Source organism: Drosophila nasuta, chromosome 4, assembly GCF_023558535.2.
Source record: "Drosophila nasuta strain 15112-1781.00 chromosome 4, ASM2355853v1, whole genome shotgun sequence".
In the NCBI taxonomy this organism is placed as follows: Eukaryota; Metazoa; Arthropoda; class Insecta; order Diptera; family Drosophilidae; genus Drosophila; species Drosophila nasuta.
In genome coordinates this window covers 1209946-1266987 of record NC_083458.1, presented here as the reverse complement: position 1 = coordinate 1266987, position 57042 = coordinate 1209946, and the positions used below count along the sequence as shown (strand labels likewise).

The 57042-nt window shown below is 34.4% G+C and overlaps 1 protein-coding gene and 1 pseudogene across 8 annotated transcripts; both read left to right on the top strand.

The window, feature by feature from the left end:
* The first annotated feature begins 1093 nt into the window (after positions 1 to 1093).
* Positions 1094 to 56807, top strand: LOC132794861 (zinc finger protein 2). 8 transcript variants are annotated; one of them, XM_060805126.1, is made up of 13 exons: positions 1535 to 2066; positions 6004 to 6386; positions 19334 to 19382; positions 29338 to 31166; positions 36757 to 36938; positions 38637 to 40247; positions 43950 to 45374; positions 45788 to 46422; positions 46491 to 46637; positions 47182 to 50223; positions 52372 to 53134; positions 54714 to 54773; positions 54838 to 56807. In XM_060805126.1, exons 3-12 carry the CDS (start codon positions 19362 to 19364, stop codon positions 54728 to 54730), a joined length of 9672 nt encoding a protein of 3223 aa, XP_060661109.1. In that variant the 5' UTR covers positions 1535 to 2066; positions 6004 to 6386; positions 19334 to 19361; the 3' UTR covers positions 54731 to 54773; positions 54838 to 56807. The 8 variants fall into 8 exon arrangements, 5 of the variants coding, with proteins under 5 accessions (XP_060661106.1, XP_060661109.1, XP_060661108.1 ...); XM_060805125.1 differs by having other exon boundaries at positions 54832 to 56807; XR_009633343.1 differs by lacking the exons at positions 54714 to 54773; positions 54838 to 56807 and adding an exon at positions 50862 to 51071 and having other exon boundaries at positions 52372 to 52462.
* LOC132794891 (peptidyl-prolyl cis-trans isomerase-like) lies at positions 34466 to 35083 on the top strand (annotated as a pseudogene).
* Positions 56808 to 57042: the final 235 nt, after the last annotated feature.

The following is a 57042-nucleotide window of genomic DNA, read 5'->3' as shown; positions in this document are numbered from 1 at the left end:
ACCTGTTACATATATTTCTTGCCTTCTACCCTATGAGTAGCAGGTATAAAAATTGTTTGTGTAAAGATCGCAGGATGTTGTTTTGGCTTGTTTAAGGTTAAATTCGCCCAGTTTAGTTTTGGAAGATCTTTATTGTTTCAAAAGTCTTTTTATATACTCTATATCCTCTTCCCTTAATTCTTTAAAATAGTATTTATAAAATGAATTTTCTTGGTTAAAGGCCGTACTAATGGCATATTCGCAATCCTGGAAATGCCCATATTTTTTCGGTTTTGACGTTGACTTTGTCTATGCAAGTGCTAACTATGCATGAGTCGTTTTTCATCCTCATATGTTCAAGAATTTTGTCGTATTTATGAAGAATTGTTGAAAGTTTAGAGATTTTGTTTCTGAACTTTTATAAAGTCTGCAGTTGGCGAGTTGTTCATTATTCATCATTCACCATTAATCGAAATTTCCGCTATCTGAACTTCTCGCCAACTAAAAATACAATTTTATTAAAATTATGAATTCATAAGTATGCATGTACATATGTATAAATGTATTTAAAAATTGACACATGTATGTACGGTATGTCGGTATAACATTCGATGGTAGTTCTACAAAAATAATGAATGATGGTTGCAATGGGCTTAAATACTCACATGTCATTCTAATGCAGCCTGAGGAACAAGCCAGCAAGCATATGCACATGAAAAAAGCATAAAGGCGGACAAAGAAAGACTCTTAGGTGCTCACGCTTGCGCTCGTAGAGAATCTTATTTAATTCTTTGTTTTATTGCATATTTTGTCTCATTCACGCCTAATTACCACAGCGTGGTAATAATTACCCCAAACTCACGCTCTCTCTCTCTCTCTCTCTCTGTCTCTCTCTCACACCCTCCGATTTTCTCTTACTGCTTTTGCTTCCACTGGCAATTGGAAATTGCTGTGCCTTGCTCTCTTACTCACCCACTCTTTGCAGTGATATGCCGGTTACTCTCTGGCTTTGCACGCTGCTGTCGCTCTCTGCGATGTGTTGCTCTTTCGGGGTGACAAAGTATCTCAATGATACAAAAAAGTAAAGTCACTGCTACTACTAGTAGTATGAAATCGACGGTGGAAGCGACCAGGTTCACGCTTTCGAGGTACAATAGAACGACTAGTGCAATCTTCAAAACAAAAACAACAACAAAAATCACAAAAAGCAAAGCAAAAAAACAAAAAAAAAACAAACCAATAAAAAAATACATATAACTAGATATTATAAAATATTATCGAACATTCCCATATAATCTATTATACATACAAATATGCATTATATTTGTTGGGAATAACTGAGTGTTTTCTGTGTGTTTCGGAATACATCTGGAGATTCTAGGAAAATAGTCTCAAGATATGTGAATGCAAGCAAAATAAATTAAAAATTACAAAATGTATAAATTGTGCCAAGAGCTATAGTACGTGAAATTGTAAATCGTGATTTTGTGCACTTCTATAGCATATGTTTTATAAATCCAATACTAGTTCGCGAAATACAAAGAAGCTCAAAAAAAAATAAATAAATTCATAAATAAATTAAGTAATGATTACAAGACTGATTTCTAAATCAAAATGTGTATATTTGGTTTTACTTAAAACAAGGATTATCAAAAAACGAACTTTTAATCAAATGATCTAAAGACTCCAAAACATCTTTAACGCTCAAAACTTGAAACGAACATATTTACTATATACTACTATTTTGAGCAACATTTAAATGAGCGCATGTTTGTTTGAGTGTGTGTGGCACACTGTGTGCACTTTTGGCTAAAAGCAATTACAATTTAAATCAAAAATGAATTTGTAATTTAAAAAAAAAAAAGAAGGGTAGAATATGAGAGAAGCGCATTGAAAGGAAAAGGAGAACCTTTTTATCAAATTGCTGGAGAGCGTTGAAAGAGAATGTGTCGTTGCGTTGCTGCAAATAATGTGCAAGAAGAGTAGCACAAATTTGCAAATGTCAGTATGTTGCATATCTACTTACTTATGTATATATATTGAGAGAATTTCAGAGCGGGAGATGTGAAGTTACTCATAAAAAAGGGGTGAGAGATATTAAAGTATTTACTTGCCTCCGGCGATATAATAAGGCACGTGGTCCATAAGAGCAATGTATGTATGTATATATATATGCATACACACACAAATACTTACGCATATGCGAATGTAAAAACGCGGAGCACTAGTGTGCGTGTGAGAGTGTAAATGTAAACGAAGCGCGTTTATAGCGAAAGAGACAGAGTGTCGTTGTGGGTGGATGGGTGTGTGTTAGTGTATGCATCAAAAAGAGACAACTGTCTCGCACGCCATAAGCAAGTTGGAATAAAAGTGTTGACATTAAAAATGCAAAAAGCAGGAGTTGGCAAATTAAATCGGCGCGCGTATCGAGCATACTGCTATCTAATGTCTCACTCTTTCAGCCTTCTACTCGAGCTAGTTTTTACAAAAAACGTTGAATATATGTAAATACTTGCATATGCGTATGTGAACATACATATGTAAGATTTATGTACATACGTATCCCCACATACATACATATGTATGCATTTACATACTCACTTATCCACGGAGTATAAAAAACTCCAGCATTATACATTAAGATGTCGATACCAGTTGATTCACAGTATCTTTTTTTTATAATTTATCATTCACAAAAAAGCGGAATTTTTTATCGATGTAAGATTAAAATAAGTAAGAAAGCTACACTCGAGTGTGCTCGACTTTGAGATACCCGCTACCCATTTTGAATAAAAGTAAAATATTGCGGTATTAATTATAAAATATGCCGAAAGAATATACCATCAACTAATAAAAATAATATACCAAATGGTATATTGATATGATACTGCATCCAAGATATACTATAGAGTACAAAGTATGCCATACAAAAGTATTTTTTAAAGAACTTCGACAATTTTTATCTGATCGCAACCAAATTGTCAGGCATCACTAAGAGTATAGTTATTTTTGTTTGGTATCTACGCTTCTTATTCGAGTTTTGTCGATTTGCTGGGGCGGAAGTGGGCGTGGTCTCTGAGATCTAGGTGTGCATACGGACAGACGGAAAGATCAAGAATGTATATACATACTTTATACGGTCGGAGATGCCTGTTACATAAATTTTCTGCCGGCACAAAGTTTTAATACTTGTGGGTATAATGAAAACATGTAAGAATAATACCTGATGACTATCACTAAATCACCAATGTAAAGTCAAAAAGCAGAAAACCAAATTAAAACTACAGTCAAGTGTGATCGACTGCGATATACCCGCTATTCATTTTCAATAAAACTATATTCTAAAAATACTAAAACAACGAAACTATATTTGATATCGACATTGCAGTAAATTCATAATATACCATACAATACAAAATATCTCTAATGATCTGTCGGATAAAAATACAGACGGCTATACAAGCTGTTGAAGCTGATTCAGAATATATACATATGTATACTTTATGTCGTCGGCGATGCCTCCTTCTGATCAAAAATATATGCACTCGGAGATGCCTCCTGTCTGTCTATCTATTACATACATTTCCTGCAGGCACAATGTTATAATACCCATCTACTCAATGGATAATGGATAGCGGTTTTTAAAAATAAATAATTCATAAACGAAAAGTAATTTACACAGCTGTTGAATTTTGTTCGACAAATGCTAAAAATAACAAATAGATTGAATAACATTTCCAGACTCACTTCCTCACATATCAGAGAGATCCGAGATTGATCGCCGATCGTTAATATGTAATAGAGCTCAACTAAATTTTAATGATGCGCAGTCAGGTGTGCACAACTTAGAGATACTAATTGGGAATAAGATCAAATCTGTGCGTGGGCTTTCAAATTGTTCAATAAACAAGTAAGAAAGCTACAGTTGAGTGGTGTTGACTGTGAGATACCCGCTACCGATACCCATTTCGAATAAGAGCAAATCAGTGCGACATGATTCTAAAAATATACCAAATTAATTTACCGCAGACATTAGAGTTCTAAACATTGTCAGGCAAGGCAGCTTAGACTCCATTGCAGTAGGCGTTTTTTGCCATATAAAAGTATTTGTTGAATAACTTATACAATTCTTAACAAATTTTTATATATTTTTTCAGGAATCATAAACATTAGCTTTTATTGTGTGTAACAAAAATCGACTCTAGTTTCGAATTTCGATATTTTTTGATTTGTGAAGGCGGATGACAAATTGTGTCTCTTATAGTCTCTGAGATCCAGTATTTCATGCGGACAGACAGACAGACGGACATGGCTAGATCGTCTCGGCTATTGATGCTGATCAAGAATATATATACTTTATAGGGTCGGAGATGCCTCCTTCTACCTGTTACATAAATTTTCTGCCGGCACAAAGTTATAATACCCTTCTACCCTATGGGTAGCGGGTATAAACAGAACAATCTTGAAATAATATTTTTAGTTTGCAACAATCCTACATCAAGAATTTTATGCTAAATTTAAATTTTTTATTGCATTTTAAGATTTAAAAAATCTTTTTTTAAGCTTAAAATCTTGTTTCAAGATTGTTTTGTTCTAGATTATTATAGAAAAGAAGATTGGAAATCTAAATTTAAGAACTTTGCGAACTTAAAAAAAATTTGTTTTGTTCTTGTTTCTTAAAATGTTGGAATTCCCTTTCTTTGAAATTATAAGTAAGTAAAGACGTCGCTAATCATTGTGTCGTGTTGTGGTGTTGGTCTTCGGTTCAAACTTTAGACTGTTCTTATAAAAAAGTAACTGTTATAAGTGAATAAGTGAATAATATTGAAAAAATATATAGAACATATGTTACATAAATGTGTAAATATTTAATATTTAAATATTTGAGAAAAAACCGCTATATATTTATATTGTTTTTGCCTTCTTGGTTCGATATTAGGATTTTTTCAATCTTGAAACAGGAATATAATCTTGAATCATATTTATATTCATGTAGAATTAACCTAGAACGATTGATCTTCATTTAAGATTTTGCTTCTTGGTTCAATTTTAAGATTTTTCCATTCTTGAGACAAGAGTATTATCTTGATTGGCCAATCCATATTTTTTTTTTGATCTTGGTTTAAGAATAAAACTTTTTTGTTTAATTTTGACATAAAAAAATCTTGATTCATGATTTTATGCTTGATTTTAACGCGTTTTTTTTTCTGTGAGTGCAAAAAGAACAAGGTCTATCGAAAATAATAATCCATCTGATCAATATATATATATATATATTCGCTAATTTGAACTTTGTCCATATATTGTATTAAAGCATATTTAACTAGTTGGCAAATCAGCACATCGAATTGATAATCCCAATTGTGTATGCTGAGTGTCTTGGAGCATTTGCGAGTAGCTGGAGAATTACTCACTGTAGTATAAAATACATTCCAACATATTCTTAACACCGTTAACAAACATACATATGTTATATATGTTTATTATGTTACTGATAATTATTAGCAAAACTGTTAAAAGTGTAACAAAAGCCAGCCACCTGTCGGTCACCCGCTCACTTATTATGAAGACTGCTTCCCCTTGCACCCTTATTTCTGCATTTCTTTTACTTGTCCTGCCTATGGCATTCAATACTACAATAATTTAGGGTACCAGGTACCCATTGCCACATGCCGGTACCGGTTTCGAAATGAATTTCGATAACTCGACTCATTGTGACCGTGTCCTATTCGTATCCTCTCCCTCGTCTTTTCTTTTTGCTTTTTTTATTCTCTTCTCGTCCTTGTAGAAATGTAAAGTCTTCCTTCACACACATACACACACACACACACACCCAACGGAAATCAACCGTCAAATTAAATATTTTCTTCAAAATTCTCTGTAAATGTCAATTTTAGTATGACTTTCAAAATATATGCAATCAAGAAAACTTGAAAAATCTTCTTTTATGCTATTAGTTAAGTTTCAGTTGCAATATTATTAATATTAACTCGATTAAGATGTAATAAAACTCACTGATTTCAGGTGCAATCCCGTTTGAACTCGTCTGACTACACGTTCGATACAAAAAGTTCCTATAATATTTAAGAATATCATCACATTGAAATAGTACAAAAATAACGTTTCTATGGACTCACTTCCATAAAGCAACTAATAAAAATAACTCAAGAAATACTATATACAATTAAGAAACAAAAAACAAAGCAAATGATCAAAGCATTTATCCAACATGTAAACCTTAATCGCTAATTCAATAACCAAGAAACAAACCAACAAAATAATTCAATTTACTCACATATGAAGAGCAGAAAGCAGAGTCGAATCGAATCATTATAAGGTCTCCGAATTTCATCGACGAAACGATAAATTCATTGACATTATTCCCAGGACGGATCCATAAACAATCGGTAAGTATCTTTGATCTTTACTTAACTTATATATTTTAAAATTTAAATTTACAAGTGCAAAAAATATAAATAAATCCTCTCTTTGAATTGAAAGCTGTTTCATTTCAAATTAAAAATTCATTAGCTGGAGTGATAATTTTGCAATCAACAACTTCATATAAAATGTGGTTTGCTTAGAGATTGAGTACATTTTTGTACATTGAATAATAAGAATAAAAAGCAACCCTATTTTGCAACCAATTAAAAACTTGTCGTACATTTTAATTCACACTACATCCAAATCTCTCTTTCGAAAAAGCTTAATTAGCAGAAACTCTAATTAGCCAATGACAGAACAGATATCAACTTGAGTAATGTGTGTATGAGTATATAAGAGTATATATAGAAGATGAGGTGAGCCGAGCTCATATCTATATCTATGTTCTTGTCAGTATATAGCAGAGCTGGATATGCGGGCAGTGCCCTACTGAGTGCTGAGTTGAAATAAAAACAACGCGCCGATAATGACGACATGACAACACAATGAAGAGAGCGGGCCGCTTGAGTTTGCCTCCTCTGTGCTCTTAATGTACATATTTTGTATTTTTTACAGATGCTGTAGACCTCTTTATCAGCAGTCGTACTCTCGCATTCTCAAGAGAAGCAAAAAGAAGAGAAGAGATTAGAAGAGTAAAGCAACAGTGTTGCACAGCGCGCAACAACATAAGCTCAAAACTTGATTGGTCGTGCTTGTTGTGCGGCCCACTAACAAGTATCCCCACCCCTTCCCCGCTCACCACCACGCCACCCACCCAACCATTGCGCTACCTCATATGTAGTATTGCTTGTTTGTTTTTGCTTTCTACTCAACTCTGCATTGCTGCCTGACTGCAGTGTAAATTGTGCCACCTTGCTCTTGCTCTTGCTCTCGCAGAGCCCTGTACTGCTGCTGTGTCTGTCTCTCTGGATGTGTGTGTGTGTGTGTGTGTGACGCTCGCGAGAGAGTGGTAATGTATTTGTATGTGAAGTTAATTGCGCCTTTTCGCCCGCACACAGTCACACAACTGCTACTGGCTGAAGCCCCAGCACGTTGTGATTCGTTATCATATTAAAAGGGAGGAGCAGAACGCTGTGCAAATACTTGTTTTAATTTCACACATACACATACACATACACACTTTCATATACATCCACAACTACACCAGTAATTAATCAGCGTGACAAAAATAATAGATGTTCACGTACACCCACACCCACACACACATACACATACACATACTACATATGTACCTTGAAAATGTGCGATTGACGAAGCCCAATTAAAACAAAGTATCTGCAGATATATGTACATACGAATTTAAGAGTTACATTCGCTCTTCAAAAAACAACATACATTCATACACATTACAAATTGCGCACTTGCCTTTCTGCCTTGTAATTCAATGCAATGAATGATTTTCCCTGTGTAAGATTGGGTGTGGCTGGCACACTAAACCAAAATTTACATACAACTCTATGAGTCTCCAATAATATACAATATACTGGAATGTAAAGATGTATTTTATTTTGTATACTAACATATGTATGTATGTATGTATTCAACAGCTAGAATAAATTAGCAAAGCATGTAAACGAAAAAGAACGATGTGAAAATCAATTGCAACGATAAAGTTGCAAAAACCGAGTTTAACTTTTACTACAACATTCGCATAAATAAATAATAAAAATAAGGAACTTCTTGATAAAGTACACAATAAGGACGGAAATCAATGTAAAATTTTATGTAAGAAAGAACATAGTATGAGCATGCACACGAAGGAACTTTTAACAATTCGTCATCTGCGTAAATTTGCATTCATGCTCACATACATATGTTTATACATAAGCGGTATTCAATTTCATATTTGTCAAAAGAGATTAGTATACATATGCGATAGGATGCAATAAATGCTCTTCTATACACATATATGTACATGTACATGTACATATACATATGCATATACATGTACATATACATATGTATATATATATATATATATATATACACATATATATACATATGTAATTATCTGTGTTGTTACTCTCACGCTCTCCCACACTCACTTTCTCGCTCTTTCTTGCGCGCTGTCTCGCTACACATTGCAGCAAAACAAAAACTGATTGCCAACTTCCGCGATGTCTATACACTACACTACGCTAAAATTTCAATCCCACTATCACGCGCACACGCACACGCACGCACACACACATGCGTACAAGAAAATAGCACACAATAGAAAGATGCAAAAGCAGAAACAAAACAGGAAGGATAAGGGGATGGATTAAATTGAGTGAGAGGGTGCCGACGTTTTTTAGTTGAATCTCAAATGAGATGAAAATATCCTAAACGAATACGAATGTGAAATCTGAGCGCAGGAAAATCTGACAAACACACACTAAAAATGAGATGGAAGAACAAGCAACCAACTGCATTCTAAAGAAAAAGGCTAGACAGACTTGAGTAATTGTATATTTTATGCTCCTGAGGAACGCAACTGTCTCGAGTTCGGAATCGGAATTGGGCGCTTCTTCGTCTTGAACTGAACTTGGGGCCCATTCAACTTGGCCGTCGCCCCATCCCTTTCCACTATGAACTAAGAGTGTATTTGTCTTCCCGCTCGCTCGTTCACCAACGAAGCACCAACAGCAACACCCACAACTCAAACGAAAAAAACAGAACAAAGTAATGTCCGTGGGGAGAGCACAGTCAGTCAGTAAATGGTGAAGTTGGTGGTGGTGAAACGTTGCTAGCGAAGTGGAGTAAAAGCAAAACAGAAGGTGTAAGAACGAGATAGCTTGCTGGTCGCGACGCAACGGGACGCGGCTCAGTCATCGCATCGCATTATGTATAAATTATTTATTTTCATTATATTTATGCCCCCCACGCTTCTGGTGATGTTTTTCGATATATATATACATATATATATATATATACATATGTATATATATTTGTGTGTGAGTATGTGTATGTGTATGTGTGTGTATAACACCCTAAAATCTGGAAATCAGCAAGGACAGAGGGGCGCTACTCTACTGATTTCAGTTGAGTTGGGCCGCAGCTCGTCCTCCTTCTTGACTGAGACTGAGCATAGCTAGCACACAGTTGATTACTATCAAATATACATATTTTAATTCACATTCGAGTACACAAATGCCGATTAATATAAGCGTAAAGTTAATTTATTTATTTTTAAATACAAGTGGTCGAATTGCAATATAACTTGCGAAAATTGCATTGTTACTTATCGAAGGTCCAATTATATACATATATTATTTACTGTAAAGTGTAGTTTAAAAATAAATAAAATAGATCTCTGAAAGCTAGTCAGAAACACACATACACAGAGCGACACGACGCAAGAGATACAGAGAGAGCACTCGTTGACTCGTTCGCTCACGAGCTTACGTTTTGCTTTTATTTTAATTAAAAGCTTCTCTTAGACTTCATGCTCTCTTTGTTACTCTTCGAGACCAGATGAAATCGCTTATAACTCTCTTATTGGAAATGTGGGCGTGAGCGAGATGAGTGCGTTAGACTTGAGTTTAGTGGCAATGATTCTACTTTTACGGCTTATTGTTTTTTGTTGCAATGATTGCTGATGCTGCTGTCGCTGTCGCTGTGGCTGCTGCTGCTAATGTGAGCTCGGTTCCTTTTTCTGTTTCTGTTTCACTCGCGCTCGGCTATTGCCTGGGAGTATTCTCATTACTCCTGCGCTTTCTTTCGTAACCCTAAACTTGCTATGCTTTGAAATGGTTATGGGGCAAGGGGGACGCCACATATATATGCAAAGGCGTGGCTCCAGCACCAGTAGAGTCTGACTGCTTGGTGTCTTCACCCTGACTGCCACCTGTGAAAGATTTCGTAATTACATACAAGTATGTGTGTTTATGTAACTTTATACGATGAATTTGGGCAGTCGTAGAATATATGTAGATATTTCTATTTACGCTGATACGCTGTATACGAATACATAAAAAACGTTCACCTATGTACACGTTTTCTTCAAATGCAGATTTCCATAATTAATTCTATACAAATATAGCAGACGTACATACATATGCCTCTGTGTGTGTGTGTGTGTGCCTCTTTCACTCTTATGCGTACAAATGCAATATTCGCTGACTTGTCTGTTGAGTTGTACCATCGCATCTTTTGATTGGTCGTTTACCCCTCCTTCTCCCCAACCCCAACCCCATCCCCATCCCCATGTCAATACTCCGCCGTAACGACGCGCCGCAGCGATTGCTTTAATTAGCCTGTGCTCATTTGCTAATCGCAAAGCGCGAACGCTTAACTCGTTTCTGCTGTTTCGTTTCGTTTCGTTTCATTTCGTTTCGCTTGGACTCCTCCCATTCTTGGGACTACAAGCAATCTAGTACATCACACAGCATGCATGAATTCTGTTATGTACATACATATACATACATATGTATATGTATGTACATGTGTACGTATGATGCATTTTGTGTGCTCTAGATTCTTACGTATAATTTCTGGAGTGGCATCAAAATTAATAATGCAAATAAATAAATAAATATTTAGTACATATTCTATATAAAATAGTGCATATGAAGAGTCGAATACTCAAGCATATCTTAAGCTTTACACTAAATTTAAATTGAATTTTTCACATTGCAAATTGATATATGTTTTCAAAAATTGTATTTATATATTGGAATTAAGACTAGTCGTAATTGTAACTTTGGGGCCAGCAACAACACGAATTGTCGTATCTTTTTTACTATGTTAACCCATCAAATATTTGGGTTGCTTCAATTGGTGCTGAAGTTGGAACTCTCGTATAAAACCAGCACCCGAATCATGCATACAGTGTATACATATGTATGTATGAATGTATGTAAGTAAATACACATACACATACATATGTTATCGCAAGTTTGACCACACTTTTGTGTTGTCTATTTGTGTGTGTGTGTGTGTTTTAGACTGTACTTAGCACCTACTCCCCTCGTAAAGAGTACCAAATTTTATCTTTACGGCCAATATGAGTTTTTTGTTGTTGGCTGTTTATCGAATGCCTGTTTCAAGGGTGGCATTTGCTTCACGACGTGTCGACGGCTTCAGAATTTAGGGAGAACCGTACACATACACACATACACACACACACACTTTCTGTTTATTTTCCATTGTTGATATTTGTGAGGGCCCAACGCCAGTTTCAGCTGTCAATTTTTAAAATCAATTGTAGACCCAAAATCTGAATGGAAACTAAGAACTTCTTATGAATGTCTATGTAATTGCATCAATAGTCTATAATTTTTAAAAATACATTGTCTCATGATCTTAAATTATTTGTGCATATATGTGTGTTTTGTACAATATATATATTCATTTTGACACCAACAGACTAACTAGACTAAAATTTCAAATCAATTTATCACAATTTTCAAAATGCTCCTAATGTGAAAAATGATAAAGTTTGTACGATTTTTCTGCCATAAATCATAAATACATAAAAAATATGTAAACACTTTTAAGATATTTCGAAAACTTGTAAGTAATTATTGTGTTCACAAATTACTTTCCAAATTGAATTGAATTCTAACAAAATGTTGCCGCAAATAACGCCCTCACAATACATTAATATCAGTATTTTCTTACGCTTGATTTTTCTGTTCATATTGTATGGTCGAGGATATATCACTCAGTCGAGCACACTTGTTTTTATACCCGCTACCAATAGGGTAGAAGGGTATTGTAACTTTGTGCCGGCAGGAAATGTATGTAACATGTAGAAAAAGGAATCTCCGACCCTATAAAGTATATATATTCTTAATCGGCGTCAACAGCCGAGAGGATGTAGCCATGTCCTAAATTTCAGAGACTATAAGAGAGAGCTATAATTTTTTTTCAACACGATTTGTTATGTTTGCACGCAGATCAAGTTAGTTTCAAATTTTGGCCACGCCCACTCATTTTATATCCCGAATTTTGAAATATACAATATCTTGCTTTTGTTTTTGTTCAAAATGGAAAGCGGATATCTCACAGTTGAGCACACTTGACTTTAGCTTTCTTACTTGTTATTCATTATATTATATACATATAGTATTTACTTCATAGCTCTTAGAATCAGGTTTACTGGAACGCCATTGGCGCAAAGAGTTGCTCCCCCACATGCGAAAAGCGGAATGGAAAGAGAGGGGGTCAAAAAGGGCACTAATTAGACGTCGTGCTTGTTTCCACTTTTGCCACCCTTGAAGCTCAACTCTCCATGCGATGAGAACGTTCGGGCTTAATTGCAAATAGCCAATTTAGATGTATTCTCTGCTTCGTGAGATTGAGCGGCATTGAGAGCACAGCTGCAGCACTGTCCAAAGAGAGTTTCGGAACAGCTTTGCCTGCCATTGGTCGCAACACTCACCCATCACCCATCACCCACCAACTTTCCCTTTCCGCAAAAGTGTTCTCCTCACTGTATTTCCTCACTGGCTGTTAGCCTGGTTCAGATGAGTATATGAAAATATCTATATACAACGTACATATTCTGTAAATACACATACGGTGTCATAAATCCCCCTGTCGATCGGATCAAATTTACTCAGCTACACTCGATGTTTCCATTTCCAGTCTCGAAAATTTTACAGAATATATACGATGATTATTATTGATTTAACATCTAATAATATGTTACCTAAGAAGCGGCAATTAACTAACTGAGCAATTGACTTCTATATATAACATATTCAAATTATAATTATACATGTTATTCATAGGGTATATCCTTGTTCTTACAGGAAATGTATGAAACAGTTAGAAGGAGGCACTTCCAATTCTATAAAATATATGTATAGTATTCTTGATCAGCCATTCGAGATGCAGAGACATTAGAGGTGCAGAGCTACAGATGTCACTATCGGGACTATCGATGGTTAGCCACCATCGACACGCTCTCGATATCGGCGTGCACTCTTGTTAGTGGTCAATCGCTATCGTGGTTGATATTTTGGTTTTCCCATCTCTAATCTCTACATTAAAAGTGTGAACGAAAGGTAATTTCGTGCATTTGTGACATAGCTTTACAAATTCCAATTAATAACAAAATGGATAGTCTGCGCTATCGATAGTACTTGATAATTTCCATAAACTATCGACTGTCGACGATAGTAAGGAAAATCTATCGTCGATAGTTGTAGATAGTGCAATAAAAGAAAATAATTTTATTAGTTTTTGAAGTAATCCATATTTATTTATCCCACATGTTGTGTTGTTTTCAACAGCTGTTATGCTTGAAATCAGATCAAGGTTGTTTTCGATTTTTGCCACACTCACATCGCCGTCAATCGAAACAAGTACGAAAGCTTGACTGTACGATACCCGCTACGCATTTTCAATAAAAACATATACTTAAGATATACCCAAAAATGTACTTATATACCAAAGCCGATATTTATACCATAGAGTAAAAAAAATATACTGGATACTGGAGTCAAAGGGACTATGATTCGATAGAAGTAGACTTTTTTGTCATACAAAAGTATTTTCTAAAAAAATCCTACAATTTTTATATGATCGCATCCAAATTTTCGGGAATCATAAAAATTGTAGTTGTTATTGGATCCAGCTTAAAAATTACACTTGCTATTCGGAAGTTCGCATGCGAAAAAAATTATATCTGTATATCTAAGTCTCTAAGTCGTCTTGGCTGTTTTGGGCAAGAATATATGTATATACTTTATAGGGTCGAAAATATCTCGTTCTATCTATTGCATACATTTCCCTCAGGCACAATGTTATAATACTTTTTTGTGGTATGGATAGCGGGTATAATTTACGGTAATTTCAAAGAATGTCGCGATTTACGAATGTCCAATAATAACTACAGTAGTTATGATAACTCCTTCGAATTTTTGTTGAGATAAGGTAAAAGTTTTAGATTTGTAGATTCAAGCAATAGTTTTGTGTGCTAACAATCAGATGCTGCAGTCGGGTCTTAACGTAGTCTTAACTCTATGGAATTTTCTCAACGTAAGTTTAGGCTAATTTTGTAATTATAAAACAGAATTTAAGAATCTTCATCCTATATGAGATGTTAAAAATAATTGATTTGCTTAAAGATGTTATAATTAAAATTTTCTATATCCAGCCAAAAACAAAATGCTTCGTCACACTTTTGTGTATATAGTACGAGTATATACATACATACATATGTACATATTATCGATCAATTGTTTTAATGACTTTAATTGACCAAGCAATGGAAATTTTAAAACTAATTGTAAAGAAATTGAATCAATGTGCAGTCCTTCGATTCAATCTATTGTACAGATAAGAATGCATGTGTATACAAATGTGTGTCTGTGTTTGCTTATAATCTTCCATTGTTAATTTGAGCAGTTGTTAGATGACACGAAATATTCTGTACGCATTGTAATAGCTAATGCGCAGACATACATACATACATACGAGTATGAATGTACATACACGGATAATGAACGTAATTAGAATGAGAGTAGCATCTGCAATGGAATGCAAAAGTGATGATAAGGTACTGTGCGGTCTAATCATGAGCATGGGAATATACGTATGTACATATGAATGTATGTACATATGTAAGAACATAACGCAATGAAATAATGAAGCACAAATTAAATGAAATTAAAAATGTTAAATGAATTTCAGCATAGTACCTAGTGTGCTCATAATTATGATGAATACAAGATAATTAGTCGATTAAGTATTATTAAATTGGTGAATAATTAATGTCTTCCTCTATTATATTATTATTATATATGTATGTATGTATGTATGTATAAACAGCTTTTTTTTAGGTAATTCATATGTGCATTTTTATATATATTTGTACGTGTGTATATGTATGTACATCGTGTGTGCTGTGTTACACTAATGCACATTTTGATTTTGACAATAATCCCTTTTAATGAGTAAAAAACCGTCTCGACAACTTCCGCTGCCGTTGTCGTTGATAGTTTTTAATTCTCGTTGTGCTTTGCGAGTCATCTTCGTCAAATTATAGTCTTGAATCACCCGCAATCACACCTTTGCTGAATACTACAAACATACAGACAAACACACACACATATCCAAGTAATCAAATGATTATAGTTTTGGGGGAGATTTTTACAAACACTGAAGAAATTAACTAAGCATTTAGCATTTAAAGGCAGAAAAAAAGAGTAAGCGCAAATTAGTTGTACATATGTATGTATGTATGTACATCATATGCACATATGTTCACATGAAAATAAGCAACCAATTTGATAGTTTTATCCCAATTCCCAATTCGGGAGAGGAAATGACAAAAATTAAACATTCATTTGCTCCAGCTCCATCTCGTGTGGTACTCGATGAAGATAGTTTTTCACGACCATATCGTATTTACTTTCGGCTTCTATGTAACCGCTTGAATATATATTTGGTTCTTTGGCTACCAAATAAGAAAGTGACATATAAGTTGCACGTTAGTGTATCCGATAGGGTAAAAGGAGACATTTCCGACCCCATAAAGTACACATTTTCCTGCCGAGACGATATAGCCATGTCCGTCTGTCCGTATTGAAAACTGGATATTAAAGACTATAATTTTTCTTAGATAAAATTTGTCTTTAGATTTTTTCTACGCCTACAAACTGAATAAATTTTGATGTTACAGTCATTATTTTCAGTACATACAATCATAATAGCAGTCCTTACGATTTCTGTTTTGGTTGCGATTAAATAAAAGATTAGGATGTAAGGAAAAAATTGTTTTATATGGCAAAACCGGCTGCTGCATTTGAGTCCTAGTTGGCTTGATTTCCAATATGGTATATTTTTTTTTTTCTATGTTATATAGGATTTACCATATGTTATGTATTGTCTGACTTCATTTAAAATTTTAGTGAACAAAATAATCATTGAATGAAGGAATTTTTGGCGTTGAATTTTATATAGGTATTATGTACATTCATAATATAGATAAGCATTTCAATATTAATTAGTCACTTGGAAATTTGTCAGTCTCTACACCTACATAGATCCCATTCTCTATAAGGGCTAGATTTTCGTGCATGTTTCGGGTAACAGTGCGATCGTAAAGTTCAAGTAAAGATCAAGTTTGTTTCAGATTTTTCCAATTCCCACATCCGCCCCGCCCCGCCCCGAAAAACGAAAAAATCGATTAGTAAGCGTAATTTTAAATTTAAATTTTAATTTATACGCATTAGTATCCACAGTAGTATTTATGATTCCTGAAAATGTGGTTGCAATAAAAATTGTGGAAGTAATACTGCAATCGAGTCTTAGTAGATTTGGCTGAAAATCTGATGTATTTTCTATTCTACAGTAAATACTTTTTTGGTAGTACGATATACCAAATATAGTCTTCGGTATATTTTTTGTATTTTTCGGAATATTAATTTGGTATATTTGTAGAATATGCTGTTGTTGAAAATGGGTAGCGAGTATCTTATAGTCGAGCATACTCGATTTTAGCTCTCTTATTTGTCTTATTTTATTTATCTGTACGTGATTGGTGCTGGCTCAATGAATGAGAGGCTTCGTGAATTTTGAAATAGTTTAACACCTTTTTGTGGGACACGAATTATGTCGTTGGCCGTTTCCAGTTTATGGGCATTGAACTCTTTTTATTTTTCTTTTTCTTTTTGCTTTTCTCTGTCTCTGTCTTTGTGGCTTTAATATTGAGCATGATCATGCGCAAATGGATACTTACCCGAAAGCCGAAACTGATGCTACCACGGGAGATTGATCCGAGGCACTGAAACATTCATAAGTATGTGTGTGTGTGTGTGTCTCGCAAATTATTATTCGACTCTTCACTTTAAACGTGCACAATACGTATACACATACTCGTACATTATACACATCTACATCTACACATATACATATACATGCATACGTACATAGAGCCAATTACGTGAACGCAATATTTAATTACCGCTCAATAAAATGCGGAGCTGACATGAAAGGGTAAATTAAAAGTGGCCATAAAAACGAATCTGTGTCGAATCAAGCCGAATTTTGTTTACTCTAGATATATTTAATACCTATTTGTTTAGCTATTAACGGATTCAATTAATTCAAATTCTGAACACAATCGGAATCAAAAATTCAATTCCATTGCATTTTTGGAGGATACTAAATAAAACTGTAGAGTAATTTAACAATAAAGATCCGCGATAATAATTGAAAGTGTAATATCAATTAAAAAGTCTAGTTTTTTTCTAACCATTTTTTTTATTTATTGTTAGTCCGATTTTCTGTACATTTGAATTTGAAACAAAAAAAATTAACAAAATTAATAAAAATATTATATAGAAAGTCGATGATTAAAATGCAATGTCAATAGAAATTCTATTGAGCACATTTTAAAGTGTATATGTCTTAAGCACCAGTTATAATAACATAATTGGAAAATAGCTGGTTGAACTTATGTTCTTGTGGTTTTGTTCCTCATACAATATTTTGGCGGTGCTAGGCCTTGGTATAGCTTAACTGAGTCTTTTGTCTGAAATTAGGACTGTTCCTGTGTCCAAAATTAGTTTCGTGATTCGAGAGTAATCATATAGCAGAGTACAAATTTTCTTTTCCCGTATTGTGTTCTCTAACAAAATGCTGTGAGTTAGAACCAGTTTTGAAACAAAGTCAGACTTGCTTTGTGAGACCTTCTTAAATGAGACCTGGCAACATAACATAAGCACCTTTCATATATTCACAGTTTACGTATTCCGCTCCGCACTCATGTTATTATTGATAGATGTGATTCTATTTCGCCAATCATTTCAACTCATTATGAGATTTATAAAAAGAGGATCACAACTGAAGTTGTATAAGATAGCATATCTTTTTTAACGATAAGAGAATAATAATGAATTCCAAATATCTTAAGATAGCATACATAAATATTAGGTGGTTACTCTATGTTTACCCGAAACCAAGATGTTAAAAAAGTTTTCTTTGAGCAAATAGGAATTCAATATAGCAGACAAAAATGACTCTAACATTTTATTTGCACTCCAATATAAAACTTCAAGTAAAAAGATTATAGTCGAGTCTTGTTGTATGTGAGATCTCTTCAATAAAAGTACAACTAGCACTGTTTTACTGTGCAGTGCTAAATTAAATAATATATTTGGTATATTGATAGAGTACCACATTCAAAATATACCATAGACGGCACAATATACCAGATTGTCAGTCAAAGCAACTCAGACCCCTAGTAAGTAGGCGTTTTTGTCCATACAAAAGTATTTTTTTAATATCTTCCACAATTTTTATCTGATCGCAACCAAATTTTCAGGAAATTGTTATTATTGCGGGGCCGAAGTGGGCGTGGTAAAAATTTGAAACAAACTTGGTATGCGTGCAAACATAACAAATGCTGTCGAAAAACAATTATAGCTCTATCTCTTATAGTCTCTGAGATCCAGTGTTTCATACGGACAGACAGACATGTCTCGGCTGTTGATACTGATCAAGAATATACTTTATAGAGTCGGAGTCCTTCTACCTGTTACATACATTTCCTGTCGGCACAAAGTTATGGGGTTGCGGGTATAAAAACACATACATATATTAGGACTTAGCAAAAGGTATATTTGGTATAGGAACATACCAATAAATTTATACCACATGCAGTAGGAAATTTACCAGATTGTCGTCGAAACAAATTATCAATTTTATGAAAAATCACTAATCAAATATTGCATATTAACAAAATAAGAAAAATTAAATTTGCAACTGGAGAAATATTAATTTGATTTCAGCACAAAACTAAAATTATTTATTAAATCAAAGGTCATTAAAAAAGTTGTTGAGATTAATATTGAGTTTGAGTTTTGCATTTACCAATATTAAATATAAATTGTAATGTTTCCTCAAGTAAAAATAATAATAATAATAATAATAAATGTAAATAAATAACCAACGAAAAATTCATTTCTTACAGACCATAAAACTTTTGCTATGGGGGGTGAATGACTCACCTAACTTTATCGGTAAGTTTCACTCAGTTCAACTTCATTTAAATAAAGGTATCATTATTTTAATACAACTTTGATGTTAAATAAAAATAGATGTATTGAAGATATTGACTTATTTTTTTTTTTAAATTAACGACATATCTCTTATGCAAAAATATAACCTGTTTTCATTTATTTGCATCAGCAACTTTTTTAATTAAAATCAAAAAACAACAAGTAAGAAAGTTACAGTCGAGTGTGCTCGACTGTGAGATACCCGCTACCCATTTTTAATAAGGGCAAAATATTGCGGTATCATTTTCAAAATATACCGAAAATACTAAAAATACTAAAAAATATACCAAATGGTATGTTTGGTATATCGATACAGCACACCATTTAAAATATACCATAGACGGCACAATGTACCAGATTGTCGGCCAAAGCAACTAAGAGCCCTAGTAAGTAGGCGTTTTTGCCCATACAAAAGTATTTCTTTAATAACTTCCATAATTTTTATCGGATCGCAACCAAATCAGGAATCATAACTACTATAGTAATTATAGTATATACCAAAATTCGCAACTCTAGCTTTAAAATTGCACTTGTTATTCGATTTTTTTTATTTGCGGGGGCGGAAGTGGGCGTGGTAAAAATTTTAAGCAAACTTGATCTGCGTGCAAACATAACAAATGCTGTCGGAAAAAAATTATATCTCTATCTCTTATAGTCTCTGAGATCTAGGTGTTCATACGGACAGACACACAGACGGACAGACGGACATGGCTATATCGTCTCGGCTGTTGACGCTGATCAAGAACATATATACTTTATAGGGTCGGAGATGCCTCGTTCTACCTGTTACATACATTTCCTGACGGCACAAAGTTATAATACCCTTCTACCCTAAGGGTAGCGGGTATAAAAAGTACAACAGTTTTCGGACCAGAAAAAGTCTGCGTAAAAAACAAACATAAATTAGTTTAAAAGAAAGCCATTTATTCATAAAATATTACACAAATTAGTACGAGGTAGGATAAATAGGAAGGTTTATTGTGCCAATCAAGCGTTTTAGCATTGCTTAAACCAATTTTTCGGTGAATTCTGGTGCTATTTCGATCCACTCCTCCAAAATTGCTCCCGAGGGAGGAAACCGCTCGTCAAACTGGGCCAAAAAGGGAAATCTCTACGGGAAATTGTCGAACTTGTTTTTAAAACGCATTCAATGATTAAAAAAGTCCAAAAAAAATTTGAATCAAACCGGCACAGTTCAATCAAAGCCACATTCTGGCCTCCAAAGTTGACCGATCGAGAAGAGCGGGAGGTTTTGAAGTCGGTGAGGCGTAATCCTGGGTGAACTGCCGCAAAAATTGGTCACGACATAAAGGAGAACTATAAGAAGGATTTACATGATAAAACAATCCGAAAAATTTTGGAAAAGGAGGACTTTCATGCTATATTCTGTGGTGGAATGTAGAATTATATCGATATTACAAATAGATTTCGGTATATTGTAGAACTTTTTCGGTATATAAATGAAAGCGATAATTATACCCGCTACTCATTGGGTAGAAGTGTGTTAGAACTTTGTGCCGGCAGGAAATGTAAGTATGTAACACGCATAAGGAGACATCTCCGACCCTATATATTCTTGATCAGCGGCATGTCTGTTTGTATGAACATCTAGATCTCAGAGACTAAGATTTTTTTTCGATAGCACTTGTTATGTTTGCACGCAGATCAAGTTTGTTTCAAATTTCAAATTAAACTTCTGACACATGGTTTAATAGCTTGCTCATCAAAAAAAGTGTGGAATATTTAAATTTGCAGGACTGCAACAGCTACTATTGCAAATAAATGCCTGTAAGCACATGTGCGAAAATACACATTTATTTATATTATATGTACCATATGTACGTGCATATATATTTACATATGTATATTTCTTTGAATAGGTGTATATCTACTCCCCGTACAGTCTGTGAGTTAAAGCAAAACATGACATTTGCTGGTCAGGCTATTGTTGTCATTGTTGCCATATTTTCTCGTTGTTAACGTAATGAACTACTGTGACTGTGATACTTCTGCTGAGCCGTGGACCCTGGCTTAACATATTGTCTTGCTACCCTGCTTATACTGCATATGCACATACAAACATTCATGTGTATATGTATGTATATGGACGTCAGAGTATAGCAACCTTTTCTCAGAACAGGAGGCAATACAATGCACATGCACACATATTAATGTACATACATACATACCACTATACATATGTATGTAGCTATTTATGGATAACTTTGAGTTCTTTTTGTGATGTCTTTGTTTTTGACTCCTTTGGTTTATTATTATATTTTTCACCCTTCCCTATTTTTACTCGTCCTGTCCTTATTTCGACAAGCTCTTTTGTGCCCATCTAGCTTATTTAATAAATGGATTCAAATATAATATCCTATTGAAAAGGGGCACAGATTCGAAAGATTCTTCGCTATTTTCCGTCTTAGTCTAGAATTAGTTTATAAAATAATCGCGTGTTATACATATATTATATGATCTTCATTCCATATACTTATGTACAACAAGTAAGAAAGCTACAGTCGAGTGTGCTCGACTGCGAGATACCCGCTACCCATTTTGAATGAAAGCAAAATATTGCGGTATTATTTTGAAAATATACCAAAAATACTAAAATTATACTAAGTGGTATATTTGGTATATCGATAAAGTATATATACCAGATTGTCAGCCAAAGCAACTAAGACCCCTAGTAAGTAGGCGATTTTGCCCATACAAAAGTATTTCTTTAATAACTTCGACAATTTTTATCTGATCGCAACCAAATATTCACTTTACTACTATACTTATTATTGTGTATACCAAAATTCGTAACTTCTTTGATTTGCGGGGGCGGAAGTGGGCGTGTCAAAAATTTTAAACAAACTTGATCTGCGTGCAAACATACCAAACGCTGTCGAAAACGCTATGTCTTATAGTCTCTGAGATCTAGGTGTTCATACGGACGGACAGACGGATATAGGGTCGGAGATGCCTCATTATGCCTGTCATATACATTTCCTGCCGGCACAAAGTTATAATACCCTTCTACCCAATGGGTAGCGGTATATATATATATATATATATATATATATAGTTATTTCTTCGAACTGACGGGTTGAACGAACTATGCAACTCACCACAGCCCAAAAAGTAAGAATTTGTTTGTAAAATTAAAAATCTTTATACTTCTAAATCAATTTCATTTCCGATAAAATACACTTATGTCAAAGTTTTTTCAAATCGTCGAAACATGCCAAATAATTCCTTTACGGCATAGTCTTCTTCTATTCAGCTTTTATTTCCTCAATCGACTCGAGGTCATCAACATGTTCCCGAGTCTCTTTGAAGTCTTTGTACAACTTATAAACATTTTTCTGCTACATGGTAGAATCCCAAAATTCCTTTCGTAACATCCTCAACGTTTCCAAAAAAATTTCAGTGATAGCAATTAAATCAAGCATTGTAAAACTCCAAGCGTAAATACAAATATTACTAATAATGACATTGATATGAAATTTTAGCTCATAGTCGTTAACAGTCCTGCCAACTCAAGAAAAAAAGACTAGCTCGAAATAATAGGTCCGCGAAGATTAAATTGAACTTTACTCTTGGCCTCCGTAGTACATAGATTAGAAAATTCGATCGTTCAATGAGTGCAAACGGTACAAGCTATCATTGGCTTGGGTGTTTTAAAATTCCCATTTTATATTAAATTGAAAAGTCCTGGGTTTTCAATTAAAGTATTTATTAGTTGATGCCAAATATTTTACAACACTTAAGGTTATCATAGACAAAAACTTGTCATAATTACACCCACTACCCATAGGGTAGAAGGGTATTACAACTTTGTGCCGGGAAGAAATGTATCTCCGACTCTATAAAGTGGTAATTTTAAAACTAGAGTCGCGAATTTAGTCTTTGTGACTCCTGAAAATTTGGTTGCTGATAATTTGGTTGTCAAAGTTATTAAAGAAATACATTTGTATGGGCACTTACGGGGGTCTTAGTTGCTTTAACTGACAGTCTGGTATATTTTGCACTGTGGTATCATAATGTTTAGTATTTTTGCAGTATATTGTTGGTATATTTTGAGAATAATACCGCAATTGCTTTTTTTTTCGAAATGGGAAGCGGGTATCTCACAGTCGAGCACACTGTAGCTTTAATAAAGAAAATATTACATATATGAAAATTCAAATGTGACGCGGGCGAAGTTGCAGTCCAAGCTGGTTAACAATACGTTTTTATAAGTACAGTTCGTTTATACATACATATGTATGGGGTAGGAGGCAATATTTTGAACGGTTAAGCTTCGGCAGTAAGACTGATCTAAAAAATTATCATATTCATACGCTTAAAAACTACATTCTCGGCAATTTTAATGAAGGCGGCAACAAGCTGAGCCTAAAATAAATTATATTTATTTTTCCTTTTTCGAATTTTTTTCTGCGTATTCTGTCGATTCTGAATTAAATTGAATTTTGAGCACATTTCATCACCGTGGAGGCGCAGTTGAAATCGCAGCCTGGAGTCAATTCTCAGAGCTTGTTCCTGGGATGTGGCTTCCTTTTTGTCGCAATCGTATCGACCCCATTGATCTCACCGAATTGAATGATTGTGAGTTGCTTTGTGTCTGAAAAAAAATCAAATTATCACAGCCATAACATATGTACATATGTATGCACACGTGATGGGTTTGGTGTGTTAGTAGGTATACGCAGTAAGTATGTCTGCGTAAATAAACAAGAAATACAAAACAAAAACAAAAATCTGGCAACAAGGGAACAATGCAAGCTCAGTCTGAAAACTCGGCAAGTGACACTTTTGTTTTATATTCGCAACTTTTTATTTTGAAATCTCAGAACAAAAGCGATTTCTGAGTAAAAATGCAACGTACCGCGAGCACACACACAATACACACAATTTGTATTGTGAGTGTACCTACACACAAACAGACAATACCCACACATACTCGTATGTATGTATGCATGTATGTATGTATGTACAAAAATTGAAGAGGTATGGAGGCACCTAAGTCTGTGCGGTGTGTATGTATAGGTAAGTATGGCTAAATAAAAGGTATCAGTTATGTGTGTAAAGGGTGTGTTACCCAAACCCCTTGCTCTTTTGTCATTCATGGTCATTGCTTGCTTCCTCTGCGTATCTCCGTGCTAGTGTGTACCCTATGAACAGAAATCACCCAATCCTTTTTACTATCCGGCCGACCACAATGACAGTTTGATGAATTCCCCTCGCATCAGATCTCAGGGACAATAAAAAACTCGTGGCTCATCTTATAATGGGTTCTGCACTACGCTTTTGAACTGGACTTGCATTCATTTCTACAGGAGCCAAATAGATTTTACTTACATGCATAACATACATAAATTATTCATAAATTAAATATTATTCAGCAATTCACCCTATTGTTTATTATTTGTGTCGACTCGTATTTATTTCCGATTAATAAACTTTAATATGCTACGATCCTGTATTTATATGTAATCAGAAAACCCCACTCTTAAACCCAAAACTTGGTATACCATACCATGCGGTAGAACGTTATTTTAAATTTGTACCGGCAGGAAATGTATGTAACAGGCATAAGGAGGTATCTCCGACCCTATAATGTATATATATTCTTGATCAGCGTCAAGAGCCTAGACGTTCTAGCCACGTCCGTCTGTCTGACAAAACTCGAATAACAAGCGGAATTTTGGAATATACATATGTACAATAATAACTATAGTCTTTATGATCTCCGAAAATTTGATGCGATCAGATAAAAATTGTCGTAGGTTTGGGTAGCGGGTATCTCAGATAGGGCACACTCGACTGTAGCTTTCTGATTTGTTATAGTTATATAATTGTCGGGAGCAGCAAACTGCTAATGTTAATGTAATGCTGTGACAGCGTCTGCCAGGAGCACTGCTTCTGCCGGAGAGAGAGAGAGCACTGCATGCTCTCTGACACTGTTAACGATGACGTGCATTTCGATCGGCTAATTGCCTTCTTACTTGTATTTTTATACTCATTGAAGTCGTGTCGGTGGCGAAGCTTGATAAAGTCACACCCAATATTACAAGTGGTTACATATACGAACATATGTACCACGAAAATAAACTTAAAATTTGAACTTTTGGGTTTAATTTTTATAAACAATAATTTAACGCGTGAAAGCTACTAATTAAGTTAATAGTTAATAGTTTGCATTCGCATATACATATGTACATATGTTTTCTTCTATTCGTTATTATTTATTTGTTTTAGATCATAATCATATTTATAGTTAAATTATAATGAATTTGGGTATTAAGAATATTAACTACACTATTGAATACACTATTGCGCCTAGCTGCCTACTAATAGAATTTGAAAGCGATAAAAAAAGTTTTTCATTCTAATTAATAAAATAAATAATTACATTGATATCCTAATGTCGATGATATCAGCCCTAGAATTTGGTGAAGATAATTGTTAATTCAAATATAAGATGTAGCGAAGGTGAGGGATAATAGGAATAAAGTGCCAAGTAAGGAATTACAGACTAGCAAGAGCACAATCATCGAACTCCCGATTGAGAAAGTTCAGTGCCTTATTCTGGTTCTGGTTGTATTCAAAACAAAGGCCAGTCAAGGTTCTGGTGTTTGCATCAATTGCTCTCCTCTTCTCCGTCCGAAAAAACATTGGACGGAGTATCAGGGGTGGATGACTCTAAAATGTTTTTATGTACACTGATCCAAATTTCACATAGATATTAGCATGTCTGAAGACCTTTGTAATTTGGATTGTAAGTTGAGATATTATTTCATTAATTTTGAATTAGTTAGTTGTGGATATAGGTTTAATTACGTCTGAGAATAATTGCTGCATACTCAAAAGGATGTCTTTAATTTGTATTTGAATATATACATATTATGTTCTTTTTTTTTTATGTATTAATTACGCGGCAAATAAAAATAAAAATTACAGCTGATAATTGGAAAATATGTAAATAGGGGTTTGTTGAGAGATCCTACATTTTACCCAATATTTCCGGAGGGAAATCGCGAAATATATAAATTGATTGAATTGACTTTATTTTGGCACAGTGTATGTTGAGGTTGCAGATGTTGATTGTTGTTGTTGCTACGTCTTTATTTCTTCTGTGTGTGGAGCAGTCGTTATCTGTTTTCATATTGCTTAACTGGTTTATATTCAGTTCGTCTTCAGCTTATGCTATGCAGTACACCCACACACAAATTCTCTCTGATATATCAACCACCACCATCCAAGTGTGGCATGCGGCTTTGCCTTTGGCTTTGACTGTAGCTTTAAGTGTGGCAATACCTTCGTTTCTTGCCCAGACGTGGTCGTGCAGTTTCCGTATCTGAGCCTGGCTCTTTTCATAATGTGTATGTGTATATTTGCCTTTGTGTAAGCAACTTGGTTGGTATGCAAAAAAAAAAAAACACGACTCCACGCACTCATCAGGTCTTAAAGGCGAAAGGCATGTGAATACGTTTACAAAGTCTTTTGATTACTCCAGTGATTCTTATAATATTCTTTTTGACGTCAATGCGCGCGTAACTTTTCCTCTAAACATTGACCAAGATGCATTGTTAGGATAGTTTTAAAAAGTCTGGTACTGCTGTATACTTGAAGTGCCCACGAAGACAACACTATCATATTTAGAATAATTCTTTATAAATACTCAAATTCCATATTCCAAATAACCAATAACCAATAATAAAGAAAAAGCATGTATGAAACCTTCAAATGAGTGTGCTGGACTGTGAGATTCTTAAATTATACCACGAAAAAATGCTAAGAAATACCAAAAACTATTGCTATATCGATATACTAATAGGTTAAAAATATGTCATACAGCGACGCAAGTGAGCAAAGGAGAAAATAATAATAATAATAAATAAAATAATAATGCCCTCGATCGAAGTAATGATAGTTATTTCTATTATAGTATCTGCATATCAATTTCATATACATAGGCAGAAAGTCGTCTCGCCTGTTGACATTCTAATGACTAACTCCCCTACCAATTCATTCGATATAAGCATAATAAAAAATTCATGATCGCAAAAGTTTTTAACTATACACACATACATATGTACATATGGTACCATATTGATGTGTTGACCACGACAAAGAATTTGCTCCATAATTGTCATTCGTTGCTTTAACAATTATGTTTAATTCATGCAATACTTGCTAAAACTATTCATTAGGTAAATTTAATTTTATTTCGTTTGCTGTACTTTAAAATATACTTATAAGAGTGTACAAACGAGTCAAAGGGAATTGCAATGATAGCCAAATAATTAGTCTTTTCTTTTAATGCAAAATGCAGTTACACTGGGTTGTGTGTGTGTGTGTGTGTGTGTGTGTGTGTGTGTGTGTGCAAAAACCGCATTATAGTGCCATTATAGCGAAGAGTTGTCATTAAATAGCTACAGTGCTTTAAAAGTCATACTTCAGATAATTTTGAAGTAATTACATATCTATTTTGCATTGTTGAAGCTCTCTCCCTTCAGTTTGTTATTGTTGTACCCATAGGGTAGAAGGGTATTATACTCGTAACTTTGTGCCGGCAGAATATGTTTGTAACAAGCATAACGAGTCATCTCCGACCCTTTAAAGTGTATATATTTTTGATCAGCGTCAACAGCCGAGACGATCAAACCATGTCTGTTTGTCCGTGTGAACACCGTGATCTTAGAGACTATAAGAGATAGAGCTATATTTTTAGAGCTATTTTTCGACAGCATTTATTATATTTGCACGCAGATCAAGTTTATTTCAATTTTTTTCTACGCCCATTTCAGCGCCCACAAATTGACAAAACTCGAATAATAATTGTAATTTTAAAGCTAGGGACAAATTTTGCATATGGGTAATTCCATGGCGAAATTTGAAATAAACTGAAACAATTTTAAAAATAAGTGAATGTTATTTTATTAAAGCTTAGGTAAGCACTATATTTAGAGGTAAGATTGATTTTAGAAACTTGTTCTGCTTTACGATAAAATATATAAATTCGTTCATTTTTTTGGCTTTGCGTACGAATTTATTAATTTTTGTACTTATCAGAACAGAAAACAAAACAGAAAGAAAAGTTCAAAACCACTCTTAGCTCTATTTAAAGTACATATCTAGAGCTATATAAAGAATCTTTTTTTTATTTTTAAAATTGTTTCAGTTTATGTTATTTTCAATGTAAAGAGTCTCGCACGGGTCAAATTCCGTCATGAAATTACCCATATACAATAACTATAGTCTTTGAGATTTCTGAAAATTTGATTGCGATCAGTTACTAGGCATCTTAGTTGGTTTAGCTGACAATCTGGTATATTTTGCACTCTATAGTATATCTTGAATGTAGTACCATATCAATATATTAATATATCAATATATTTTTAGAATAATACAATATATTACTTTCATTCAAAATGGGAAGCGGGCACACTCGACAGAAGCTTTCTTACTTGTTATATAAAACGACAATAAAATAAATTGAATTTTAATTTGTACTTATTCTGACTAGTTAACTGAGGGAACATGTCCTCTTCTCTCCATAAACTCCGAATGTGAAATTTGCTTATGTACATGATAATTTATTTTAAACTCAGATTAGAGACAGTGTTTGGACAGGACATGTGTTTTCTTAATCATCGGGAACTGTCGGGACAATATTAGTGCCCTACGTAGGTGTAAAACCACAGAAAGATGTGTGATCTTAAGATTTATAAAAGTATATAAAGTTATAATGACTGATATTTGTTAAGGCGATAGCTGTATAAATCAGCATCCAACTTTCTGCTCAGAATAGGAATGCTCAGAATCTTGGCGACGAGGTTATCTCTAATTAAGTTGTCTAACCTAATGTAGTGCTATACCTCAATTAGAAATTGAACAACGAATGTTTTTTTATTCGCAGTTTTCCAATACTAATGACGGCTCTCCAATGTCCAGTTCTGATGTTAAAACTTTCAATGGCAAAATAGTATACAATCTTGATGGCAGTGCGTTTATTATCGATGCAGGGAATGCGAATGTCCCTTCCTGCACAAGTTTAACATCTACAACGCTTACCAGCTCACTGTCGTCTACTTTCGATGCGCATTTAGTTGGACTGACGTCGACGTATACAACTAAAACTGAAACTAGAACTGGAGGTGGAAAACGCGCCCAAGGAACATCATTGGCATTGGCAAATAAAGTCCGACTCTTACAGGATCAAATCGTTGAGGAAAACGGAGTTGTAAAGGACTATCATCAACTAAGTCCAAAAATTCACTCGTTTCGTGTGGTCTCCGCTCAAGATGTCAACGCACATTGCGAGGACGGAGCTAATGTATTTCAAACGCATTCGCACAAGCCCATATTGATGTGCTTTATCTGTAAATTGTCATTTGGAAACGTTAATTCATTTAGTTTGCATGCGAAAGCAGAGCACGCGCTTAATCTGGTGGAGCTTGAGCAGCAGCTGCTAAAACGCGAATATTCTAGTGCCATCATCCAGCGAAATATGGATGAAAAGCCACAGATATCATTCCTTCAGCCACTTGATCCAGTCAACGCCGATGTCGGTGATTCTGGAAATGGCTGCAATTTGGTGGAGACTTCAGCAGTTATAGCTCCTAAACGTTGTCCCCCCGACAGTGATGGCAACGATGATCATCGAAATGACGACGATGATAATATTAGCGATGATGGCGAAAACGATATTGAGAAGGACGACGAAAAGAAAGAAAATGCAGATAAGACGATTGCAATATCTAAAGTAGCAGTCAATAGTACTGTGAAACTTAGTTCCTCAAATCCAGCAACAATAAAGACTAATAACACCCCTTCAAAATCAACAAGCTACAATACAAATACAATCAGAACAACGACAACAACATCGACATTGACATCTACAACGGCACCTTCATCACAGTCATCATCATCATCAAACCTAATGTGTGTCTCATCTGCGTCTATCTCTGCACCAGCTTTGGCTTCAGCATCGTTGCTAATTGACTTGGAAGTGCTGCAGCAGAAAAGTGATGATTCGCCTTTGGCAACTCGAACTGATAATCTAAGTAGCGATAAGTTGATACCAATTGAACCCACATCTTTCATGAGTTCAATATCCCCTACATCACGTCCACACCCAGCTGATGCTGCTCATTCCAACCATTCGACAGCAGAAGCTGCGGATGCATCAGAAGCCATCGGAGCTGCATCAACTGCGGCAGACATATTGCATCAGCATCTAATTTCCCTGCAAGGACCACAGCAATCAGTGCATTCCACTGGCGGTATCTTCCCACCGATAGAAGCTCCAGCTCACACGCATCTTAGTTCCTTTCATGCATCCCTGGCTGCACTGGCGGCAAACGAGCAAAATGCTAGGAGTGTCAAACTACTTTCGGACTTTCTTCAACAACAACTTCAAAATCAACAGCAGCAGCTACTTATGCTCCCCAGCAAATGCCCCGAACATACAGACTTTAAAGGAGTCGACTGCAAAACATGCGAGTTAATAGATATTCAAACTCGCACCAAGTCACCAGGTACACTACAATCTTCAACTCAATGTCAACCACAAAGATCTCCGAATACCAGTTCTAGTGGGGGATTGACAACTCCGATGCCCATGCCCATCTCCCCTAGTGCATCATCAGCTGTCAATATGGGCAGCACGACGACTGCGTCCAGCTTCACAATTGGTGCCTGCTCTGATCATATTAACGGACGTCCTCAAGGAGTCGACTGTGCTCGGTAAGTTCCGAACCCTCTACAGTGGTAGATATCATATAAGTAAAACGGATTAAATAACACCAAATTGATATATGTACAATGTTTTTTTAATTACTTGTGGTGTATTTTTCTTTTCGAATAAATGAAGCGTTTTTGCACAAAGCTTTAATAAAATAATTACAACAGAAGGAGGCATCTCCGACCCCATTGATCAGCGTCAACAGCCGACTCGATATAGCCATGTCCTTTTGTCTATCTGTCCTGTCCGTATGAACACCTAGATCTTAGAGACTATAAGAGATATATTTATAGAGTTATAATTTGTTATGTTTCACGCAGATCAATTTTGTTTCAAAATTTTGACCACGCTCACTATCGTCCCCGCAAAAATAGAAAAACAAGCGTAATTTGAAAGCTAGTCTCAAATTCTGGTACAAAACATAATAACTAAAGTCCTTATGATTCTTGAAAATTTAATTGCGATCAGATAAGTTGAAGATTGAAATTATTTACTTTATACATAAATACACCAAATAAATACTTTGGTATATTTTTAGTAATTTAGCTTTTATTTCCAATGAGTATGTCATTATCTCTCATTATAATTGGATTTAGATTATATCGCGGAGATACAAGTATACTTTTGCCACTTTTTAATCACGCGATAAGATCGAAATGTAATTACTTTCCGATTTTAGCGATTACCATATTGCGGCCGCAAAATGCAACGCGAACAAAACTGAAAATAGTCTTAATCTGCGTAATTAATTTTGAAACCAACATAAAAAGTTTAGAGTGTATACATTTTATAAATCCATTGTATGGACGAACAGTTAACGTGGGGTAACTTTCATCAGTTAAATTGATCCTCCGTTTAGCAGAAGCATAAGTACTTTAATGTCACATATAATATAAGGGAATTTTAAATAAATTGACTACTACGAGTACACTTGTATTATTTTGATAAATTTGCATCTGATTTATTCTTTTTTGAGAACAAAATAATTTTTGAATTTTCCAATTTGAATAACGACTAATAGCAACATTTTAAATATAGTGAGTTTTAATACCGGCTTTCACACTTTTTATTTTCTACAGACTTTTGATTGGAAAATTTTATGCGTAACTGACGACAACAGTCCTGTAGGGTATATTTATATATTCACCATTTAACATAAGCGTAATTTTAGCAACTTAACCGAGAATACCGAGAGTGCCGCTGGCGGTTCATTTGCACTGGTCATTAGCAAGGGGTTGTACTTATAAAGTCTGTCTTATCCCTTTTTCTGGTCGTAGAAGAATGGGGTTGATCCGTGAGCAAACTTTTAAAACGTGCTGACATTGCAAAAGGGTTTTTATTTATTCTCGATTTGCAAAATATGTGTAATTATTGTTGCTGGTTGAACTTTGGCTGGCAACTTTCAATGGGAATTGTGAACCCCTCAAAAATGTAGCCAATGCTGCACAATAACTCATTAGTCTAATTTTACAAATACATATACATACATATGTATGCATGTGTACTTATAACTCGAGTTGGATATGTAGAAGAGCGAAAAGAGTTGTAAGCAGCTTATGCAGACTCTTAACAGACTCTAATAAACGCCACTGCGAATGCTCATTTATACGCAAATTAACCTTGGGATTTCGTGGACATGCATCATTTTAGATAGGAATCGATTGACATGTGACAGCATGACTTATGACTATGCAATACAAAATTTACATATGTATACATCTACAGTTACTAAAATAATTTTAACCAAAATCGTAAATGTAAATCATGCTCCAGCGTTAATATCGATATCTTCGGACCATCATCTCCTCCTCTTAAACCCAACAAGTGTTTTGAGCGATGTTATGTGTCATCGATATACGTACATATGTTATGTATGTACATGAAAAAGGTTTTGCTTAGACGCTGTTCCCAGAATAGCAAAATGTTGAGGGTGCGAAAAAATAAATATAATATATTACGCTAGCCCCATACATTTTACAGAGAACGTTTTTGGCAACATTTATGATCCAATGTTTAGAAAGAAATCGGTAAAAAACAAAAATTTATGACCACATCACAAAACATTTATTATTTATGCTATTAAATAAATGCAATTATTGAAAAAAAAAACAGATGAAATCGCATTCATTGCGTATTTCTATGGCGACAATAGCAAATATTGTTGCACTTGGTGTGACCTAATCTGATTAAAAAGTTGAGGTCCTTATATCCTATTTAGTCCAAGAGCATCCGCTTAAATGATGCACTTTTATGATGCAAATGCTTATACCAAAGTTCGGAAAGATGTTTAGGGGTAAAGTAAACAAATTTAGGCAGAAAGAAGAAGAATATCAAGTGTATAGGAACAAATCAACAGAAAATAAGGAAGGTTATAAATTATATGACATTTAAATTTAATTTACCAACTCGTTCTGTACCGATCATATTCCTGAACTAAGTTGTCCGTTTGATCTACCTGGTGAATTTTTTTTTAGTAATTACTTATGTCTGCTTTTATTTTTTTTTTACTTTTTATTGTATTAGTATTATATTTAAAATATAAAAAAAATGTTCACACAAATATACACATTAAAGTTAAATTACTACCATGAATATGTTAGCTCGAAATGAAGACTTCATACTACATAAAATGCACAATTTTGATAGATACATACAACAAATCTAACCTTAAAACGGCTTTAGTGGAAGAATGGGACAAAATTAGCCCCTATATCACAAAAAAATTGGAGGAATCTATTCCAAACTGTCTGGAAGGAGCTATTAACAAAGAAGGAGGTCATACGAAATTCTAAATACACAGTTTAACATATTTATATTTAGTTATTTTCAGCTGGTTAAAATAAGCTGTGGTACTTTTTTTTGGCATTTTTTTGTTTTTCAATAATTTTATATAGTAAACAAAAAATTAGAGGATAAGTGAAAAAGTATCTTGTATCTTAAAACATTAAACTAAAATCTTGCGTTTAAATAAAGTTAATACCTCTTTTAGTTTAGCCAGTACACTAACTCAAAGTTGTCGGTTGGTGGTGGTTGAAATAAGCTGTGACCTACTGTACACACATACATAGTATGTGCATATGAACATTGTTCTCTTATGGAAGGGACGGCAGTTTCGATTCATTGTGCTACTCTTAGAATAGCAATGGCTTTTTCTCCTGGCATACTATAATATTTTGGGTCGAGCTGCTCAGCAACCTTTAATATAACTTGCTATGCTCCTGCACATGTCAAAGGTTGACGAAAAATGGAAGAATCCAAGATATTATATATTTTTCTTTTATTAAAGTACCTACTTTCAGTTGCAATTTTGAATTCAGTTTGTTCGCGAATATTCTAACGGATCGAAAATGAGTACTTTGCCAGGAGTATTCTTCGATACGACCGCCGATGGCGAGCTCGTCGGCAGAATAATTATGGAGCTGCGCTCCGATGTCGTGCCCACCATCGTGAACACCGCCGAGAATTTCCGTGCTCTGTGCACAGGCGAGAAGGGTTTCGGCTATAAGGGCTCCAGTTTCCATCGCGTCATTCCAAACTTCATGTGCCAGGGCGGCGATTTCACCAACCACAACGGCACTGGAAGCAAGTCCATGTACGGCTACAAGTTTCCCGATTAGAACTTCCGTCTGAAGCACACCGGTTCCGGCATCCTGTCGATGGGCAACGCTGGTGCCAACACCAACGGCTCGCAGTTCTTTATCTGCACCGTGAAGACCGCTTAGCTGAACAACAATCTCGTCGTATTCGGCGAGGGTCTAGATCTTGTCAAGAAGATCGAGTCATACGGCTCGCAGTCGGGCAAGACCACAAAGAAGATTGTGGTTGCCGATTGTGGCTCACTTTAAGCTGATCTGGCCTGTGTCACTCTGGCGTATTTCTGTTAAGACGAAACACGTTCGCATTTTCTCAAAAAAAAAAGAAGAGAAAACCACATTTTTTTTTTTACCAATAACTGTAATGATATGAAAAATAATACATATTTCCAATAGACATTTTTACATTAAACGTAAATGCTGCGATTAAGTGAATTTAAATTTTTTTTAGTTTGGCCAGTATACTGATTCAAAATTTGTCGGTTGGTGGTGGTTGAAATAAGCTTTGATCCATACATATGTACATATGTAAGAAGTACCTTTTCTTTGTTGTGAGATACCCCGTCTTTCATATGTATTTACATACATACATATTGTACTCGTATGTATGCAAACAATACAATAATTGTGATGCACCAATTTGAGTAATTATAGAGACAGGGCGATGGTACTTATCAATACATTTAAACAAGCATTTAAAGGCACATGCACGCATATGAATGTACATATGTGTATGTACGAGTACATAAGTATGAATGTATGTGGACACTTGCTTAATCATCTGCATGTAAATTACCGCAGTTTAATAGTGTGGCGCGTTGGGAATTGACTTGTGGGTTACGGAGGATGGCGGTTGGAGTGTCGGTCGTGGACGGTGAATTTACGTACACAAGGGCGAAGCGGCTTAACTAAAATAAATTAAACCAATTGCTCTGATTTCACTTGATAAGTGATATATAAAAACGTATACATTTTCTTGTCTCTTCAGCATCAATTGTCGCAATTTATGGAGATACATAAAATTTCATCAACACTTGTATGTGGGGTGACATTGTTGTCATTGTGAGATCTTCTATTAGTTGCGTTTTTGTGCAGACAATAATGTCGTGGCTTGAATTCATATTAGATAATTAAAATGGATATGCTACCTTTTTTTTAATGCATACATAAGTGTGTATGAGAAAATACTAGCAAAGGTTCACCACGTCGAAAAATATAAATTATGTTATTAAGTTTGTAACTCCGATGAGCGATCTCATTTATTCTAGATTTAATTATTTCCCCCAGTTTTTACGTTTTTGTGCTTAAAGATTTCATTTTGTTTGATTGATCTACATCCATTGTATATTGTATTGTTATAGGATATACAATAGCATCCGTTTCAAGCCAATTAAGAATACATTATAGGGTCGAATTTAAATTTTCTTATATAGCTGGAAAACAAAATGGATAAATGTCTCTCTAAAATGGATCTAATTCAATAATCTCTTGAAAGCTGCAGCGATGCATCGAGCATCGATATTTTATTTAGTGATGTTTTGTGATGTTTGTCAAAACATCATCAACATCACCATTTTATTGTCAACTGATCACAAGAAGTGCTAAAAATTATCAATATATAGCTTCTTCGCACGTCAAAAAGTTCGCTCATCTCGGAGCAGCGCTTTAATCGCTGTTTTTTTTACCATTTGACGGCCGTTTTTTTAAATAGTTTTTTAATAAAGCAATTTATTTTACCTTGGACCAGTGCTTGGCAACACTAAATCGAGCTCGGCATTTGCATTTCGTAAGTGCATCCAAAGTCGTTTTGAATTTGAAATGTTCAATGCCGTTCGTAGCGAGATGTTTTTGATATCCTATGTATTCTTCGATTAATAGTTTAATTAAACTTTGAAGGGTTGCAAAGTTCTTAAAGGGGATAAATGTGTTTATCTGAAATATTAATATTTTTGAAACTCTGAACCATACATTAATTTTCAATTTGTTTTTGTTATTGCAGTTGTGAAATGCTTTTGAATTCTGCCCGCTTAAATAGTGGAGTCCAGATGTCAACACGTAACTCATGCAAGACCCTTAAATGTCCGCAATGTAATTGGCATTATAAATATCAGGAGACATTAGAGATTCATATGCGCGAAAAACATCCGGATGGGGAAAGTGCCTGTGGTTATTGCTTAGCAGGTAAGTCTTTTTATTGTTACACTTGCTTTACTACCCAGCCTAAGAAACTAATAAAGCTTTAACCTCATTTAATAAAATATTTGTTATAAAGTAAAAATAATGTATATTCTCGCTACCCATTGTGTAGAAGGGCCTTATAATATAAATGAATGTATTGGAACAAGCAAATAGTATATACAAGCAAGAACATGTACTATATAAGTTCTTGATCAGCGTCAACAGCTGAGACGGCAAAATAGAATAACCAACGTAATTTTTAAACTAGAGATTTGAATTTTGGCATTGACAATAATAACTATAATGTCTATGATTTCTAAAAATTTAGTCACGATCCAAGAAAATTGCATCCCCTAATTACTACGGGTCTTAGTAGCGTTGGCTGACAATCTGACAATATATTTTACGATCTATGGTGTATTTTGAATGTAGTACTATATCAATATACCAAATATATCCTTTCGCGTATGTTCAGTTTTATGGTTTTGTTTGTTTTGTTTTTATTCGAAATGGGTAGCCAGTATCTCACAGTCGAGCACACTCGACTACAGCTTTCTTACTTCTTTAATTATCAAAATAAAAGTAAAGTTGTTTATCAAATTTTATGAAATACATTTATTTTTCAATATTCATTATACGTGTTTTTTCGTAAATGTGCATTTTATAAATTAGTATTTGGACTAAAAATCAATAAGTAAGAATGTCAAACGAAATTCGCCATTAAATGTATATTTTTATACTTGTTAACGGTAAACGTATGTATAGTATGTAGCAGATAGAAATATCTTATATTTTATATTCTTCAATATATTTTAAATATTATATGTTTTAACGCATTATTTTTAGTATGTAAAAGTTTTTGAAATATTTTACAAATCAAGATATAAGAAAAAATTGTAAATCACTTAACATTTATATTTTAAAAAATTTAGCAAATTTATTTAAATATATATACGTATAATCTTAAATTTATTTGAATATTTAAGTGTTGTACTTAATGAGAATAATGTATTCTATGTAGACGAATCATTTTAGCTTTCAATTTTTATTTTGTAGTTTTTATCTACTTTTATAAGTTTATTCCTGTCATCTGAATTTAGTTACATTTTGCCTTATATATTATATCTTGCTAGAAAATTTAAGTTTGTTGTTTGTTATTCATAAAATAAACCAAATGAATATACCAAAATACTAAAATAACAACTAATGAGTCATAAATACTGTAGTTATTATGCTATTTACCAAAAATCGCCGCTCTAGCATAAACATTAATAGTTATTCGATTTATTTCGATTTGGGCGTGGTCATAATGGGCGTGGCAGAAATTTGAAACAGACTTAATCTGCATGCAAATATTATAAGTTCTGTCGAAAAAAATATAGCCGTATCTCTTATAGTCACTGAGATCTAGGTTTTCTTACGAACAGACGGACAGATAGAAACGTCTCGGCTGTTGACGCTGATTAAGATTATATATACTTTATCGGGGCGGAGATGCTTCCTTCTGCCATTATAGCAATAGCACCCTTCTACCCTAGCGGGTAGCGGGTATAATTATTATTTAATATTAAGAAGTTGACAGTTTGATATGTTTAAAGATTTTGAAATAAGCAAAGTGCCTTTCATAATATATTTGCTAATTCTCTTCACTTAATTTTGTTTTATTCTGGGTGACTGCAAATGGATGTGATGTATTCGTAGGTCAACAGCACCCACGACTGGCAAGAGGTGAGTCCTACTCATGTGGTTATAAGCCATATCGCTGCGAAATCTGCAATTATTCCACGACAACCAAGGGCAACTTGTCTATTCACATGCAGTCCGATAAGCACCTGAATAACATGCAGGAGTTAAACAGCTCACAGAATATGGTTGCCAAATTACTGCTGCCCAGTTCCAGTTCTTCCCAGTCACAAGGAGTCGGTCTGTCGGCGACATCTCAGCAACAGCAGGCATCGTTGGGATCTGGCGCTGGCTCTGGATCGTCGTCCAGTGGCAGCATCAGTAATAATGCCACCAACAGCAATGTAAATAATACTTCAGGTTCGCCTGCGTTGCCGTCGTCATCTTCGGCAGGAGTTTCAGCCAAACCAAAACCTTCATTTCGTTGCGATATATGCAGCTATGAGACATCTGTGGCGCGTAATCTACGCATTCATATGACCAGTGAGAAGCATACCCACAATATGGCTGTGCTCCAAAATAATATCAAGCACATTCAGGCCTTCAACTTGCTGCAGCAACAGCAACAGCAACAGCAATTGGGTCCTGTAGCTGGAGCTGGTGGAAGTGCCAATAGCTTTCTGCCTGTTTCAGAGGTGGCATTGGCCGATTTGGCTTATAACCAGGCTCTGATGATTCAACTAATTCAACAGAATGCAGCCGTTCAACAACAGCAGCAACAGCAGCAAAATGCCACAAATTGCACCAAAATATCACCCACATCGCCATCGACAGTTAGCAGTACTCCTGATCAATTCACATACTCGCCAAAAGCATTAAGGATGGGCTTGAGTATGGGCATGGGTATAGCGACACATTCAAGCGAATCTTCATCGGGCGATACGGACACAACACAATCAGGCCTCTCGTCCAGCAGCTTGCCAGATTTGTGGCCAACCGCGATGTATAGTTGTCAAGTATGTGAGTGCTTTAGCACCAACAATATGGATGAACTTAACCAGCATTTATTATTGGATCGCTCACGGCAATCGTCGAATAATTCCCCCGAAATAATGGTCATTCATAACAACAATTATATATGCCGATTATGCAACTACAAGACGAATCTAAAGGCAAACTTTCAGTTGCACAGCAAGACAGACAAACACTTGCAAAAGTTGAGCTTCATCAATCACATTCGCGAGGGCGGTGCAAGGAATGAGTATAAGCTGCAGCAGTATCATCAACCTCAACTAGCTACAAACGTGGTACAATTAAAGTGCAATTGCTGCGACTTTCACACCAACTCCATTCAGAAGTTATCGTTGCACTCACAGCAGATGCGACACGACACCTTGCGCATGATATTCCAACATTTACTTTATTTAATTCAGCAAAGTCAAATGCGAAAGCTAGTGCAGGATGTGCCAATGGATCAACATGAGGACCACCATCCTCAAAAGCTGTTGGGCTGCCAGTTGTGCAATTTTCGGGCCAAGAATTTGTATGACATGATTGTGCATGTGAAAGGACTGCGGCATATGCAGGTCGAGCAATTCATTTGCTTACAGCGGCGAAGTGAAAATCTCGAGATGCTTGCTCTTAACGAAGTATTTAAAATTTACGATGAATCATCAAGTAACAATGAGGGTATGATCAAAACTTAATACTAACTGAAGTAATTAATTATTTTATATTAAACTAAAATCGCCTGTGCTTATAACAGTTGCTGTCCTAAGAGAGTTTTCTCTGAGATAGATCATAGTTGTTTCAAGTTTTTACCACGCCCACTTCGGACTCTTAAAGCTGGGGTACAATTTTGGTATGGACATTAATATCATAACTATAGTATTTTTGATTCCTGAGAATTTGTTTGTGATGGGACAAAAATTGTAAAAGTTGTTTATTATAATACTTTTGTATAATAATAAATTCAGTATGAACTGCTTTGATTGGCAATCTGATACATATATTTGAACCTTTATGGTATATTTTGAATGCTATACTTTATCGGTATCTCACTGTCGAGGACACTCTGCTGTATCTTTCCTAGTTTTTAATATTCTTGCTGCCAGAATGTTAAATGTTATCGCAAAGCCTATTTATACCCGCACACATAGCGTAGAAGGGTATTATTATGTTGTGCCTTTTAGCAAATGTATGTAACAGGCAGGAGCCATCTCCTACACTGTAAAGTATATATATTCTCGAGGCGATATAACCATCTCCGAATGACAGAAATCTAAAGCAAACTTTATGCACATGCAAAAATAAAAATGAAAAGTGCTCAGCACCAAGATCTCAGAGACTCTTAAGAGATATAAGTAAAATTTCTTTTCGACAGCACTAGTCAATTTTTGAGATACCTGCAACTGATTTTTAATAAAAACAAAAGATAAAAAAAAATAAACAAACTACAAAAATATACTGAAGAGTAATTCTGGTATATTAATATACTTTAAATATATACTATAGTGATAGTGCCAGATTATCAACCAAAGCAAAACAAAAATCCCTCCACAAGCCAATTACATATAGTACGGGTAATAAAAAAGTGGTTAGTTCAGGATTTTCGAGAATTACGAGTATGTGCGAATTATGAGTAGCATCCAAAATTCACAACAAATTTGATCTAATTGATGAATGTAGAATGACATTGTTCGAAGTTCTTATAGTCTCGAAGATTCATCTCAAGCTGACCAGGAATATGCGTAGGGTCAGAGATGCCTCCTGCTCCACAAGACCATTATACTATACCCTTTTTGCCTCTCTAAAATTTATGCTTATTAGGAGCTGCTCGAAAAAAAGCGAAGTTAAAATAACACAAAGAGATCAATTACGTATACGAAATCAAAATTTGATGAGCTTAAATTTCTGACTGATTTGAAATGAAGCAGTCAGGAAAATTCAAATATGTATTGGTAACTCTTGGCTAAATTTAAGTTTAATTTTCTATTGCCCATAAATAAAATTAATATATTGAAATGCGATGCGGAATAAAATTCCATGCTGCCAAGATATTTATGTATGTATGTTGTACGTATGTATGTATGTATATGTTTGTATGTATATTCGGTCATTGTATAACACTGTTCGTAAGGTTCGTTTCAGTTTCAGTTCGTAACTTATCATTAAAAAACTGATTTTAGTTCAATTCTTTTTTGCCTGCGCTTTTTGATTATTATCGCCCTCATTCTCGTCGTATATGTATGTATGTATGTATGTAGGTATAGTGTATACTCATACTCGTACACTCTGACTCGGAGTCGTTATTCGATGTTGCCCATGTGCGACTTGCGTATATGAGCTGTGAGATTTATACGCTGTGGCTGACCCTTGAGAAAATTATTATAAATTACTAAAGAATGCAAAAACGATTATATGTATCCATCGAATTTGCAATTAGTGACGTGCACACTTTGCTCCAAGCCGACTTCAATCCCCACTATGCATTGCTCTTCCAATCACAGTCCCAGACCCCAGTCAACACACACAGTCTCCACTAGCAGTCGCAGTCTACCTTTAAGAAAAGCAAGACTACTTGGCAAGTATACATATGTTCACAATCTGAGCTTCCTATATTTGATGCGGCGGCATTGTGCAAGGCTTGGCATCGAATGCATTTATGCATATCAAACTGCAACAGAAGTAGATTGGGACCTGGAGCTGAAGTTATATGTATATACAATTTCAAAACGCCCACTACAGACTCTCTTGTCGTTCTTTTTAAGATTCACAGTTTAATATATGTATCTTTTCGCTTTTCATCAATATCAACTCAACTTTAATCACACAAATTACATACACACTTATTCTGTGTCATTACCAAACGAAAATAAAAGTATTGCTAATCCTCGACTCGATCTCCACTCCAATATTGATTAAGTATATACTTTCCCTTGCGTATCAAGAATTTTACATTTTTAGGGTTTTCATATCATATTGCTTACATAAACACACCAAGCAATAAGACCCTTAGTATTTCGCTTCTTGGTGATGTCAATGGGTAACAAATTTTACTTTCTTGATTTCCATTTTCATTTTCATTAGTTTAAAATATAAAAATTTTTATGAGCACCTGGTATCTTAAAGTAACAATGAGCAACAAATGACGCAAAACACATATCATATAAGTGAGCCCTTGAGCGTCGGAGCTTGCCCTGGCAGTCTTCCCTTTTTTTGGACTCTCCTATATTAACTCTCACTCATGTTCTCTTATCCGCTGCCATAACATTATTTATACTTGTGTTATTCTTGTTGCTATATCTTTTTTTTTTTGTATGTACTCTAACCTGTTCAATTTTGAAAAAGATGAAAAGAGTTTTTTGACATTGACAGAATCAAACTGTACATAAGGCTTAGAATGGGGGAAGGATTATTATACAAATATTTAAAATAGCAGAGTCGATAATATTTTTTTTGTCTGCCTGTTATGCTCCACTTTATAAAATTTAAGAAAATTAAAGGTATGTTAATATTCAATTCTATTACGGGTTTTTTAGAGTTACAAATTAGCCCTTCCTTAGTGTCTGATTTGTGGCGTGATGGTATAACGATAGTGAATTGTGTTGGTGGATTGTACATCTCATTGTGCTTCCTTGTGACCACTTTGCTCACAACAGCTGCGCATGATTGTTGCATTAACAACAACAACAACAACAACATAAAAGCAAGAGCAAGAGCAACAGAAATACTCACAATAATACCTACATACAATCGTACCAGTTTGGTTAGTTTGATTCTTTCTCCCCCATTCTCTCGCTTTTGGACAAGTTTATTTCTCCCGATGAACGTCTCGATCTTTATTTTATGTCGGACGTTTTTTAATTCGATGCAATCAAGCCTGTATGGAAATTGCTTTGAAATTGGTAATAAACAGGTCAACTGTTCTATACCTTTTGCGTTGAAATTAACTAGAAGTAAGAAACCAATGGCCTATGGCATTAGGAGCTATTATCGAAATTGAAGATAATATAGTACATATAATAAAAAATTATTTTTAGTTGTGCAAAACTTTTGCAAGTTACAATTGAACTTTTGCAGAAGAATGTGTAATAATAAAAAAACAATAATTAATAGAAAAAGAATAATTAATAGTAAACTTAGTAATTTTAGACAGCCATGAATAACAGGGTCGTCTAACCTCCTATATCGTCGTCGCTATTAGAGACTTCATAACAAGTTTTTGACAGTCATGCGCTCACCATTATAATTTTCATACCTATTTGAAATTAGAAAATTTAAGAAGACGATACTATAACAAATTCTAAATTCAGTTAAAAATCGCACCAAGCTGACTATGTGTGGATACTAACAAATTTTTCGTTCATTTTATTTTTCTACTATTTTCAGATGGGAATTTGGGTGTTGGACTAAACTTGTCAGCAACAGTGGAATTGGTCGAAGGATTAGAAGCAGATTCTGCATCAGTCAGTTTAACATTGGCAGATAATAATATATTTTCCCCAGCTTCCATATCGAGTGGTTCTACAATCGGTTGCAAAAATACAAATCTGAATCAAAATTCAAATACAAATGAAGCGACAACAGTTTTTAAATGTAATCTCTGTGAAAATTTTTTACCATCGAAAAAGGAAATGATTTTGCATTTGGAGGCAATGCATCCAACAGCAGAAAGCGACGATTTCATTAGCATACCAACCAACACTACGGCGTTGCAGGCATTTCAAACAGCTGTGGCGGCTGCTGCACTTGCGGCAGTACAACGTTGCAGTATCACGCCCACAACAGCCGCAAATGAGGGAGAAGATGTTGACATATCTCATGCAAGTGCAACTGCAGTTGGTCTTGATTGTGGTCCTGGTCTTGGCCATTTTAATATTAAACGGGAGCAGCTAGATAGCAATGAAAATAGAGCCGATGAACAGGACAACACAGATAAGAACTCCAACGATTTAGAATCTCAACGGGGTATGGATGAATTGCGACCAATGATAGCGGCATCATATTCTGAGGTGTCTTGCCCATTATGCTTGGAGCATGGCTACAGTGAAAGATCCTTATTAGAGGCACATCTGATGAGTGTGCACAATGTGATGCGTGATGGTTTAGACAGATTACTGCAGCTTGTCGACCACAAGACCTGGCAACGATCGGCATCATCGTCGTCATCTAAAAAAATTGAAGACGAGGACTTGCCCAAAGGAAATGCCGACAATCATGCAACTGCAACCACATCCATAATAACGTCATCCAACATAACGACGACATATTCCTCTTCTACTGGAGGTGACATCGGAATCGTACAGGGCATTTGTTGCCAACAATGTGACTCCTCGTTTAAGCACGAGGAACAGCTACTACAACATGCCCAGCAGACGCAGCATTATCCAATGCAAAACAATGAGTACATTTGCTTAGCCGTTTGCCACGTGCAACGTCCGTGTTTTATGAGATTCCAAACACTCCCGTCAATGTTGGCTCACTTCAAGGATGTACATATGAGTCTCGTGTTCTCTGAGCGACATGTTTATAAATATCGTTGCAAACAATGCTCGCTGGCATTTAAAACGCAGGAGAAACTGACAACACACATGTTGTACCACACCATGCGAGACGCCACCAAATGTTCCCAGTGTCAGCGCAACTTCCGCACTACTCAAGCTTTGCAAAAGCACATGGAGTTGGCGCATGGCACCGCCGATGATGTTCCACGAGATCTGGTCTCACCTGTATGCAATGCAAATAATGATATAGACAAGATGCCAAACGATACAAACATATTTGACCTAACTACCAGAGCACCTAGCGAACAAGGTAAGTCCATAAATAGTTTATACATATGAATGTATAACACCCACATCTCACAGTCTACAGAGCAGATAACTAGAGACACTCATTTATATACTTGTATATTATTGCATACAGAACTCGTGTCGACTGCACAGATACGGTTTGACTTGTAAATATGAATGTTTACCGCGTATTCGTTTATCATCAGTGATTATTTTTAATTATTTTTGTGTGAAAAAATAAAGAATATAAAAATAATAATAATTTATTAATGGTTTTTATATATTTGCTTAATAACAAAGACTCATGTTATTTTATTCGTAGTCGTCGCACTCGACATATTGCTGATATACATATTATTTAGGATACTAGATAATTTAATAGTTTTAAAATCAGCATGAGTTTTTATTATTTCTATGTATACATTCCTATTTTAGCTGTGAAAATGAGTGAGATAGTAAAAAATACTTCGGATCGTTCGCGATCACCGATCACCGAGCGAGATTCGCCAGCGAATGGATCGATTCGAGCTTCAACACCTCCTTTACCAACTGAACAGCAACAACAATTAGCTGCATTAAGAGCCTCATTGGTTAAGAAGCAAGAGCAAGACGTTGAATTTGTTGACGCAGTAGATGCACAGCTGGCATGTCAATTACAAGGGAAAGGTCAGCACATACAACAACAGCTGCAGGACAATTTGCGAACGATGAATTCGCAAGGTCTGCAAAGTCTTCAGAATTTCCAGCAAGCGCAACAACAAATAAGCAATGCAGCCGCCGTATCGGGCATGCCTATTAATCCAGTGGACATGCTCAACCTAATGCAATTCCATCATCTCATGTCGCTAAATTTTATGAATCTGGCACCGCCATTGATATTTGGAGCCAACTCTGCCTCTACCGGTTGTAGTACCCCGTCAACAGTAACGGCAGCGTCGACAGTTGCACAGAATAATAAAATTTCAAACATCTCTTCGACGGGACCAGGAGAGATCTCAACATCTGCGACAGTGGAAGTCCCTTCTAATATAAACACTATTCTTGGACAGTCAACTGGTGGTAACAATCAGGTTAATCATTTGCAATTTAATTAAATTAAAGTTTGTTTTTCAATTCACATATTTTATATTTTCAATAGCAACAATTATCGAACAATCAAAAGCGAGCTCGCACCCGAATCACAGACGACCAACTCAAAATTCTACGTGCCCATTTCGACATTAATAACTCACCTAGCGAAGAAAGTATTATGGAAATGTCGCAAAAAGCTAATTTGCCAATGAAAGTACGTATTCAACACTGCATTACTACATATGTATGTATGTTTTCGCTCAGCGTCAACAGCCATTACGATCTAACTATGCCCGTTTGTGTTTCTTTCCGTCAGTCCGAAGAAAGCCTAGATTTCAGGGACTTGTTTTGTTTTTTTCCCAATTCCAATTAAAATTTCAAATCTTATTTTATAGTTAGAGACACAATAATAACAGATAAATAACCTAAATGTTATTCAAGAAATAATTTTATATTGCAAGTGCCGTGGGATCATTGCTTGAGTAGAGGATACTTGAGTAGAGGATGCTTGAGTAGAGGATATCTCACAATGAATTTTTACTTTACTTTTATGATAAAAATCAAATTTTAACCATTAGGCCATTGCCTGATAAATGATTCAATTTGTAAGGACAAAGAACATTTTGTTTAACATAGCTATATATATAGATACAAAAAAACAATACTCTGTTATAAGAAAGCCATTTGTTATATGTTTATTGGATAATAAGCTCAGTTAACAGTTAAAGATGAATTAATAATTTATATTTGAATTTTAGGTGGTGAAGCATTGGTTTCGCAATACATTGTTTAAGGAACGGCAACGCAATAAGGATTCACCCTATAACTTCAATAATCCGCCATCAACTACACTTAATCTAGAGGAATACGAACGCACCGGTAATGCAAAGGTGACATCTCTAACCGATACTGCAGCTATAACTCCAATATCAACAACAACAACATCATCAGTATCAGTTGGGTCAGGTGCAGAAATTACGACTATCTCAGCAAACGCTGCAGCTTCGGAGACTACAATCACAAATGCATCTTCCTCGCGTTCAACGGTAAATGTACTCAACAATTTATCAGACTGTTTCCAAACGCACCAAGTCGAAATGGGATTCACGAAATCCGAACAGTCAGATGATTTTGGGAATATGTCATTGCCACTTGACGTCCAAATTAAGACTGAGTTTCAAGATGACAATTTAACTACCGCGTTAGAGAATCAACATCAACATCAACAGCTTCAACAGCAACAGCATCCATTTCAATTTTTAAAGCAGCAAAAAGGAGACACAACAGCAGACTCACTTGAAAACGTGCATGATCAGTCACCTAGTACATCGTCTCAGCAACTTCACCAGCAACAGCAGCAGCAACAGCAAGTTAATTGCTTCGAGACCAAGTCGGAGAGTGGCAGTTCTGATGTACTTTCCCGCCCACAAACTCCCAATCTTTATAACAGCATGAATGATTTGCTTAGCCAACAGTTGGACCACATAGGCAGTAACATGGGACCACCAAAATTACAAACAGCTGGTAAATCATTTGAGAAACTAACAGGATCAATTGCACCGGGAGCTGCAACGTGTTCCCAACTGGACAATAATTCATCAAATTCGTCGAATTCATCCTCTTCGACTTCGGGTGGCAAGCGAGCAAATCGAACGCGTTTCACCGATTATCAAATCAAAGTACTGCAGGAATTTTTCGAAAACAATTCGTATCCAAAGGACAGTGATTTGGAATATTTGAGCAAATTACTGTTGCTCTCCCCACGTGTAATTGTCGTTTGGTTCCAAAATGCTCGTCAAAAGCAGCGCAAAATCTATGAAAATCAGCCGAACAATTCGGTATATGAGTCCGAAGAGACGAAAAAACAAAACATTAATTACGCATGCAAAAAATGTAACTTAGTTTTTCAGCGATATTATGAGTTGATAAGGCATCAGAAGAACCATTGCTTCAAGGAGGAGAATAATAAAAAGTCAGCCAAAGCACAAATTGCTGCGGCACAAATCGCACAAAATTTGAGTTCAGAGGACTCCAATTCATCCATGGATATACACCACAATCCAGTTCCAGTTGGAGTGGGAGCTGTAGGCTTGTCGCAAAATGTTGCAGCTGCCGCTGCTGTTGCAGTTGCTGCTGCCGCAGCTGCTGCGCATTCGCAGTTTAGTTCGTCGCCATCGCCGCAGCATTTGTTCAGCAAATCATCATCGCTAACTGATTTCAGTCCATCGACGACACCAACGCCACCACAACGAGAGCGCAGCAATAGTTTAGATCAACAACAACCACAACAGTCACAGAGATTGCTCAAGCTTGAGTGCGATAAATGTGAACTCCAATTTAATCACTTGGATTCTCTGCGCGAGCATCAATTAATGCACTTAATGAATCCAGGACTTTTTAATTCATCCGATCAGGCATCTTATGGTCCCTTCGGTAGCATTTTGCAAAGTCTACAACACGCTGCACAACAACAGCAGCTGCATCAGCAACAGCATTTACAACAGCATGAGCAGATTGAACAACAGATCTCAGCACCCGCAGCAAAAAAGCGAAAAATCTCGGATAATGCAGAGGATGCAACATCTTTAAGTGAATTTGAAACGTCAAGCATCAGCAATTTTAACAAGAGTTACGAATTTCTTTTTCAATACTTTATGTTATATGAAACCAATACTGAGACTAAACAGCAATTCTTAAACCAACGACAGCAGCAACGGACTGGCGGTGCACAAGATGAGCTTGACTTCTTAAGCAATTTTTATCAGCAAAGTGAGCTAAAGAAAATTAATAGCTATGATTTTTTACTACAATACTATCGGCAACACAATGAAGAGACACAGCAAAAGGAGCAGCAATCATCATTTAGCTCGAGTAAAAAGCCAACAATAGAATTTCTGCTGCAATACTATCAACTTAATGAGTCGAAAAAGTTTTTTCAGTTAGTTGCCTCGACCAACAGAACAGCTGATGGTCAAACTGATGATGAAACGGTACCGTCGTCACAGCAGCCGAATGTGGCGACGGATGAAACTCACAAGTATATCGGCAAGCGAGAAGAACAGGAAAAAGCGAAAACAGAAATAGATTTAATTTATTCTAAAGCGAAGTCGCACACAAATGGAGGAGCTTCAATGGGAAACCATAAAAGGAATTGTCAAAATGGATTTGGACTTCCCAGTACTGAAACTAATAATGATTCTATTGAACCACTCAATAATAATAATCATATCAATGTTAACTTAGGTGCGGCTTTAGGCATGCACTTCGATCTAACAAGACATTCTTCGATAACTGATAATGCAACTGAAAATGATATTGTTAAAGATAATGAGCGACCTGATGATGATGGGTCAAATATGGGAATTAATAGCGATACAAAATTTAATCACATTGGACTTTTACGCAGCAGCGAAAAAGTTAGACATTCAAGCGATGTAGAAAAGTCACAATATTTTCAAAACCTAGAAGAATTTCTTGATGCTACAATGATAGAAAACAACTCTCAAATGTTAACATTCAACGACGATGATACGAATCCAACTAAAATTGAAAATATTAACACATCTGCCTCAGTCATTATCAATGGCAATACAAATACGAGTGCAAATGACTCTCTGCCCTCTGATTCGTCATCAGTGCAGTTAAATGCCCCATCAAAACAAAATAAACGTCTGAGAACAACAATTCTGCCAGAACAATTGAATTTCCTTTATGAGTGCTATCAAACTGAATCGAATCCCAGTCGCAAAATGTTGGAGGAGATTTCCAAAAAAGTTAATCTTAAAAAACGCGTAGTTCAGGCAAGTTTTACAACAATATATAATATAAATTACAATGAAGAAAATAATTTACAACTTTAAGCTACAGTTGTCTCGACTACTAATACCCATATTCGTCGCAATTAAAACATTCATTGAAATATACCAAACAAATACTAAAATACGAGTATACCAAAAGCAATTTTATTTCAAAATGTACGAACTTTCAACCAAAGAAATAAAACCCCAGGAGCTTTTTATCTTATATAATTATTTCTGTGATAACTTCTAAGTTTTTTATCAGATCGCACAGTAAAAATACGCTTGCTATTCGCTTTCTTTATACATGTATATATATATACTTTATTGGATCAGAGGTGTCCTCTGTTGCTTGTTACGCACATATCGATTTCTGAGAAGTGATTTTCTACGGCGAGCGGTTGTGCGACAATTAAAGAGGACTCAGCAGACCCAGCTGCTATCCTGAATAAAAAAAATAGAATATTACCATTTTGAGAACTATCAAGTAAAACTGACTGACTCATGCTTGTGCAAACCATAGCTATTTTTTTAATGTATATCTTCTCTGTAAACCATTCGTCGTTTTTTTTTAATGTTGTTTTATTTTTCATAACTTATTTATTTAATTATTTTTTATTTTTTTTTTTTGTTCTATTTAGTAAAAATATTGTAATTGGCCTATATCAACTGGAATCAGGATACAGGAATTTGCTGTGCAGTGAGCTTAAAGAAGAGTCCCAATAATATTTACCCAATAATATAATATACGTATTTGACAATGTCAGTGCTACCAGTCTATCATGAAAGAAGTAGAGTAATAACTGGTGTATTGTCATGTATTGATTCAATTTAATCAATGCATAATAGAGGTAAATTTCAGTAAGAGGTATTTAATTTTTTAAAAATATTCGATACACTTAGCTAGAAATCAGACCCTTGCCCTTTAAAATGAAGTAAAATTTTAAAGTCTCTAGTATTTAAGATCTCAGATATTTGGACGACAATCTTTAAAGATAACCTAACCAACCCTAACTAATCTATCTTCATGTATCCAAAGAGATAGCTAAAATTGTTTACATGAAAGAAGTCGACTATGGCTTAATTTTCTAATTCTGTCACAGCCTTATATATAAAATGATCCGAAAACTAAATAAATCATCAAGTTTAATTGTTTGCAGCTTCTTACGAATATTTAAGAGTTATCTTTTCAGACATTCTCTGATAATAACTTTCTGACCATCGCGATGTAAATATATATATAAATATGTGTATTTAAAAGCAAAGTTGACCGTTTTCTTTTCCCAAATTTGTTATATCTATTTTTCACACTCCGTAAACTACCTTAACCAAAATTTTCAGTAAGTGAGTTAATGAGGACAAATGTAAAACTTTTACATTTACATATTTCAATATAATTGACAAAAGTCATAAGTCATAAAAATAAAACCTACATTCAATATACAATCAATGTGGAATGATAGTCAGATTTGATATTTTTCTGAATTATTTTTCTTTAGGTTTTCTAGATCCAAATTGTTTTATAAACCCATTGTTATGCGATATATTCTAAATACTCTATAAATAACTCAAAGAAGAATTTACCAGAGCGACAATACTTTTAAACTACAGTTAAGAAAAAAGTTAATTATTTTTGGGTTGTCATAAAAATAAGTAATTGCTTTAAAACTTTCTAAAACAAGTAAGAAAATTACGAGGCGAGCGTGCTCGATTGTGAGATACCCGTTACCTATTTTGAATAAAAGCAAAAAACGTACGGTAATATGCTAAAATATACCGAAAATGTAATGAAATACTAAAGGTTATTTATTCACGAAATCAAAATATACCATATTGTCAGTCAAAGTAGCTCTAGTAGGCGAAATTTGCCATACAAATGTTTTTATTATATAAATTCTATAATTTTTACCCGACCGCAACCAAATACTGGGGAATCATATATACTAGCTCTCTAACTTCAAAATTACTCTTGGTTTTCGACTTTTGTCGATTTAAGGGGCGGAAGTGAAAGTTATGCATTTTAAATTAGCTTGGCGCGTTAAAAATAAGCTCTGAGCTCAGGGAATCTTGATTAATCAGAATGTAAAGAATTAGTAGGTGTAAAATTGAACAGCACGAATTTTCATACAGATTATCAACTTTGAATTTCAGGTGTGGTTTCAAAACTCACGGGCAAAGGATAAGAAATCTCGGAATCAGCGTCAATACTCGCACATTTCCGATGACAACAACAGCATTGATGGATCCAACAGCAAAGAAACCGGAAACAGCAACAACAACTCTAAATATAAATGTAGTCGTGAACTGGCCGCCGTACAAGAAAGCAAAGTGATCACATCCTCCAGCGCTGCATCAGTTGATGGAGAGCAACCTCAAAAGTTGTTGCAAGACTGTCAATTGTGCCAAATGCCGCAGGTTAATATGCAAACGCATGCCATTAGCGTCCAGCACATTTGCAAGATGAAGGCATTTATCGAGCAAACCAGCGAACTATATAACCAAAGTAATGCCAGCGGTAGCGAAGACAACGATTCTGACCGGGAGAAACGCTTCTATAGTCTCTCGAAAGCATTTTTACTGCAACATGTTGTCAATAATATGACGAGCAGCACTTTGACATCCACAGCTCTAAATGAAAATCACTGTGAGACTGTGTCTGAGATGGACGACAACTTATCTGGCGCAATGGCAAACGACTCTAGCAATAACGACAAGATCAAGGAGAAAGGAAATGTCCAGGAAAACGGAAATGGAAAGGTAACAGCAGTTGGCACCGCTTTCACCCCAATCGATATAACTGTAAACGATCATATTAACAACGATGAAGACGAAGAAATGAGCGAGATTAGCAGAAAGAAATCTTCGGCAAATCGTGATCTTATGCAACAGTTGTTTAACCGCAATCACATTACCGGTAAGAGTTGCGGAAGAAACTTTTCAAAAGTGCAACTTCATAACATAGATACATATATATTTTATTTATTACGATTAACCTAAAAGTGCATTTATTATTATTTGGCGTGGAATTTTTGTATCAATCAATATATATATATATATATATATATATATATATATATATATACATGCCACATGTATACGTATGTATGATACATATATATATATATGTATATACATACATAGTAGATTCTTTCTTTATTAAGTTTTGTGAATTTTACTTTTTAAATTTGTTTATATATTATATACAATATTTGTATCACAAGACTCAATGCAAATAGTAGCAATAAAACCCATATATATATATAACGAAATTTTAATTCGGATTCGAAATATGTTAACTTGTGTGTTTATACACAAAGAGCATACATACATAGAATATGTACTTCAACTACTACTACATTTAGCTACATATATTTATAATTCAGATGTAAGTCGACAAAATTCTTGTCGAAGACTTAACAAAAAAAATGTTGTTTTAAACACCAACTAATATCTTTCCTGCAAACAAATAATTAAGAACATGATAATTAAGTAGTAAACATTCCAATATGCCTCGCAATTTATTAGTAGTTATAATAAATTTTCCTATATATATTGTTATTATATATGTTAGCCCTTTAAGACATTCAATGTGTCCTAATTGCAACACTATAAGAAAGAACAATATAAACCAACAATGCCAAACTTATTGGTCAAGCAATTCCTTATAACATACAAACATAAAACATTCATACAGTTTGAATTCAATTTGCACTTATTCATATTAATTAGATCCCTTAGATTTCATCTTATACAAAATGAATACTTAAAAAAATATTCAAAACTAATTTTCTTTGAAGAGGTCTAAATGCGTGAGTGTAAATTAAATCTCTCTTTTAAGAGCTGTATATGCGTGTTTGACTGGGTGCCTGTGTGTGTATATAATATTTAATAAAAAGTGTAAATGTTGACTAGGATTTGTTTTCAGTACCTTTTAAATGATATATATATGCAGATATATACATACGTATATGAATAAAAATTTAAAATGTTGATTGCTAGTCTTGGTAGTACATATGCAGCTCGAAAAAGAATATTTTATTATTTGAGTGTTATTTAATCACACATTTAATTTTACTTTTAAAGAATGTACAAAAATAAACAAGCAATGTATTCGACTAAACGCAATGTTTTTATTTTTCACTTTTGCTTAGCACTATGATGGGATCCATACTTATTTTCTGTTCAATGTTATGAATTTTTGAGTTTTTATTCCGAATTATTCCGAATTTTTATAAATATATTTATTTTTGAACGAAAGTGATACGAATTTATGAATTTTTTGTCATTAATTTAAGTGCCTCTTTGAAATTCTGTTGTATCACTATAGCCGCCTAAAACTTTATAATTCAAGACATAGATATTTTGCTTTACATTCTTAATTTGTATACGCAATAATCAATCTCTATAATCTTTGTATTGAAAATGGATGTACAAACTTCCATATATTATATTTGAATCTTACCCAAAGTTATAGTAAAATTTTGTTTTAATAGTTATAGGTGGCAAATAAATCGGAATAATTTCGCTGGAAAGCTGCGTCTTTGGATCTACTGGTGAGTATTTATTTTATTATCAATTTATCTCTTTTCATTTCGCAAGTCTTTACTCTAGCTACAGATTCTTCTTGTGGGATTAAATAAAAATAAAAAATGGATAAATTTCATCGAAGATGTACAACATGCAAGATCGTAAATACATATATATGAATATGAAAGTTTTAAAAATATTTGCTTACAGACATACAAGTCATGAGCATACAAGTAAAAATTTATATTGTACTATGAAAAATTGAAAGTTCCTATTTTAAAGAAATTTAAATCATGACATTTCATGAAATTAAATATATACATATTTATGTAAAAGAAAAACATCAATATTAAGAAATGGAATTGTAGCATTAATTATAAATTAAACGGAATTGTTCCTAATGATTTAAAAAAAATATATATATATATATATTTATATATCTAATAGCTTTAACAGAAACATTATACATATATTAAAAAGCAACATGGTCAAAGATGATAAAAGACGATCAATTGGTATATAGTAATTTCGTAAAGTGAAAGCCAATTCTTCTACATACCAGGACAGACAACATTTAAATGACACGTCTAAATTACTTAGAGATACATAAATAATATACAATAGACATACTTGTAAAATAATGGAAATTATTTTATTCAGATTCAAAAGTATTATACACACTAGAGTCCGTCAGAAAATAATGGAGAGTAAGTAGCGAGAAAAGAGATGTAAACTGAGTTCCTAGCATATTATTGCTTTATGCCTTTGTTTTTCTATTTAAATATTAAATAGTAATTTAAATTATAGTTATAACTGCATAGTAATAACTACATATATGAAATAAAAATACTTTTATATCCGAGCTATGAACAAACTAAAAATTTCGGATACCTGTCTAACATACATATGTTTTAAATTTGTATTGAAATCAAATATAAATTCACGCATACAAAACATAAAAACAAATATGAAAATTAAGTTTGATTTAATTATATTCATTACATTTAAATTTCTTCTTAACCATGTAGCATTGACATTTTGACTTGCTTATAGATAATATATAAACAAATGTGCCAATACTTTACTTTATACGTTTATACTCACTTATCAACTTAACTACATCACTAGCATTTGGACATTTCTACAAACGTCGACGTGTATGTAGATTAATATTTTTTTTAATCGTATGACATCAATCTGACAATTTTTTGGTGGAAAAAATGCAGAGATTTCGGTCGAAGTAAATACTAGCAGAACAGTTGCCCTTTAAGATAAATTAACTACGCGTATTATTATTTTTTAAATTGTTTAATTTAATAATCTACGGATAGAAGAAAGGAGAACACTTGAATAAGCTTGAAATTTGAGATATCCGCTACACATTTTTATAAAAGATAAAAAAAAAGTGAATTTTATCTACAACTACCCCACATTTAACGTCATCCGTTTAATGGATTGTTGTATTTCAGATCACTTGAACTTATAACAAAAAAAAAAAATACAAATACTGCAGATTGAGCTCATTGTATAAATGATGTTAATTTGATCCTATTATTTTTTAGTTTATTTTTTTGGTTCTATCAAAATATTTGAGACTTTTATCTGTTTAATTGAAGAATATTTTCTCAAAAATTACCTAATTTTAAACATTTTGACAATTAGATTTATTTTTTGATTGAATAAACACCTCCATATAAATATTAATGAATTTAAGTCTGATTATATTCAAGCTAGTCTCCTCATCTTGAAGATAAACTCATTATTTTTATAGTAACATATGATCAGATTACAATGCTAAATTTAAAATGATGAATTTAATTCCTGAATATGTTAAGAAGACAATATATAAAAAAGGAGCATCTTAATATTTTACTATTGACAACAACAAATTTTTTGAAAAATTTGAAATGTATCTATGGTTTTTATGATTTAAGTGTTAGCAGTGTTTGAGTTTATTATCGTGCATTATTATGAATTGTTTGCTTAGTGCGTTTATCTATTATTTTAAATTGTATTTTACAACTTAATATTGTAACAATAACAACCTATGCATAATCTTCTAATGTATGAAAATAATTACAAAGAATTATATAAATAGTGGTTAAGAAAAAACTTTAATTAAAGTTCCTATAGTATTTAATATAACAAATATGAAAATATGTAATGTAAAATACAATTCTTATCCATAAAAGCATTGAAATAATATATACAATTATAATTAAATTTATGCATTGATTATCTGATAATTACACATAAATGATATGAATGATGAAAAATGAAGTTGAAACCTCGCCG

What these genes read in the sequence shown, in the direction of transcription:
- LOC132794861 (XM_060805123.1), top strand. Translation starts at nt 19,362, where the DNA reads ATGACTCACCTAACTTTATCG. An exon ending in ATCATCAAGTAACAATGAGG is followed by an intron (nt 40,248 to 43,949) that starts GTATGATCAAAA and finishes TACTATTTTCAG; the next exon opens with ATGGGAATTTGGGTGTTGGA. An exon ending in CAACTGGTGGTAACAATCAG is followed by an intron (nt 46,423 to 46,490) that starts GTTAATCATTTG and finishes TATTTTCAATAG; the next exon opens with CAACAATTATCGAACAATCA.